At 38.1% G+C, this 72,089-nt stretch overlaps 1 protein-coding gene and 1 pseudogene across 1 annotated transcript; one reads left to right on the top strand and one right to left on the bottom strand.

Annotated features, from left to right (window-relative positions):
- Positions 1-21,616: 21,616 nt before the first annotated feature.
- Positions 21,617-34,907, bottom strand: LOC101268332 (uncharacterized). Its single transcript, XM_004231673.5, has 6 exons — positions 34,334-34,907; positions 33,650-33,748; positions 24,670-24,847; positions 23,233-23,330; positions 22,091-22,152; positions 21,617-22,015 (listed from the first exon to the last, which is right to left on the bottom strand). Exons 1-6 carry the CDS (start codon positions 34,772-34,774, stop codon positions 21,922-21,924), a joined length of 972 nt encoding a protein of 323 aa, XP_004231721.2. The 5' UTR covers positions 34,775-34,907; the 3' UTR covers positions 21,617-21,921.
- A 7,959-nt stretch (positions 34,908-42,866) lies between these two features.
- LOC138341925 (uncharacterized) lies at positions 42,867-52,334 on the top strand (annotated as a pseudogene).
- The last annotated feature ends 19,755 nt before the right edge of the window (positions 52,335-72,089 follow it).

Here is a 72,089-nt window from a genome sequence, read left to right as displayed (position 1 = left end):
AATTTACACTAATAATTTTCAGTATATTTTAAAACTAGATAATCTGTTGATATTCTCAACTCTATGCAAAAGAGCAATTTTCTGCATACATTACTATTTTGTGTTTCTTCCTCAAAATTGTCATACTAATGTCACGACCCAAAACCGAGCCGCGACTGGCACCCACACTTACCCTCCTATGTGAGTGAACCAACCAATCTAAACCTTAACATTTCAATGTAATATCAACATAAAGTAATGCGGAAGACTTAAACTCATTAATAAAAACCAATTCAATAACTATTATTTCCCAAAATCTGGAAGTCATCATCACAAGAACATCTACTTCAAATTACTAAATCTAAGAGTTTCTAAGAAGCTAAAAATACATAAAAGCTAGTCCATGCCGGAACTTCAAGGCATCAAGACATGAAGAGGAAGATCCAGTCCAAGCTAGAAGAATTAGCTCACCCTGATATCCGGAGTAATGAAGACTGGCTAGAGTTACTGTTGAGTCGAAGATGATGGCACGTTTGGTGCACTCCACAAATAAGCAAGAAGAAAACATAAAAGTAGGGGTCAGTACAAAACACGGGTACTGAGTAGATATCATCGGCCAACTCAAAATAGAAATCAATATATACCAAGTAATATCATAAAATCAACTATGATACTCAACATGTAGCAACAGCAAGTACTATATCATTAACAATTACCGTCAAGTTCACACACGAGGACTCAAGCCTCAATACCGTACTCATTTGGGAATTATGTTCATTAGATTGAGTATATTAACATCTTTCAAGATTCATTATCTTTATTTCTCTTGTGCCGGTATGTGACACTCCGCTCCCTCATATTCATTAATCCTCTTGTGTCGGTACGTGACACTCCGATCCCCTACTACTATGTGTCGGAACGTGACACTCCGATCCCCTAAATCTACGTGTCGGTTCGTGACACCCGATCCCCTAAATCTACGTGTCGGTTCGTGACACTCGATCCCCTAAATTTACGTGTCGGTTCGTGACACCCGATCACCTAAATCTACGTGTTAGTTCGTGACACCCGATCCCCTAAATCTACGTGTCGGTTCGTGACACCCGATCCCCTAATCTCCTTCTATCAATTCATCAAGCCTTCTTTCTTACCAAGGCATCATCAATCTCATTATTTTAGTTCATCACGCCTTCTTTTATACCAAGGCCTCATCATTAACAAAGATATTAGGGTTTTGCAAGATTTGGGATTCAATAACTTCATCATGCTTATATAATCACAATTATATAATTACATTCATGCAAGCATACAATTAAGCACATAGCAGGGTTTACAATATTATCAATACATATCATTCGCTATTAAGAGTTTACTACGAATATCGTAAGAGAAACCATAACCTACCTCCACCGAAGATTAGTGATCTAGCAAGCAAATTTTCTCCAAAGCTTTGGGCTTTCCCATTCTCGATCGACCCTCTCTCTCTCTCTCTTCTTGTTCTTTTTATTTTCTTTATTCAAATCCTCTTTCTTTTACCCTAATTAGCATATAATTAAGAATAAAAGATGGCAATAATAACCCACTAATTAACTTAAGGTTACCTCTTTTAACTCCCAAATAATTAGACTTATTAACATTAACCCACTAACTTTATAATTAAAGCAGGAATAGTCAAAAACGTCCCTTAAAACGTATAAGAAATCCGACCCATACTGGGATTACGCAACCTGTGACGGCCCATCGTGCCTGCAACGGTCCGTCCTGCAGGTCATCGTAAGATTCAGAGACTCAATTCCCACCAAATAGTCTGTTACGGTCCATCACACATGTGACGGTCCGTCCTGCCATTTCGTTACGATGTTCAGAGAGTCGATTTTCAGTACCCAATTTCAGATTTTCTAAGTGTTTTGAAACGAGACCCTGCGACGGTCCGTCGGGCCCATGACGGTCCATCATGGGGTCCATCGTCTCAGCCTGTTTTTCCAGAAATAAAATTTGTTGTTCAAAACGACTAAAAAGGTCGTTACAATAGATACCAATTTATTCATCGTTCGTCCCCGAACGATCACAAGAAGGAAAACAATGGCGAAAAGGAGTACCTGAATCTGTAAACAGATGTGGGTATCTTTCTCGCATATCCGCCTCCTTCTCCCAAGTGGCTTCTTTAACGGGTCGATTCTTCCATTGAACTTTGATGGATGCAATCTCCCTTGATCTCAACTTGCGAATTTCTCTATCTAGAATGGCAACAGGTTCCTCCTCATAAGACAAGTTCTCATCAAGCAACACTGAATCCCAACGAATAATGTAGTTTCCATCCCCATGGTATCTTTTCAACATCGACACATGGAATACCGGATGCACTCCGGACAGCCCTGGAGGCAAGGCTAACTCATAAGCCACCTCCCCTACTCGCTTAAGTACTTTAAATGGACCAATATACCTTGGGCTAACTTTACCTCGCTTACCAAACCGCATCACCCCTTTCATCGGCGAAACCTTCAACAAGACTTGTTCACCCTTCATAAACTCCAAGTCTCTAACCTTCCGATCTGCATACTCCTTCTGTCTACTTTGCGCCGCTAGAAGCTTTTCTTGAATAGATTTCACTTTATCTAACGATTCCCTCAGAAAGTCAGTACCTCAAGGTCTAACTTCAAATGCATCAAACCACCCAATGGGAGACCTACATTTTCTCCCATATAGTGCCTCAAATGGGGCCATATCAATGCTTGAGTGATAGCTATTGTTGTAGGAGAACTCTGCTAAGGGTAAGAAGCTATCCCACTGACCACCAAATTCTATCACACATGCACGAAGCATATCCTCCAACACTTGAATCGTTCGCTCAGACTGACCATCGGTCTGAGGATGGAACGCAGTACTAAGGTCCAACCTAGTACACAATTCCGCATGCAATGTTTTCCAAAACTTAGAAGTAAACTGCGTACCTCTATCTGATATAATGGAGAGTAGAACCCCATGCAATCGCACCACTTCCGAGATATAAAGTTTGGCTAACTTCTCTTCATTGTAAGTCACCTTGACCGGAATGAAGTGAGCAGACTTAGTTAACCTATCAACAATTACCCAAATAGAATCAAACTTTCCCAATGTCTTTGGAAGACCAACCACGAAATCCATTGCAATCCTTTCCCACTTCCATTCAGGAATGGGCATTCTCTGAAGTGTTCCTCCGGGCCTTTGGTGTTCATACTTTACTTGTTGACAGTTTGGACATTTGGCAATAAAATCCACAATATCACGCTTCATTCTACTCCACAAAAAGTGTTGCTTTAGGTCACGGTACATCTTGGTTGCACCCGGATGTATCGAATACCTTGAACTATGAGCCTCTGTCAGAATAGTGTTGATCAAATCATCGACGCGGGGTACACATACCCTTCCCTTAATCCTCAAAACACCTTCCTCATCGATTGTCGCTTCTTTATCCTCTCCTTGCAACACTTTATCTCGGATCCGGATCAATTTTTCATCATTAAACTGCCTTCCCTTAATCTTGTCAAGGAAGGAAGATCTTGCCTCCACACAAGCTAAAAATCCTCTCTTCTCATTTACTTCTAATCTCATAAGGTCGTTAGCCAGAATCTGAACTTCTCTAGCCAATGGGCGTCTAGAATCTTGCAAGTGAGCTAGACTTCCCATGCTTCCCACCTTTCTACTTAAAGCATCCGCTACAACATTCGCCTTCCCCGGATGATACAAAATAGTGATGTCGTAGTCCTTCAGTAGTTCCATCCATCTCCTCTGTCTCAAGTTCAAATCTTTCTGAGTAAAGACATACTGTAGGCTACGATGATCCGTATAGACCTCACACTTAACCCCATATAAATAGTGTCTCCATTGCTTTAATGCAAACACTACCGCGGCCAATTCCAAATGATAAGTTGGATAGTTACGTTCATGCACTTTTAATTGTCTTGAAGCATAAGCAATCACATTCTTCTCTTGCATTAGCACTGCACCCAAACCCGAATAGGATGCATCACAATATACATTGAAATTCTTACCTTCCACTTGCAAGGTAAGGATTGGTGCGGTAGTCAACAAAGTCTTGAGATTCTGAAAGCTTTCTTCACACTCGTCCGACCATACAAATGGAACATTCTGCTTAGTTAAGTTCGTCAGTTGGGAAGCAATAGAAGAGAATCCCTTGACAAATCGGCGGTAGTAGCTAGCTAACCCAACAAAGCTCCTTATTTATGACACATTAGTAGGTCTTACCCAATTCTTCACTGTCTCAATCTTAGAAGGATCCACCATCACTCCATCCTTAGAAACCACGTGCCCCAAGAAGGACACTGCATCTAGCCAAAACTCACACTTAGAGAACTTGGCATAAAGCTTTTTCTCCCTCAACATTTCCAATACCATTCTCAAATGCTCCTCATGTTCCTCCTTACTTTTAGAGTATATCAGTATATCATCAATAAATACGACCACAAAGAGATCCAAATATGGCTTAAAAATCTCGTTCATCAAACTCATAAACGTAGCAGGGGCATTCGTAAGACCAAAAGACATCACTACAAATTCGTAATGCCCATACCTGGTTCTAAAAGCAGTCTTTGGCCCATCCGTTGCCCGTATATTCAATTGATGATAACCGGATCTCAAGTCAATCTTAGAGAAGACACAAGCACCTTGTAACTGATCGAACAAGTCATCAATGCGAGGAAGAGGATACTTGTTCTTTATGGTTACCTTGTTCAACTGCCGGTAGTCTATGCACATCCGAAAACTCCCATCCTTCTTCTTTACAAACAAAAACGGAGCACCCCAAGGTGATGCACTTGGTCTAATGAAGCCTTTGCTCAACAACTCTTGAAGTTGGGCTTTTAACTCTCTTAACTCCGCGGGAGCCATTCTATAAGGGGGTATAGAAATGGGGCGAGTGCCCGGTTTAAGATCAATACAGAAGTCAATATCCCTATCTGGTGGCATACCAGGAAGATCTGCAGGGAACACATCCAGAAACTCACGGACCACCGAAACCGACTCAATCGAAGGTACTTGGGTAGTGTCATCCTTGAGATGTGCCAAGAAAGCTAAACACCCTCTACTAACCATTTTCTTAGCACGAAGAAAGGTAATGATACGCACCGGATTGGAAGTGTAGTCACCCTCCCACACTAACGGATCTGTCCCAGGCTTGGCTAACGTCACCGTTTTAGCATTACAATCCAAGATCGCAAATTGCGGAGAAAGCCAAGTCATACCCAGAATTACATCAAAATCATCCATTTCTAAGATCCAAATCTACATAAGTGTTGCTCCCCACAAAGTTCACCAAACAATACCTATATACCTTTTCAACTACCACAGACTCACCCACCGGAGTAGAAACGCGAATAGGCATATCAAGTAATTCACAATGTAAATTTAGACCATTAGCAAATGAGGAAGATACATAAGAAAATGTGGATCCAGGATCAAACAATACAGAAGCCATGCAATCACAAACCAGAAGATTACCTGTGATGACAGCATCAGATGCCTCCGCTTCAGACCGCCCAGGGAAAGCGTAACAATGGGCCCTATCGTTTGTCTGTCCATTGCCCCTACCATGTTGTGATGTAGTGGCTCCAGTTTGCCCATCACCTCGGCCGTTTTGGTGACCACCATTACCTCGACCACCACGTCCTCCAGAATAACGGCCTCTACCATGACCACGTCTTCCTCTAGCTATTGGGGGTCTATAACTCTGTTTGGGACAATTCCTCCTAATATGTCCAGTCTCCCCACATCCATAACACTCTCTAGAGTCAAGCATAGGTCTCTCAAAGAAGTGTTGACCGGTCTGAGGTGGACCCCCAACTACAGTCTGTAGTGAAGACTGAATGGGTCGAACTGAGTAACCTCCGGAACCCTGTCCTATAGAGTAAGAACCATTAAACTCACCTCCCTTTCGAAACCTCTTTGATGTCGATCCATGGTGAATTCATCTGGCTTCACTCCTTCCACCTCTACCACGAAATCTACCACTTCTTGGAAGGATTTTGCCGTAGCCGCTACCTGTAAGGTTGAAATCCGCAACTCTGACCTCAACCCCTTCACAAAATGACGAATCCGCTCTTGTGGACTGAAACAAAGTTGAGTGGCATATCTGGATAGTGCACGAAACTTAGCCTCATATGCATTGACCGACATCCTACCTTGCTCTAGGCTCAAGAACTCATCCCTTTTCCTATCCCTCAAAGTCCGGGGGATATACTTCTCCATAAACAAGCTAGAGAATGAGGCCCAAGTCATAGGTGGTGCCTCCGTTGGTTGACACTCAACATGTGACCGCCACCACATTTTGGCGTCCCCTTGAAACTGATAACTCACGAACTCAACACCAAACCATTCTACTATACCCATCTTGTGTAGTAGCTCATGACAGTCAACCAGAAAATCGTAAGCATCCTCAGATTCAGCACCCTTGAAGACTGGAGGTTTCAATTTCAAGAACTTACTGAAAAGTTCATGCTGATCATTTGTCATTATAGGCCCAGTAGTCAGACGTGGAAACGTGCCTATGTCCAATGAGGCATCCATACGAGGAGCCATAGTGGCTGCATATTGTACCTCCGGAGCCTGAGGTGCTGGTGCAGAAAACACTGGAGGTGTTTGACCTTGATCAGATAACCCACTAAGATAAGCAAGCACCTGATTTATCGCCTCTGGGGTAGGCTGGGGTGGCAATCCCTCATTTTGCACTTGTTCATTCTCCCCTTCCTCACCCTCTCTTACCACTTCCTCAGTCGGTGGAGGAGTCACCGCCCTAGTATCAGACGGGCTAGGTGCTCGTCCTCTTCCTCTAGAGGACGTCCACCCACGACCTCTACCACGGCCTCTTGCCGCTACTCTTCCTCGAGCTACAGCCCCAGTGGCTGGCTTGGACGCTTCTTGTCTTGATGATGTTGGTGTTGGCGCAGTTGTTGCTCTAGTTCTAACCATCTGCGAAACAGAGTGAAGATGGTCAGATACCAATTTGTATCACCTAGATACCAATTGGACCCAAGTAATAGCACGAAAGAAAGAATGAAAGAATGGAGTTTTCCTAAAGTCTTATAGCCCCTCAAAGAAAAGTAAAGGCGTCCCCCTACCGTTCCTTAAGACTAAATATACTCGTTCTTGTGTGATGAGACCAACGAACCTAATGCTCTGATACCAAGTTTGTCACGACCCAAAACTGAGCCGCGACTGGCACCCACACTTACCCTCCTATGTGAGCGAACCAACCAATCTAAACCTTAACATTTCAATGTAATATCAACATAAAGTAATGCGGAAGACTTAAACTCATTAATAAAAACCAATTCAATAACTATTATTTCCAAAATCTGGAAGTCATCATCACAAGAACATCTACTTCAAATTACTAAATCTAAGAGTTTCTAAGAAGCTAAAAATACATAAAAGCTAGTCCATGCCGGAACTTCAAGGCATCAAGACATGAAGAGGAAGATCCAGTCCAAGCTAGAAGAATTAGCTCACCCTGATATCCGGAGTAATGAAGACTGGCTAGAGTTACTGTTGAGTCAAAGATGACGGCACGTTTGCTGCACTCCACAAATAAGCAAGAAGAAAACATAAAAGTAGGGGTCAGTACAAAACACGGGTACTGAGTAGATATCATCGGCCAACTCAAAATAGAAATCAATATATACCAAGTAATATCATAAAATCAACTATGATACTCAACATGTAGCAACAGCAAGTACTATATCATTAACAATTACCGTTGAGTTCACACACGAGGACTCAAGCCTCAATACCGTACTCATTTGGGAATTATGTTCATTAGATTGAGTATATTAACATCTTTCAAGATTCATTATCTTTATTTCTCTTGTGTCGGTACGTGACACTCCGCTCCCTCATATTCATTAATCCTCTTGTGTCGGTATGTGACACTCCGATCCCCTACTACTATGTGTCGAAACGTGACACTCCGATCCCCTAAATCTATGTGTCGGTTCGTGACACCCGATCCCCTAAATCTACGTGTCGGTTCGTGACACCCGATCCCCTAAATCTACGTGTCGGTTCGTGACACCCGATCCCCTATATCTACGTGTCGGTTCGTGACACCCGATCCCCTAAATCTACGTGTCAGTTCGTGACACTCGATCCCCTAAATCTACATGTCGGTTCGTGACACCCGATCCCCTAAATCTACGTGTCGGTTCGTGACACCCGATCCCCTAATCTCCTTCTATCAATTCATCAAGCCTTCTTTCTTACCAAGGCATCATCAATCTCATTATTTTAGTTCATCACGTCTTCTTTTATACCAAGGCCTCATCATTAACAAAGAGATTAGGGTTTTGCAAGATTTGGGATTCAATAACTTCATCATGCTTATATAATCACAATTATATAATTATATTCATGCAAGCATACAATTAAGTACATAGCAGGGTTTACAATATTATCAATACATATCATTCGCTATTAAGAGTTTACTACGAATATCGTAAGAGAAACGATAACCTACCTCCACCGAAGATTAGTGATCAAGCAAGCAAATTTTCTCCAAAGCTTTGTGCTTTCCCCTTCTCGATCGACCCTCTCTCTCTCTTCTTGTTCTTTTTATTTTCTTTATTCAAATCCTCTTTCTTTTACCCTAATTAGCATATAATTAAGAATAAAAGATGGCAATAATAACCCACTAATTAAATTAAGGTTACCTCTTTTAACCCTCAAGTAATTAGACTTATTAACATTAACCCACTAACTTTATAATTAAAGCAGGAATAGTAAAAAACGTCCCTTAAAACGTATAAGAAATCCGACCCAGACTGGGATTACGCAACCTGCGACGGCCCGTCGTGCCTGCGACGGTCCGTCCTGCAGGTCGTCGTAAGATTCAGAGACTCAATTCCCACCAAAGAGTCTGTGACAGTCCGTCACACATGTGACGGTCCGTCCTGTCATTTCGTTACGAAGTTCAGAGAGTCGATTTTCAGTACCCAATTTCAGATTTTCTAAGTATTTTGAAACGAGACCCTGCGACGGTCCGTCGTGCCCATGACGGTCCGTCGTGGGGTCCGTCGCCTCAGCCTGTTTTTCTAGAAATAAAATTTGTTGTTCAAAACGACTAAACAGGTCGTTACAACTAATTTGCTTAGAAAAAAGAATAAAAATAAAATAATAATAGTTAATATTTTCTGCATCATAATTATCCTCTTTGCATCTAAAATATGCTATTAAGTAATTATTTCATTGTAATAAATTTTCTTCCTAAAAATATATTTTTAACATTAATAATCAATCTGTAAATCTATCAGTGTTCTAAACAACAATTTTCTGCAAACAAACTAGTCACTTACTTAGAATAATTTTCTACATTATATGCAATCTATTATTCTTAAAATAAATTTTTGCCTAAATAAATAATAAATTTGTTGTCCTATGTTATATTTTTACATTGATAGTTAATATTTCTGGTATTTTAAAATATATATATGTGGATCATATCCTTTGCTACTTGAAAATGAAATAAAATCTATTATGTCACTAATCATTGCTCATTTTAAAATTATTTCAACATTAAAATCTACACTCATGTCATATTTTGCCTTCGTAATTAATCTTTGTTTTATTATCATAACATTGTTGCTCGCACACGTAGCATGAGAGCTCTCATAATTATGTGTTATTTGCAAGTATGTCTAATTAAAATTTAGAGGCCAATTGAAACCTACCGTGCTAAAATGACCGTCTTGTTTGTCTTGTTTGTTTGACTTTGTGTCTAGGAGGGCCTTATATTCTATTTTGTCTAAACCCGCCCTTTAAGAGTCCAATGCCTCCTTGACAATCAAGTTGGGACGATTAGGCACCGTTCAGGTATGAAATGCATGTTGTGGTCGGGTAGGGGTAGTTGGCCCTATGGAGATGATAACATCGACTCAGGTTTGAAAGAGGAACTTTGGTTTTGTCTTTCCCTATATGCCAGCCTATCGAAAAAATAAAAAGAAAGAGTCGCGTGTTGATCCAAAAAGTCTCTTAGAGCCTGCCTTCCCTTTTATCCCGTTACTTGTTTGTTTTAAATTATATTTATTTGGGGTAGATCAAACAAAATAATAAAATTGTTTGCGTACTTATTTGTCCATCTACTATCCTCTTACTTTTCTCTTATTTAATTGCTTAGTATAAATATTTTATTTATTTAGACTAGCGTGCTTAAATATTTAATTAAAATAATAATGAGCTATTTGATTCAACTTGTTATTATATCACCTAGTCTTACATGTTAGATTTAATAAAAATGATTTTAATAGTTAATATATGTTATCACCTAGCCTTTATTAATTAATTAGTCAAAATAATAAAATGGTCTAATTTGTTTTGTATTTCTTATCACCTAGCGAGCATGCTAATTAATTAACTAATAAATGAAATGACCTTAACTGCTACTTGTAACCCCCACATAAATGCATGAGATACGGCTGGGACCCACGTTTGTGGACCTCGAGGGATGCCTAACACCCTCCGCTTGAGGTAATTTGAACCCTAACCCGTTTATCTGGTTCGTTGACCTTAGCTAGACTTAGTTAGGTTAGATAGGTGCCCTAACGCGCCTTAATTCGTTAGGTGGTGACTCCTCAAATTCAAAATTCCAAAAGAGTTGTTAGGTCGTGCACAAAACCCATTTTGATGAAAAACGGGGCGTGACAGTCCCTCCTAATAATCATCCATCACTTCTTCAAAAGATTGTTCACTCCCACAACCATTTGCGTATTTGGGAAGTTGGGGGTGGCCTTGATTGCAAACAAATAACAAACATGTTTTAAACTCCATTTTGACAAAAATTAGGCTTGATTTAACTATCATGGTCACATTAACACATAAATATGCAATTTGTCTAAAGGGTGTTGGTGTCGTTTAGACGATAGGGTGGCTTATAATTATGTGGATTGACACCAATAGTCAAACCACCTAGGGCTTATACAACATGTATGACCTAATCAAGATTTCTAAGAATTGGCTTGACACAGACTTGAAAGGGATTCTATGGGATAAGACACATGGTTCCACAGTAGCAAAATTAGCTACGTTAGTCATGCCTAAGTCATCTCTCTAATAAGGGTGTTTGAAGAGAATTGGAGTATTGTGAGATTTGGGAAATCACACACCATCACGAGAACAAAAATAAAAAAGGAAGATGGTTCCAATTGGGGGGAAGTATGAGCAAAATGTCAGTTATCAAAATAATAACATTTAATACTTAGGTGGAAGCAGTAACACATAGAAAATTTTAAGGAAAACAGTATATAAATAGATAAAAAAGCATGCAAACATAAATAAATTAACCAAATAAGGAAAGGAATTTAAACATGGAAATACTTCAAATAAGGGAAAGGAAAAGGGTGAAACATGGTAATAAACAAATAAGGAAGAGGAAAGGGGTGGAACATGGAAAATCGATGATAAATAAGGAAACAAAATAATCTAAACATGACAATCACCTAAAACAATAATGAGATAGACAAATAAAGTAAACCCCACATAAATAAAATGAAACATGTAATGGTAGGAACCTAATATTTTCCAGTAGTGTTGTCATTCTATCGTGCCTCTTTTTTTCAAAAATGGATTTTGGTGCACGACCCAACAACACTTTTGAGATTTGGGGGTCTAAAGAGTCGCCACCTAAAGAATTAAGGCGTGCTAGAACACCTATCTAACCTAATTAATCTAACTGAGGTCAACGATCCAGAGATCAAGGTAAGTGTTCAAATTATCTCGAGGGAAAGGTATTAGGCATCCCTCCAGGTCCACAAGTGTTGATCTCGACCATATCTCATCCAATTTATGTGGGGGTTACAAGTAGCATTTAAGGTCACTTCGTTTATATTATTTTTTTAACTATCATGCCAAAATAGGTGATAATAATAAATTAATATTAAACAATTAAGATCATATTATTACTTTGATTAGTTAGTTGAGCCTGCGATACTAGGTGATATAGTAAATAACAAATGAAACAAATACTAAGAAATTAATAAAGGGATAAGCGAGACAGAAATTGTACAACCATATCGGCAAACAATTTTATTTTATTTAAGCTACCTGAATTTTATTATTAAAGAATTAAGGTTACTTCAATTATTTATTATTTAAGCATGCGAACTATGTGATAAATTAATATTAAACAGATATTAAGATATTAATAAAGAGATAAACAAGCAGACAGATATGCACAAATAGATGTAGAAGATAGTTCGATTTTATTTATTATGCTACCCCAAACAAGCGTAAAATGTGTGATAAATAAAGCTTAAAAATTTGAGCATGTTTGAGTAGAAAAATTTTTATTTAAAAAAATAGTTTGTTTCTTTATATGGATGATGTCACGATATTGTTAATCGTGCTCCTCCACCATAAAAAAAATTGATTTACGGTCGGTCTTAAAAAATTAGTAATAGCTTAAATTTTGAAGACGATTAAAAAAGTAGTTTACACATAAATATGTAAATATTTACATATAAATACACATAATCTCTTTGAAAATCTTGGGTAGGTGGTACTCCTGGGACGCGTCGGCTTAATTTAAAAATTGAAATTAGACCTTGTAATTCCTTTTACTTTCCCACTAATGATAGGTTAAGATATAGTACTTATAAATATTTTTAAAAAATGTCATAATCAACCCAAATTTGAAAGAAAGATTGAACAATAACTTTGACACAACAAAATAATCATGTCATAAGACATTATATATATATATATATATATAAAGGCAGAACATTAATGTAGCCAATAACTGACAAATGCAGAGATTTATGACTACAAAAATATATATTTAAAAAGTCTAGTAATTTGTTAAAGGCAGCAAATTATTATTTTCATTTTATACTATTTTAAAGGGCAGTAGCATACTGTATTATTGGTGCATAAATTACTTTAGAATAGTAACAAATTGATTATTAATGCAGAAAATTAATTTAGGTGGCGAAACATTACCATGCAGAGACATTTTAATTTAATACAATCTTTTAGTCAGAAATGATTACCACTCTAATTTTGTTTATTAAACATCATAGAAATCACTAAAAAAACAAAAAGGATCATGCGTGAGGTTGATTTTTACTCAGTTATAAACATGCTGAAATTTGATTTTAATTATTTAGTCCTATAAGCGTACTTTCTAAGTGTAAACATGTTGAAATTATTATCAGACATAGAAGCATGGTATTTATCTAATAGCAAAGTTTAAACTTATATACATGATTGTAAACCCAAAACATATTGAAAGTTATTTAGATGTTATAGGCATGCTTTGTAACTTTATAAGTTGCGATAAAATAATGAACAAGTAGTATGTAATCCCCACCCCCCTTTCCCTTTAGACGATCCCCAAATATATATATATATATTAGTACCAACCAACACTTAAATAAAATTCAAACATTGAAATAAATTAAATAAAAGCTTTGTCCAAGCATTCTTTCTCACGGTGACTCTTCAAGCTCCCGTGCTTATTACGAACCCAGATGCTTTCCTTTATTTATCACAAGCGTAGCTTGTTGATATTGATTGATGTAGTTATGACAAGCGAAACATAATAGTCAATTGAATCCAAATTTACAACATTAATTACGAAGTGCAAGCTATAATTTAAATATCAATTTCCGATAATTTTGACAAAGTCTATAAACAACTGGTTGATCCTAATTACAACCAAGCAAAGAAGGGAAAACAAATCGATCAATTAATTCCATAAGTAAAATAATCAACAATACTCAAATTAAACATAAATGAAAACAAACTATTAGCAATAAACATTTTTTAATTTCAATAAACTATTTAGGATCAATTGAGGGAAACAAATATTAGAAATTAACAAATCCATGATTATGGCGGAGCAAAAAAAAAACTCAATGACCGCGTTAAACAATCGACAGCAAATATTAGCACAAAGGCAAAGGGAAAAATTCACCAGATCACTATTAAGTTTGATTAGAGAATTTAAACCTAGATATGTTTTCTAAACATCACATTTTACAAGACAAATTAATATATCATGACATACTATAGGATGTTCGAATTCTCAAACTCATTAAGAAAAAGGAGTTAGAATAGCCAGAAAATTAATTAAAACTTACCTGGACGGATCTGTCAAGATCCTTCTTACCAAGCTCAGAAGCTTCGAAGTATTTGCTGGAATTTGAAGTTCGTCCTTGCTGGAAAAGAAAAAAGGGGCACCGGAGATGGAGAAGATTTTTGCGTAGCTGCTGCATGGAGTTGTTGACCAGGAATTTTTAACCAAACTAAGTCAGTATATAAAACAATTTACCAAAGTTATACATTTTTCTAAAATTTTACAAAACTAGTATAAACGTATTTCACAGTAACGTTTTAGGGTATATTTTGTTTTTTAAAAACTAACAGCATTAGGTTGATATAAGTTACTGCAAGTAACATTTTACTTTTAAAACGTTATTTTCACTAATGTTTTACTCCTAAAACGTTATTGTGAGTAACGTTTTAGGAGTAAAATGTTACTGTGAGTAACGCATATCAATCTGACGCCACCAACTTTAAAAAAATAAAATATATCCTAAAACATTACTGTGGAATACGTTTATACTAGTTTTGTAAAATTTTAGAAAAACATTATTTTGGTGAATGGTTTTATATAATGGCTTAGTTTGGTTAAAACCTCGTTGACCAGAGCTCTCGCTGGAGCAGAATCTGTTTTGCTTCTCGCTGGAGTCGAAGCTGCACGTTTTGTTGTTTCTCGAAAAATGGAGAACGGAGGGAGCAACATTGGCTGCTAGCACTCAGCATTCTCGCCGGAGCACTCTGCTTGTTGGGGCTACTTCCTGGTGGTTGCTTTTGTTGGCGACTGCTTCCTTCGCTAGTGGTCTCACCTGGCGCTGTTGTTGGTCCCACAAAGAAAGGGGAAAAAAGAAGAGGAAGGTGGAGAAAGGTATGAGAGGCGGAGGGAGATAACATGGGCGTCGTCGGTTGGAGCTTCTGCTCGCAGATGGCCTAGCCTGGTTGTTGTTGAATCGAGACGAGAGATACGGGGGGAGAGAAGGGGGAAGAGAGAGCGGTGTCGTGCCTCTTGGTGGTAGCATTTTCACCGGAGCACAGGGGGAAGAGAGAGCGGTGTCGTGCCTCTTGGTGGTAGAGTTTTCACCGGAGCACAGAGAGAGGGGAGGGCCGACCGCTGCTATGATATTGAAGAAGGAGAGAGGAGTTGCGGCTCTGCATGGATAGAGGAAGAGAAAGAATAAAGATTATAATTAAGGTTAGGATTTCTTGTGTTAAAATAGGCAAGAATATGAGATTTAATCCCAAAAGATGGATTAGTATTTGATATGGGGTTGAGATTTAGGAGTCGTTTGGTACAAAAATGAATAATGCAGGGATTACTAATGCAGGGATTAGCAATACAGGGATTAGTAATGCAGAGATTATTTTTATCAAGTGTTTGATTCATTGTTTCTCATCTAATTTTGTGTGTGGTTTAAAAGTTTTAAAAAAAAACTTTTCAATTATACCCTAGAGTTATTATAATTGAGTCAAAGTAAATAATTAACGGAGAATATTATTTCTTATAACATTTTTAACTAGTTAGGAGAATTAAATTTTTATTGTCATGTTCACTATTTTCTCACTTAAATTATTTGAGAGTAAATAATTGTCATCTTAATAAATTAGAGTTAATAACTCAAAAGGTTACACAACTATAATGATTATAGAGAAAATTTATTGAACTTTGTTTTGTATCAATAAATTTTAAAAAACTCTTTATCATAAAATAAAATAAAAATATAAAATAAATATAGAAAAATAAATTAAACTATTTTCATACTCGAGATGTGTGTGTGTGTGTGTATATATATACTCACACTCTTGTTTTAGACTACTTGTGTAATGTTTAATGAACTTTCATTAAGAGACAATATTACTTACGAATTGTTCTTAAATTCATTTATCAACATTAACATATTAGTCGGATTATAATATTTTATATTAATAATAAATAGATTAAGTAATTCATATTTTAGAGACAAAAAATTCTATCTAAATAATAAAATTTGTAAGCTAATTTATTTAAATAACTTTATTAGTATAAATATAAAATATAAAATATAAAATATAAAATCAAAAAAATAATAAAATATTAAAAGGATTTGAGGGGTATTTTTGTCTTTACCTAGAATAGTCCCATGGTATTAGAGCTAATACCTCCAAATGGAAGGTATTAGTAATACATCACATAATACCATGTAGGATGTATTAACTAATCCATGGATTAGTTATACATAGGCTCACATTCCTACCAAACACAGTATTAAATTATACTACATCTAATACATGGATTATTTCTTTTAATACACCCTACCAAACGCCCCCTTAATGGAGAAAGATAAACGGTTCACATTAAAGGGTGAGGTCCTTTGAGATCTGAAAAATTGAGATAAGAAAGGATTAAAATTACAACTGACTATATGGCTATATTTGAAATGACAATTAAATTGGAATGGCTAAAGTTGAAATGAATTAGAATAGAGTGGACTAAGATTTAAATGATTTTGAGAAAATTAAGGAATTGCAATCCAATTAAAATACTAAATATATTATTATGTTTTTATATAATTAAAATAACTTAAACTTTAAAATATTTGAATGAAATAATTATTTAGAAATTTATTAAGAATTTTAAAACATATTAATAATATTTTCAATAAATTTTATAAAGTATGCATACTAAAATATATAATTTTTGGACAAAATCGACTAAAACCTTATAATTAGAAATATATTTTAAAATATGTATTTAATAGAATAATATTCCTAGAAATGGTTAAATGTCGGTAAAAATTGGGTGTCAACAGTCAAGCTACTCATGTTGTAACATTGTATTTGCATCTGTCACTATAGATATGCTAAATATAATTGGAGCAAAATTCAACATCTTTCAGAGATCTAATATATGTGCACTACAATTATTCATAATTAAATATAATATCAATGCACTTGAACCTATTCCTTCAACTTGTCCCAAAAGATATATTCATGCACTCAATATTACTTAATATCTTCTTAAGAAGCCTATTTACAGCCTTATCCCAGTGTGATAGTCTATGGTTGTGATGACTTCGATAGACGACACCTCTACTTTGGTACCTTATAAAATATAGATTGTGGTGTAGAAAGTAGATTGTGCTGGTTCTTAGGGAGGATTTGTATTGTGCGTGTCTAAAATTACTTAGAAAGTTTTGGAGGATGTACCTTGTGAGGAGGAATATTTTGGGGAACCTAAAATTTAACAAAGTTCAGTTGTTAAGGCCCAACTTGGGTGCATCTAGTGAGGGGTATCGATGGGAGACCCATCTGTCGAACCTAATTCTTTTATTGGAAATAATATAAACTAGATTTAGAATTGATGTCAACAATTATTATAGTTGGTGTTGCACCTGATAGTACCACGTCAAGGGAATAGATTGAGAGAACATGTTCATCTACAAATGATATTCAAGAAAATTTGTTCCTCTTACTAATTTTATTGAAATTAAAGATGAGTGAACTATTGTTTCTCTAGAGGGCACATGATTGATTGAAAAAGCTCCTTAAAGATGATATAAACAAATTGAGCTGCATATATTAAGGCTACCTTTGAAATTGAGAAGGTTGCTAATTTTGTTAATCCAAAAGATATTTTTGCTACCGAAAAATGACTTTTACCCTCTCATGCCCGATCTTTTGATATTACCTAGCCACACTAGCCTTTGACTTCCCAATTTTTTTCATCACAAGAGCTTGATTCTATCTTTAATTTTGATTAAATTTGTGATGTATATGCTTTTATTTAATGTTAATGTTGGGTTTGAGTTTCAAGTTCATTCTATCTCCTATGTTTGTGAAAATGCTTTGCTATAGCTAACTGAGTTCTTGATTTTTTAAGTGTGTGTGTATGTGATAGCCCCAATTGTCCTTGAGTATCGAATTTTTTTTCTCTTAATGTAATGTATGTCTTCACATTGTTTTGTGATGTCTAAAGGGGAAAGCGCATACTTGTGTAATATTTATAACTTAATTGGTCTAACTTGATCCTCTAATGTATTTGCTTTGTGTATTGACTTTTAGAAACTCAAATAACACAGATTAATCTATTCACATGAGAAGAGATGGATTGTCATCATCAACAAAGGGAAATTTGTTAGAACGAGAAAGATTTTGTTAATTGACAAATAGAGGAATAGATGAATGAAATAGATTGCACAACGTGTGCCTTTCAGACCGAATCCGACTTGGATAAGGAGAACGTCAACCACGCGAATTAGAAATTATAAAGGTTGTGGAAGTATTATTTTTTCGACAAGCAACCAGTACAGAAAGTTTCCTTTTTATAAAGGATTTTGCTGGCAAGATAGTTTTCTTAATCAAATAGGAAAACTAGAAAAACTAGGAAGCCAAAGTAAATAAGGAAGTAAAGGGCGTAAATAAAGAGTTCAAGAAGGAAATAAATCAAAGTGAAGTCAAGAAAGAAAACTAAAGACAAGTTTGAGTTGAACTATGAGTTCCACAAGAAGTAAGAATCCTACGAGTGAGCTTCTAAGTTTAAGAGAAAAAGGAAGCAGAACACAAGTAGGATTTCTAGTTGAAATAGGTTTTAGATTCAAGTCCAAACCGATAAATAGGATGATAGTTTCGCTTGAGAAAATTGCACACTTACATAGAGAGAAGATCAAAACAAGAACAAGAGTTTGAGAAAGTTTTGAGATTTATTGGGGAGTGTTGCCAGTTTGTGAAGAAAAAGTTGTATGATTGTAACTAAAAGTTTTGATTACAATCAAGTGTTTGTAGGATTCGTCTAACAAGTTTGAGAAACTTGACGGACAGTAGAAGACTTAAAGCTGGGTTTTCTTTTGTCTCGGGTAGCTAGGAATTAGAGTTTATAATTCCTTTAGTTACATAGGTTTGTAACCCGTTGTTGAGGGTCAAAGTTTAATGAAGAGGTTAAATTCTACAGAGGTGTAGGTCATGGTTTTTTCCTTTTATGAGTTGGGGTTTTTCGCGATAAAATAGTGTTTATTATTTTATTTGCTTTACAAAACGTAACTATTGTAATCTGTAAAAGAAAATATAGAATGTACTTGTTTCTTAGGAAAATTTAGGGTCAGAATTTCAACACTAATCTATACAAAATTTATATGCAAATTCATACACTCATCTCAACTTGATGGAGAAGTTTTGAGATTGAATTGAAAAAATCACACTTCAATCCAGTGATTATTCTTCTTAACTTTTTCAATTAGAACCCTAAAATTTCAACTTGAGATTCAAATTATTGTCAATGATGTTTTTTCCATCCAAATGTTATTAAATACTCTAACGGCCGATGTTGGATGACTCATCCAATCTTGTTCATTTATGATGATTGGGTTAACAATGGTGAAAATTGAATTTAGGTGAATGAAATTGTGACTTGAGGACTAACAATGATAAAAAGTGAACTTAGGTGAAAGAAATTGTGACTTGAGGGGCAGACAGGGAACTCAAACTTTCACATATAGCCACTTAAAATAATTAATTACTCTCTATAGCTATAGTTTGATAATTACAATTTCTAACTACATGTTATTTGAAGGAGAGAGGCGAGAGAGGGGGAAAAGAGTGGGAGAAAGGTGAATTGTATATGTATATTGGTTAGATAATTGTATATTATACATATGTAATTGTATATATGGCAAGAGAGATTGGGAGAGTGAGGAGAGAGGCGAGTGATACTAGGAGAGAGATGAGAGAGGCAAGAGAGATCGAGAGAGGCGAGCGAGAGAGGGAAGACAGTGGGAGAGAGGTGAATTGTATATGTATATAATTGTATGTAACTGTATATTGTACATATACATTTGTATGAATGGCAAGCGAGATTGGGAGAGGGAGGAGAGAGGCGAGCGAGAGAGGGAAGAGAGTAGGAGAGAGGTGAATTGTGTATATATAAGCTAAAAAATTGTATATTATACATATTTATTTGTATATCCTGGTGAATTATACATATACAAACATGACTAATTATACAAAGTCGAAGTCAGCCTACGTAATTAATGTATAATGTTAGTCGCGAGTGGTAATTATAGCAAACTATAGCTATGATGAGTAATTATATAGTATAAATTTGCTTATCCGCATAATTTTCCCAATTAAAATGAGAAGTCGTGTGTTAAATAAATTCATGAAATAGAATTGAAAATATCCATAATTCCACATGAAAATTGATTAAGAGTAGAAAAATTGAAGAGGTGATTTAAAAACGATTTTAAAAAAAAAGAGAGAGAGAGAGAGAGAGAAAATGAAAATTGTTCCCCTTTGAGAATTGAATGATTTTCTCCTCAATATTTAAATAGTCGTTTGACCGTGCGATCTCATATCATGAATGAAATCGTGAGAAGGAATCAACATTTGGATATGTGATTTCACATTGATTCTATCTCATGATTTCATATTATGACATTAAATTTCATATTCACCAAAATCAAGATTTGGAAATTTCATATCATGATTTGAGATTTTTTCTTAAATACAAAAGTTGATTCACAGATATATATTCTATTTAAATAGTCTCATATTTATATCTACTAACCATTTATTCATACGTAAATAAAATTAATAATCACATCATTAGTTTTTAAAATTTATAGGAATTGATTTGGTGAATATAAATTAGAACCGAGGCAGTAATATTTTTTTGATTTTTCATAATAAGAAAAACTTCACTTTCAGCTACATACATATGAAAATGTTTAAAGTAATTTAATATAAAAAGGAACAAAACTGATGATGTATGTTTGATAATCACTACTTCCAATATGTTTGATTTTAACATGAAATTAATGTACTAAAAATGTGTAATTGCGCAAAAGTGAAACAAGAAGTGAACCATATGATATTGATACACAAGTAAATTCATAATTTATATAGTGTTACATAATTATGTGCGAGATACCAATAGTTAATGAAATATTTATGGTCTAATAGCATGAAAATATAATTGTGAATGATAATGACCAACAAATGACTCAAAGTAATAATATTGGTTCGTCCTTTCAATCATATGATTGAGAAATGCAAGTTCAACATGAAGTGATTGTTTGTAATATGTGAGAGGATTATATAAAGACTAATATACTACAATTTATGTTCATTTTTTAAAATTAAATTAAAATTTAATCAATTAAAGTTAGACGAAACAAGTTACTTAAATAGAGAACAAATAACTCTATGATAATTTATCATGCAATTTCAGAAAATTCTATTTATTTGATAAGATTGAGAATAAACTATTGAGATTGTTTTAGGAGTTTTACAACTTATGTATCTCCATGTTTATGAGAAAATATAACACAAAAATTTCATGTTTACATGCCCAAACGAAACATAAACTTCATCTCATAATTTATATCACATAGCCAAATGAACCCTAAAATTATCGCAACTTAATAATCAATTCATATTTGTCCTCTATTTATTAGGCCTAAATAGAAAAGGAAGTAATAAATAAAGAATAAAAAACTATTACAGTGTTAAATACATACGTGGTGTGACATTTTTAATCTAAAGCAAGCGTAAGAGTAGTTTTGGATCAAAATATTAAAGAGTGAGGACATTTTAGGACCAAACAATATATGAATCAATTCAATTTTGATGGAAACTGAAGATTATTTTTCAGACTACTCCATATGTGAAAAAGTAGTTTTCGCTGGAAACAGAACACAAGCATTTAGTATCTATCAAAAGTGTTGTGGGCACAAAACTGAAGCAATTCTAGACAAGCTTCATGGTGGTTAGTTATATGTTGTGACTTTTCTTTTCCGCTGTTTTGGGCACTGCACAAGGAATATGCAATACTCTCCACACCTACAACTTCTCTACAATCAAGTGTACATGAATCGAGAAACAATAGCGGAATCATCACTCTGAATCTGAACCGTTCACCATCCTCTCAAGTGAATCCATGTTCCCAGCTTCTGGGATGGTATGTAACCGAAGCTTTTCAGCATCCTCACTAACAAGGAACAAACAAAGAATGATTAGCTAAATTCTACAATGACTGCCTAAAATCATGAAAAAGGTCACTTACTCGGCCACTCCAAATATTTCCTTAACAGTTAACGAGCTATCCCTTGAGCAGAATTCTGGAAGCTGTTTAACAAAATGGAGCAATTGAGGTAAACTCAGAAGCAAATCACAGTGAAATTCTACACTATACAGTGGTAAAACTAAATTCTACATCGAGTAGGAATACCCACAAAAATGCAGAGCCACTACAAAAGTTGGACGCAACAACTCAATATTCTACAAATTACCAAGAAATTTAGTTCAGATGAATGAATCACTAATCATAGTTTGACCCGACTGTTACTAATAAAATTCCTACAAGAAAGTGAGTTATTTAGCAATTCTAGGGGAAAATGTGAGAAATATACGTATTTTGAATTTAGGAAAATTTAATAGTCAAAATGGTATATTATAGAGTAGAAATGCATATTAGGTAGCTTCCTAGTTTATATAGAAAGCGAAAACTTTTTTCTTTTCTTGTAACAGGGAAAAAATGAAAACCATTTTGTGATTAACCAAAAGGGAATGAGGACCCTTTTTTGGATTGAAGGAGTACTTCTATATGTGGGTCAGCACAATCTGCCTTGAATTGGACCTGATGCTAATAACAAGTTACATTATATCTTCGCCCCAGACCAGTGGCAGTTCACACTTCCTACTTAAACATAAACATAAAGAAATCTCAAGCTTTACATGACAAAAAACTGGGCAAGCAAGTTGAGATGCAAATGATGTTGTATCCAGGGTCACTAGTTTGTCTACATCTCATTATGACGTTAGATCATTCTGTTAAAGATTAAAAAAGCAAGCTTGGAAAGAAACACATTTGAGACTGGAAAATAAGCCAACTGAGGGGGATATACTTTTTATTGCCAATATGGTGAGGGAAAATATACAATGACGGATTCAAAAGGAGGGTATCCCAATGTGAGAGATGAGGAGAAGATACCCCTCCTTTTTGAAACTGTAAACTTGAGGAGAAGCTACTCTTCAAAGTCAAAATAGTAAAGAAAAAAAAGAATTACTAAGCACTGTTATTCAAGAATGAAGGGATCTACATAACAAATAATCAATCACAACCAGAGGAAAAAGAACATCAGATATCATTCTGATGCAAAAAAATTTAAGAAGTAGGATGAGGTCCTCATTTGATAGGGCCCTTACCTCAGAGAGATAATAAATCTTCCCAAAAAGTGTTTGCACAGCAAGTTTTCTCTTCAAACCCTTCTCAGAATAGCCTGATATATCCATAACAACTGGACCTGAAAGTTGAGAGACTTGTTTACAACAAATATACTGTTGAAGAGATACAAAGTTTTAACAGATTATGCACACGTTGGGTGTGTTTGGTATGAAAGGATTTTTTTTTTTTGAGAACAAGTGGCTTGTGAGTAGAAAATACTCTTTAAGGAATATAATTTCTGATTCGATAATCGATGTAGTCCCCAACGCTGACACCCGAACTAGGACATGAACCCGACGACCATTCCAAAATCCGACCCAGACTTCTGATAATTTTTTTTTTAGAAGAATATTTGACGGAAGGGGGGTCGCAGGGTCAGATATGGGGTTGGGTGGGGGGAAAATTGAAATTTTTAAATTTCAAAATATTTTTCCAAAATCATTTTTGTTTGTGGGAGGAGGGGATAGGGTTCGGGTGAGGAAAAAAAATCTTAAAATTTGAAAGATTTTTATAACATAACTTTATCTTTTTCTTTTTTTTTTTGGGAGGCAGGGGGGGGGGGATGTTTTGGGTTGGGGCTGGTTGTTAAGGTTAAAATATTTGACGGGAAGGGTCGGGTACAGATAAGAAAAAAGCTATTGTAATTTAAAACAAGTTCTAGAAATGTTTTCCTTAATTTTTGAAGGGAAGTCATTTTCCTTAAATTTGAGGAAAATAAGTTGATTTAAAAAACATTTAAGCCAAACCAAACATGGAAAAATTGGAAACAATTTTTTCCTTCATACCAAACACAAGCTATACGATTTATATGGGAGGAAACCTCTACTACGAAAACAACTCAACACAATGATACAAACTCCTTTCGGTGATGTCAATATTGAGTTGCCTGTTCGACAGATTTTAAACCAAACCTAGAGCCTAGATGAACATCCACATTTCAATGAAATTTTTTTTTTTTACCTTAGGTCCTTTAAATAGTAGATGGAGTCTAGGGCTTTGGTCTAGTGGTAAATGTGCAACATGTGCTGTGTGGGTTAGGGCGCACTTCACGGGTTCAAATCCTTCCGCAGACAGAAAGTAATAGATCTTCTTTTGTTGATGTCCATGTACTTTTGACCAATAGAAAGAACACTAGACCATTGAAACTTGGAAGTGTAGGTTCTCAATCAAGAAGTCTAACCATACCCACACATTAGCTTCATTTGCTATATAACAACATGAGTTTCTTCTTGATCAATGAGACGGAATATTTTTGCTACTTCTTTCCCATTGGGTAGTGTGCACAGTGTGAGAAGGTGTAAACAGGCCTTCTCTTTTCATGTGTATATCAGACCTTATTTCTAAACTAGAAGAACATACAACAGATCATACAAGGAGATATGGAATGAAGGGCTCACAAGAATTCTAGTAAACCTAACCTTTGTCTTGAACAATTCGTCGTGAAATTTCGTTCAGTATTCCAGCTACTTCAGAATCAGTCAGCATTGATGCTTTCCTCAATTGAATTAAATATGCTACTAAATCCGGGCTAAATGGCTTCTCATTCAAGGAGTACCGAATATATTTTCGGAAAATCTCCTCCATATCAAAACCTGTCTGCAAATTTCACGTGGTTTAATTCAAGACCCTATTATGATAAATAACAGGCAGATGGAAATTTAGATTAGATATATTAAAAGAAAAGAAGAAAAGAAGAAAAAAGTTGCACATTAGAAAGGATAACAAGCAGCAGCCTATCTTCATCACCACTAAAGGCAGATACCTAATTCAATATCTAATACTCCTGCCCACCAGTAAAGACAAATCTCTAATTCAAAAATTCAATACCACAAGCAACAACAAAGTACCTTGAGAAGATGCCAAGTTGTAGGCAGATGTAGCAGTCACTTTACAAGGGAAGTATATTACTAAAGATATTGAAGAAAAGTTACAGAGGCATTGAGCCCAGAAAGAGTTTATCACAACTGCTACTGGTAGGAAAGGTAAAACTCTACTCTATCATCCTGTTCAACAACTTCCAGGACAGAAATTTCCAGAAGCATTAAGCTTTAAGTCAAAGAAATTTACAACCTTATCAAATAAAATACTAAACATTTTATTGGCTTACTCTGTGTAGCTTTTTGAATTGTAATATGGCTCCAGCACAGCCTTTTAGCTGATATTAATATACTATTACCCTTAACATTTAAAAAAAAAAAAAAAAGGAAAAGAGTACAAGCTAACAAGAAAGTTAATGTACTCCAAATTATTAGCTCCTAGAAGAAGAAAATTGTCAAAAGTACAAACTAGTTGGTCAGATTCTACAAAATCTCTACTAATTACTTCATGGTAAGGCATATCTACATCAATTATAAGATAACACAACCCATTTTAGCAAAAGAAGGAAAGAAGGAAAAGGGAGAACATACACACAGCAGTTCCGCTTCAGTCCCAAATAAGTTGTGGTTGACTATATGAATCCTCATTTTGTCATTTAAGTGCATATCACCATAATAACAAATAAATAAAGGTGGAAAAAGGCGTGATATATATATATATATATATATATATATATATACACACACACACACACAAATTGTAATAACAATAATAATAATAACAACAATAATAATATTATAATAAAAATTTCGTACAAATCTAAAATCTATTATCCTCAACAAGTAGCCATCACCTATATGGATTTTTTTCTTCCATTGTTCCCTATCTATAGCTAAGTCTGATTTGATACCAAGCAATTTCAGATCTTTGAGACCAATTCATTCTGTGTAATTTTAGGTCTACCGCATCCCATTTAAACACCCTAACTTACCATAGTTTCACAACTATGGACTAAGTTGCTCGGACTCGGGTGTGGTTATCCGAGACGGAGAGTCGGATTCCGCAAAATTTAAATTTTAAGATTCGGGGGTGTGAATCCGAGCATGGATACGAGTGCGAAAATTCGGCTAAAATTGTTCCCTATTATAAAATATAGTTATAATAATAATAATAAAAATAACAATAAATATCTTGGAATTTAAGATTCGGGGGTGTGAATCCGAGCATGGATACGGGTGCGAAAATTCGGCTAAAATTGTTCCCTATTATAAAATATAGTTATAATAATAATAATAAAAATAACAATAAATATCTTGGAAAACACTATAGTAGAAGTATATCAATTATAGATGTACAAACATAATATATAAACTAAATCAAATCAGAATTTGGTTCAATTTGATTTGATTTTTCGTCTTATTCCAAATAATCCTCTCCTACATGGCCCATTTAAAAGCATAAATTAATTATGACTTGTTAGTTGTTACTAATTAAGTTTTTCAAAAAAAAATTATAATTTCTTATATATATATATATATATATATATATATATATATAGAGAGAGAGAGAGAGAGAGAGAGACCAACTTAAATTAGATAGACTAATTCATTAAAGTGTTGTGTTGCCCTTTCTTCTCCAAGAAAGACGTTTCTTCTCCCAAGAAACCCTTAGCATGCTCTGTTCCTTTTCAAGAAAGAAAGTTTCTCTCTTCTTTTTCAAGAAGAAGACTTGGAATTCTTTCTTCTTTCCCATGAAGCCTTCGCCTCCTCTTGTACAAGAAAAAAAGGTTTGCCTGCACTCTCTCTCTCTCTCTCTGTTCTTACTATTCTTTTCCATGGAGAAACTAGACCATGTGACAACTTCGTTGGAGAAAAAGTGCGGCCATGAAATTGATCTCTTCTTCCTCATTTTTTTCCTTTAGCTCTGATCAAAGTATCCAGATCAAGTTGACCAATCGAACATGCTCCCCGTACCTGCACCAGTGTTGCGTCGAGACGAAGTCAGCTGCAAAAATGAAGAGTCTGTGGAACATAGCCTATGAACCAGTGCATTTGTAGGTCAACACAAAATGTATCCAAACCTTCTCATCTGACCTTCCCTTATTTTATTTTCAATGTGTGCTACTTGTGCTATTACTAGAATGTGGCCATTTCTAATTCTATCTAATCAATCTTACCATTCCCATCTCCGCAAAACTCATCTAGTGGATATGTTGGACTTTAACAGCCCAACATCCGCTCATGTATAGCATGGTTGGTCTTATAGTTGTTCTATAAGCTTACCTGACACTTTGAAAGTTATCCTTCTATCACATAACACCATGGTAGTAATTTTCCATTTCAACCATTAGTTTTAATCTTGTGAGAAATATAGAAAAACAATATTATTGAATTGTTGTTATATCTACATTATTACATTGAGACCCTATTTATAGACCATAAAATACAATCCTTTATCAAGTAGGATACTATTTAGTATTCCTATTCCTATTCTAATTGGAGTATATAAACATATTCCTATTCTAAAAGGATTGTAAACCTATTCCTATTCTAATAGGATTGTATAAACCTATCCTATTTCAATAGGATTATCTAAACCTATTCCTATTCTAGCAAATCTCATGAGTGACATCTTTATCTATCATTCCATTCTCTTTGTACGAGCATAAATATCTAAAATTGTTTTCATTTTGGCACTGCAATCTCATCTTGTCTCACCTCAACTTCGACCTCTCATGTTGACTAGGGCTGGCAGGGGGACCGGGTCATCCCGCCTCGGCCCGCATCCCGTCCCGACCCGCCCCGGAACCGGCCCATCCCCCAGGGTTTAAGGGGATTAAGGGATGGGGGATGAGGGGACCGGTCAGGGGCCGGTTCACCCCTGCGTCCCGGACGACCCGGCCGGTTCGCGGGATCCCCCCCCCCCCCCAATTTTTTTATTTTTTTAAAAATTTTAAAAATGTATCCGTTACTATCCGTTGGGGAAACGGCTAGTCCCCCCCCCCCCCCAAACGGATTTATGCCTCTTTTTCACTTCCCAAAAACCCCCTACCACCCCCCTACTTTTAAAATTTTATTTTAAACCTTCAAGTTATTATAATTACATTTTAACCCATTTTTAATACTATAAATACACCTATCCTCTACTATTTCTTACAAAATCATCTATTCTCATTTCTCTCATCTATTTTTTATATTCTATCAACTCTCAAGTGTCAATCTTAATTTCTATTCAATTTTAATTCTCATATTATTAGAATCCATATATTTCAATTTTCAATTCAAAATTTTCATATTATATTAATAAATATAATTATATTATCTCATATTTGTTATCAAGTATTGGCTTGGAGTTACAAATTACAAGTTACAACAAATCACAAGCTTCGACAATCGGTTTAACGTCTGCTATTACAGACGTTTGGTACATTCGTTTCATAATATTTATATTTTATTATTCGTCTTTACTTTTGTGTTATTATTATTTTTATATTACACTTTATATATATATATATATATATATATATATATATATATATAAGTATGAGTTCTAGCCAAAAAAATAGCGGTAAAGGAAAAGAGAAAGCACAAGATAACGAAGAAAGTAGACTTTTTAAATTATTTAATTTTGGTAAAAAAAATAGTAAAGAAAAAAAGAGTAGTAAAAGTGGTGGTACTTCATCTAAATCAACGAGTAGAGTTAGATTTAACATAAATGACTCTACTTATGTTGATGATACTCCTTATAATATTGATTCAAATGTTCAACTCGATCACGAAAGTTTAGAACGACGTTATGGTAATATTAATCCTAATGTTGATGAAAATTCAGGTCGAAGCTGATTTGGGAGAAGAGGAGTTAGATGAAACACCTACTAGTCCGGTGACAGAAGTTCCAATTCCAAATGAGACTATCAATTTACCGGAGCAAAATTTTGGACATCCACCCCTTATACCTCCCACAAGGGAGAAGGTGAAGTATCAATGACCTAAAACTTCTATTGTGTGGCAATTTATGACTTTTGATAAAGAAAATAGTGTTGCTATTTGTAATAAGTGTAAGCAAGCTTTTAAACATAAACAAGGTGGGGGTCAAGGTGGAACGGGGGGATTAAATAGACATTTGTTATCTTGTGTGCCGATTCAATATAAAGAAGCTAAAGCATTAGCCAATAGAAAAAAGGGAATTTCAATTAATGAATTAGATATTACCGGTAATGCATCGATGGGGGCTTCTAACATGGTTAAGGAACATTAGATCCTTTTAACCCCGCTGGTCCAATAACACAACGTAAATATAATAAGGAATTAGATCGGGAAAATTTAGCTAAAATGGTTTCTGTTTGTGGTTTGCCTTATAGTTTTCCTTCAAATCTCGGTTCGAATATATTCAACATACTTATAATCCGGATTATAGAGGTTTTTCAAGAAATACTGTCAAAACTGATGTTTTTGAATATCAAGGTAAACATTGTCAATTTCTTCGTTGTCTATTTAGCATATTAGATAGTAGAGTGTCTATTACTTCCGACATGGATCGTAGTGTTAATGGAAATTATTATGTAACTGTAACTGCTCATTGGATTGATCATAATTGGAATTTGCAAAAAAGAATTATATGTTATAAACTATGTATAGAGAAAAAAACTGGTGCATATTTAGCTACAAATATTTTAAGTGTTTTAGATTATTACATGATTATAGATAAAATAATATCTGTCGCATTAGATAATGCATCTAATAATACAAATGCTGCTAACATGTTAAAAGTTAGATTATGTCCAATTGACAATAAAGTTTTTCATTTTAGATGTGTTGCACATATATTAAATTTAGTTGTACAAGATGGTATTTCATTATTTGATTGTGGTAGCGTAAAAGTTGAATATGTTGTTACCTGGATTTTTCATACAAACAATGCTGCTAGAATTAGGGAATTTAATGAGCGTTGTTCACTATGTGAATTGTCACCTAGAAAAATTCCAAAAGATATTAAAACAAGGTGGAATTGTCTTTACAAAATGCTTTCGGTTGCTTATAAATATAGAAAACCCATACAAATGGTTTTTAATGCTCATAATGCTTACCCATTAGATAGAATTTGTGATGAAGATCGGGAAGAAACTAAAGAACTATTACAATTTTTAAGACTTTTTTATGATGCTACTACCATGTTTTCAGGAATTTATTATCCTACTATTTCATCCGTATTAATAAATATTTGTGCTCTTTCAATTCAATTTTGTAAATATAAAAAAATAGATAAATTTAGATTTGCAATTGAAGGTATGATTGAAAAATTTTTTTAAAAAAATTTTCCTATTCCTCAAGTTTTTTTAACGGCTACTTTACTTCATCCTGCTTATAAATTACAAGGTGTGAAAGGCCTTGTCGACACTTTTTATGAAACTTTAGAAATTTTACCGGAAGAAATTCCAGATTGTGAAACGTGTAAGTCTAGCATACAAATAGAAGCAAAACTTTTGTTTTAAAAATATAAAATTAGTGAAAATTTTGAAGGAGAAGTTGGTCAAACTTCTCATGTTGAGATTGATTTGTCAGTTCCAATTTCATGTTATATGCGAGGTTTTCTTGGTCTTAATTCTACTAACAGTGATGATTTTGAAGAATATCTTAATCAATCTTTAGAAAACTTGAAAATCAAAGATGGCAATGAAGATTTATTAGGATGGTGGAGTAGACGAAGCGATGCATTTCCAACCTTGAGCAAAATGGTTCGTGATATTCTAGCTATTCAAGCTTCATCAGTTGCATCGGAGGCTGCTTTCAGTGCAGCAAAGTTTCAAATCGGTGATCATAGACATTCATTGGCGGAAGACAGTTTGGAAACAACAGTTTTATTTAGAGACTGGTGCAATGCCAAAAGGAGGAATAACAATTTGCCAAAGTTAAGTAAAAAACAAGCAACTTGGATCAAAACTTGTATTGAATGCAGTGATGATGAATTAGAGGCACAAGAATTTCTAACAAGTTTGCCAACACCGGAGGATATCACCATCGATATGATGCGACAATTAGAATTAAATTTTAAAGGAGAAAACAGATATTATTAGATTACATTCGAGAACTAATTGAAACAGAACCCTTCCTAGAAGGTGGCTGCGTAAAATTAGTTACTCATCTAATATCTGTAACAAATATTAGTTTTACGTATGAGAACTTATTGAAACAGAACCCTTCCTAGAAGGTGGCTGCGTAGATTAGTTATTCCACTAATATTTGTTAATTGAAAGTTGTAACTTATAAGTTCTATTGAATAAATTTGAAGGTTTTAACTTTTGTTCAAGTTTTTTTTAATACAATTATTGTTTTGAATTTTAATTTTAATATATACAATTAAATATATATACTAAAGTACTAAACTAATTTTAAAATACTTAATTTAAAGTTTACAATTTACATTACCTTAAAATATTCAAATTACAAATTTAAACTTCTCAAATTTGAAATTTAAAACTTTAAAGTTGAAACTTGAAATTTGAAAAATGAATCTTAAAATTTGAAAATAGAAACTTTAAATTAGAAAATTTATTTTGATATTTGAAAATCAAAAATTAAATTTAAAATTTATTAGCTAAAGACGTATCATTTCAATAAAAATATATAAATATTTAAAAAAAAGAATCCCCCGTCCCATGCCATCCCGTCCCGTCCCGTCCCATCCCCCCAAATCCCATCCCATCCCGTATATACAGTGGGACGGGATGGGACCTATTTTCGTCCCCCTAATCCCGGTCCCGTGTCAAATCCCCCCTCCCCGTCCCCCGTCCCCCGTCCCGTCCCGTCCCCCTTCGTCCCGTCCCCCAGTCCCCTTCCCCGTCCCCTTGCCAGCCCTAATGTTGACTAAAGTTGTAATGCATTCGTTCAGTCTTTATTTCTACTTATCCGAAAAATCTTACTCTATGACATGTTTCTCCATAATTCAAACTTTTGGTTGACACCCTCAGTAGTCTCTTCAATTAACAAAATATCATTAGAAAATAGCATACACCGAGGGACGTTCTCTTGTATTATGTTAGTCAACTCGTCCATAACTACGGCAAACTAGTAGGGACTCCATGTCGATTCCCGGTGTAAACCAACTGTTATGGGAAACTACTTTGTACCACCTACCACTATTTTCATGCTAGTGGTGGCTCTGTCACAAATGTCATTTATGACATTCATATACTAAACACAGATTCACTTCTTTTCCATCACACATCAAAGGACCTTGTATGGTACTCTATCATATGCTTTCTCCACATAAATAACCACTATGAGTAGGTCTTTCATCTGTTTTAGCAAGAGTATTCCATTAGTCTTACAAGTAAGAATATAGCCTATATTGTAGATTTAGCGACATTAATCCAATAGCCTAACTTATAGCTTTCGGCTTATATTGACCATTTTTGCTTAAAACCAACAAGTGTTGAAAAACACACACTCCAAAAATGCTTAAAACTCAGGGGGAAAGGCCTAATACCCCTCAAGTTTGTTATTTAGAGGTGATACACCCTCGTTATGAGAATGGTTTATAATTTTATATACACCTCTATTGTTACACAAATGACTCACATATATCCTTTTCCCCAAACAGAAGTGAAAAAATAATTTTAATTAATATTTTTATTAAAATAATCCATGTAGGGGTATATTTAATTGTTTTAACACGAATTATTTTTATTTCTAAAATTCAAGAGGTTTATTTGGATGGTCAAAATTATTTTTTCACCAATTTCTTGTAAAATTTACTATAGATGGCCCGATTTTTTTTATAAATACAAAAACATAAATTAAAATATCGCTGAAAATTAGTTTAAAATGACAATATAGCTACAAAAATATTAGTTTTTTTTAAAAAAAATCCATTCACATTTCTTTCTTTTATTTTTCATATTTTACAATAAGAATGAAAGAGAAAATGAAATAAGAATAAAAAACTCAAATAATGATACTCAAAGAAGTAAAAATATAATTCATGCATGAAAAAGATCATATATATCCCTACATGGATTTTTTAAATATCAAAAGACAATTCAAGTTATTTTTTTAGATGAAAAGGATATACGTGAGCCATTTTTGTAACGATAGGAGTCTATGTGAGCCATTTTGGTAGCGGTAAGGATGTACGTGCGTCATTTTTGTAACTGTAGAAATATCAGCTCTAAATAGCAAAGTTGAGAGGTATATTAGACCCTTTTCCCTAGAACTGTTTTTCTTAAAAGAGCTTAAAATACATCAATCCAAACAGGCACTAACTACAAGATAAATTTATGACCCAGAAACATATTTTTACTTAGTTATTTGGATTGGTAATTATGACCTAGAATGAGAAGTTTCTAATTGACAATAGTATAGTACATCAATTCAAAATGTAATACTCTTATGCTTAAACCAAAATAATGTTCTAAATCAGTCCAGGCAGGATCTCTGTGTCACACTGAATAAGACATAACTCTGAATCCAAAACACACAAGGAATAAATGAGATCTAAAAAAACTACTGCTAAAATCATGGAGAAAGACTTGATGTCATGTTAAATTAAGCTAAAGATAGCAATATGGACAGCACATCATACCTTTTGTGCAAGTCCCTTTAAAGTTGAAGGCTCAACAAAATCTTTTCCTTTCTCAAATAACTCATCGATTGACTTGCATAGCTCAACATTTTTGTTCACCTAAAAAATTGTACTTGTCAGGCTGTTCATCAAGAAAATCACAATACTTCCCCTTCTACGAAATGACCATATTATATACTAAGAGGCTGATCACATTCACATATTGTATTCTTAAGCCATGATATTATGGCAAACACGGAATATCTTCCCAGTAGGTAAACTGGTGATAAGAAACTTCAGATTTGCAGTACTTTTTTCAGGAAGTGTGATATACTTTGAGAAAATAGAAAGATTAGATGTGCATTAGCAAGGCTGGCAGGACATTTGGAGCAGTTTAGCCAGGTAGATATGGATGTTAATTAACCTCTTCCTTTTGAGAAGGAAATGTTGGTATATATTTCTGTTCCTTACAATAGCTTCCAACTTAGTCCTTTCTGTTATAATATAATCAACATTTGCTTCAAAGAAGACTCAAGGGTGTACTAATTTTCCAAAAAATAACTAGCTAAAACTCTGAAGACAGAGAGAAACAACTTTAAAAAATTAAAGGACAAATGGTGAAAATACAGGTCTATGTATCTTAATAAATATTAAATGTGTTGCAAGGAAAAGATTTGGATGAGTAAACAAGAAAAGTTATGATACCAATTTTTTACGCTTCTCCCTGGGTGAATTGAACTTGCGAGCGGTTTTGACAAAGGCAATGACAAAAGTGATGCCAAAGTAAGTCAAGGGCACCGTAAGAATCCATGGGAAAGAGCTAGATCCAATCCTAGGGCCAGGAATTGCCTGAGTCACAGAACCGGTGAACTCAACCAGGTCTAATGCTTTCTCTTGTATCCATGGCATCTCCTCTTCCTCCTCATCTTCCAAAACTTCTTTCTTTTTGTCACTACTGACATTTGCGCCACTGTCACTCTTTGCTGCTCTAGTCGAAAAGCCAACTGTGACAACAAAAGTATTGCTTCTGTATCTGGGAAAACTCAAAGTCCTATTGATGGGAGTAGATAAGGTTGGGATATATTGGGATGTGGAGGCAACATGCGGATGAGAGAAATTGAGAACTGTACAAGCAGACGCAGCCATGGGAGACACCGTTAGTCTTAGTAGTGATGGTTGTAATAGGTTTGGGGATGCTAGGGCCAGGGGTGGGCTAATCTTATAAGAAAAAATTATTTATAAACACATCTTTATTTCAAAAAAATCCCTTAAACACTATATTCCAGCTTATAACAGATTAATTACTTTTATGTGTGAATTAATTTAATTTAATTTTATTAAATATTTAATATTTATAATTTTACATTTATTATTAAATAATATAAATAAAAAATTTACCACAATTATCTCTTACACATTTTTAAAGATTTTTAACTTGATTCTTATTTTTTACCATTACATGTCAAATCACACCCCTAATGTCACCACACTGGTTTGCATAAGCACCCTCACTCCACGCTTAAGAATTATCAATTCATCTTTCACATCTTCAATCATCTTCTAAAGAAATCGTTTATACATCTTAATATCACATTTTCAATAAGAAAAGCTTTATTCTACAATCAAAAGAAAGGGCAAATTCACAATATTAAGAATCGAGTTTTTAAAATTTTTGATTAAACATATCGAAGAAACATGAGCATACTCCTAGAAGGAGCCCGACAATAGTATAAGCGAGTTTCGTTGTTAAAATAGAGGCTCCGAACTTTAACATACTGACTCAAATGTCATCGCCAAAAAAGAATGCAAGTCCGGCGAAAAAGGGTGATACTTCTGATAATAAGAAGCAAACTACGGAAAAGGAGAAGAAAAGTGAAGCAAAGAAAATTGCAAGTCCTACAAATAAAAAGGGACAAAATATGAAGGGAAAAAAATGATGGAACTCGCTTCTGTTCGGACTCAAATTTTGTAAACGAGAATTTTTATTACTTATTTTTTTAAAAAAAAGCAACAAATGTTGATATGGATCAGTCATCAAAACACTCCAAAAAAAGAGCAACAAGGAAGGAGTATTCGAAAATCCCAATATCAAAAAAATGGCAAAAATTGGCTAGAACAAATATCCTATTTGATATATTTTTCAATTATTCAATTTAGTAGAATTCTTGTTAAAATTGTTTATTTTTGCATATTATTTTTGGCATGAATTTTGTTTTTAATGTTGACATAAAATTGATGTGATATATGCAAACATATGTATATTTACTATTATGGAATTCATATTAATTTGGTTATTCTTTTTATGGAAAAGGGTCAAAACTATCTTAAACTATTTGAAATATCTTAAATATACCCCTAAATTATTTCACCTCAAAAATATCATTCTCGTCAAACTATTGGGTCACACGTACACTTTTAGTTAACGGAAGTATTCATGTGTGTGTTAAATGTCACATGGATGCCACATGTGCACGTCGAACAAGCCCCAATCCACATAGAAGACTACGAAAAATGGTATAAACTATTCAAAATAGCTTAAATATACCCTTAAATTATATTTTGGCTAAAAATTAACCTTCTCATTTAACTGTTGGACTAGACCTGCCCTACTGTTCAATAAAAAACATCCATGTGTGTGCTAAAACGCCATATGGACTCCACATGTACACGTCAAACACACTCCACCTCCACATAGACAATTTAAAGCCCCAATTTCACTCTTTTTCCGCTCATTTCATCCGGAAAAGTATGTACCGAACCAAAAAAAGAAAAAAACGCTTGTAAGAACTTGTATACGTAAGCGAAGTAGAGAAATCGCAATTTGATGACTATTTCAAATGCAATAAATAAAACGATATACACTCATTTTATTTAACCACTTAATACTAATTTATTATTTTAATTTTTCTTAATAAATTAATTTTGTTTAAACAAATCTTAGTGAAGCTTTCTTATTGATTCAACTCACGGTCATGGTGCAAAATACCAGCTGTCATAAAAGTCCTAATATACTTGTCATCAAAACTCCACCCATAGGGAGTACGACAACTTCAGTAGCAGTGGTGACCGATCTCCGCCACATCAACATAGATGATTTTGCTAATGAGGAAAACTTGATGAACGGATGGGATGACACCATCAATTGCTACTACATCAACGGAGACCTAATAAGTCTTTATAAATTTCTTAATTTTTCTTTTACCAACCACCTAAAATTGTTCAAGTTTTGAGCTTTTGTGGTCCCTAATTCAGAAGATGCTCGAAATGATTGTTAAGAAAATTATAGATTTTATGAAAAGTAAAAAAAAAATCAATATAATAGATGATTTAAGGATTAATAGTAAAATTAATTTGAATTTTATTTAATTTGTGATCTTCAAGTATAAGATATTAGTATCAAAATAAAATAAAACTGAATTGAGTCAATGTATATTATATATTCATATAGATAAATCCAAATAAGGGAAGGATGATATGAGGGGAAAAAGAGTAAAATTAGGATTTAAGTCATCTATGTGGAGGTGGGGTGTGTTTGGTGTGCACATGTGTAGTCCATGTGGAATTTCGCACACACATGGATGATTTTGTTAAACAGAAGGGCAAGTGTGGTCCAATAGTTAGATGAGAAAGACATTTTGAGCTGAAATATAGTTTAAGGGTATAAGCTATTTCAAATAGTTTAAGGGTAGTTTTGACCATTTCCCATTGTCATCTATGTGGAAGTGGGGTCTGTTTGGCGTGTGCATGCGGCGTCCATATGACATTTAACATACATGGATACTTTCGTTAACTAAAAGGATAGGTGTGGCCTAATAGTTTGTCGGGAATGATATTTTTTAGCCGAAATATAATTTAAGAATATATATAAGTCATTTTAAAAAGTTTAAGGATAGTTTTGACCATTTTTCATTCTTTTTATCAAAATGATATGAAATTAGTCTTTCAATTAGTTGCATTGACTATAGTTTGTTAAATTATACACCTGCTAACATGAAAGTTTACTTCCACACTCTCTATTATGCATGTTAACGTTTCATGAAATATGTTTAACATTGGTACGAAGTTGACATTAAATTGGCATTAAATTTAATTTTCAAATTCATTGACTTTAATTGGTTAAATATTGAATGTAACTAGTTAAATTCCACATCTCTTAGTAGGAGATTTGTTTTCCAAACTCTTTTATTGTGTACATGAATTTGGTATAAAGTATGACTAATATTGGTATGAAACTTATTTAATTTTGGTATGCAATTGGTACACATTTTATTGGGAAAGCTATTTTTTGAATTCTCTCATTATGTTTATGATTGTGATATGAAACATGAATAATATTGATATGAGATTGACTTTATATTGATTTTTGACTGTGGTATGAAGTATGTTTAGCATTTATATGAAGATGATTTAATTTTTCTATGAAGTTGGTACACCTTTTTGTAGGAAAGTTATTTTTTTAAATTATCTCATTATGTATATGAACTATGAATATTATTGGTATGAAACTGACTTACTATTGATTTCTGATTGTAGTATGAATTATGTTCAACATTGGATTGAAATTGATTTATTTTGGTATGAAGTTGGTAATGCCTTTTTGTAGGAAAGTTAGTTGACAAAGGGAAGAGGTTCAAAATGCCCTAAACTATATGAAAGGAACAAAAATATCCTTCTTTTATAGTTTGACTCAAAATTTTCTTACCGTCAATACTTTGGTTCAAAAATATCATGTCAGTCAATACTTTGATCCAAAAATGCTCCTATAATTACTAAATGGGTCAAAATGCCCTTTTCCAAATAAGTATATTTTGCTTAAACACATTTTCTTCTTCATTAAAATATTATTAAAGAAGTTCTCTCTCTTTTAAAATCACTTTAACAAATAAAAATACAGGAAATCTTTTTCTTCCTAATCTTATCTTATCAATTAAAATAGAATAGCTTCATGTACTATTTTGACATATAATATATATCATATGTATAAGATCATCGAATATCCATCATTAATTTATATTTATATAACTATAAAATAACATAATAAAATAAGAAATATTTTCATTTTTATTTTTTCTGAATTGAAGTAAGAAAAACGTTTGCTTATTTTAAAAAATATTATTAGAAAAAGAATGTGTTAAAAAAGAAAATAAATGATATATTTATTTGATAAAATGAGCATTTTTAACCAAACTAATAATAAGGGCATTTTTGGACAAAGTATTGATAGGAAGGATATTTTTTGACCAAACTACAAATAGGTTTTTTTTTGTTCCTTTCAATCTCGATCCTCCAAGCTGCAACTGTTCAACAAAGGAGGCTTTTAATGATGGATCCCATTGCAATCAGTGAGCTTACCTTAATCACCACAGATCAATCGGCCAAAATAAGCATGAGTGGTTACAATATTCTAAATTTCTTATATATATATATATAAATATATGTGCGTGCGTGTGTGTTGCATCTAGTAAATTCAATGGCTTACGCTAGGGATCCTTGAGTAGTCCAATGACTTGACAAGAAATATAAAGATTTTAGACGTCCTATTTCATTTTTTTAACTTATATTGTGAAGATAGGTTTATAAGAAATTAAGAACGACCATGACGTCCGGTGAACTAGTAACCTAAACAAATCTGGTGCTAGTGGCGATATGATGGTTCAAGAATATGATGGGAATGGACATAGGTGCCTAATAGGGGGATTAAGAGATCAAGGTGAATGGAGGAGTACAAACCTTGAGGGGCAAGCCAAAGACAAAGGCCAAGGTTGCCCAAAAAGTGAGGCTACTGCCTCAACTGTCACGATCATGTCAATGACTCGTGCTTACGACTACGGGCAAGTAGGAGGCTGGTGAAGATGCCTTGACCATGGAAAATGATGGCATCTTGGACTAGCTACTGTCCAAGGCACCACGAGCCACTTCACGAATCGTGGTGCACTTTACGGAACGGGAGGCTGGTCTTGGTCTTGCCTTAGACACTTGGAGAATGGATAGTTTTCGAGGGGATACTACCGAAGGTACCTCGACCCACTTGACGGGCCGTGGAGCATGTTCACGGTCAAGGGGAGGTGGTCATAAAGATTAATTAGAATTTCCTAGGATTGCACATTGGGGGACGCTACTGCCCCACACTTCAGGAGCACCACCACAAGCCGTTGAGCACTTCAGGCTTGTGAAGTGGGGCGTGAAGGTTGGACGAGTTTTCAAAGTAAAGTTCATATTGGACATCCATTTTAAAAGTCCAACATAGTGATGGGTATTTCGGGGGTTGACTAAATATTGTTTTAATCTCATTTATCACTTAATTTCCACTTCAAAACCTAATCCCAAATTTAAACCAAGTACTCCCACTTCTCTTTACATTCTCTCTCTACCCCAACCTCCGTTGCAGAAATATTGAAGTTTCAAGAAGAAGACCCAATCTCCAAGTTTCTTACTCACATTAGTGGATAAAGTGTTCCTGAAGATATGGATTCTTTCACTCTTAGGATTCCCTCCACAAGAAGTCCATTCAAAGATGATTTCAAAATCACCCAAATTTAAGGGTTTCCTCTACATATGGGTTTTTTTCTAAAATTGAAATTGTGCATCAATTATGAAGAATTGTGATTTCTTAGGATGGTTTGTGTGTATAATGATGTAAATTGTTATGTTTCACTCGAATTCCCCATGGATTAATGTTCCTCCCCCAAATTCCATAAATTTTGGATCTTTCTTAATGAATTGGTTGGAAGTGATAATGTATCCATTGCTAGACTTGTGTTAATTATGTTATTATATTCATGGACTGCCTACTGTAATGTATTTTTGGGTTTTGATCAATTTCTTGAAGAATCCATAGATGTCTGTCTTCCCTTAACCCTAACCCTAACCTTTGGATAATGTAAATTTATGGTTACACATAATGAAATTCAGGGTGTTCGTGTATAATTGGTTATTGTATTATGAGGGTAATGGGTTGATGGGTGTATATATATAATTTATTTTGAAGTTAGTCATGAATAGATTTCATGAAGGCCATTGGCATGACCTTCAAGGTCATGAAATAGTTATTGCTATTATTTTACTGTGGGCTAATCTTGGGTAATGTTAGTTAATTCGAGAATGAGTGATGAAGTTATGGAGGTATGATCATGGTATGAATAATATGAATTGTGAGATTTTTATAGGTTTGTTACTATGTGGAATAGGATGTAATTCTCATATACATATTATGATTATGTTATGAAGTAATGATCTCACATAATGTTGGTTTTGATGAAAGAACTTTCTCATCACGTAACCTATGATCTATTTACATGTTATATAAGGGGGTTAAGCTCCTAGGACCTATCTTATGAACTAATGTTTAATGAAGACTTACTGGTTCTTTAAAAAAGTAATTTAGCTTAGCACCGAGTAAACTTGACAATGAGAGGCGTTCCTTCACATTGGAAGAGAGGTTCACACTATGTTCTCTCATGAGGTGGAAATTGCAACGCTTATTAGTATAAAGAGGGTTTCTAGTAAAAACCTCCTAGTTCCTTAACTATGTGCCCTCATGGGAAACCTAGATAGTGGATCCACCTATATGCTATTATGATGTATATGTTCTACCTTGTCAATTAGAATGCCCTCCTTTCGGTTTGAGGGGATAACACCGGATTTCTATGTTTAGATCACATGGTTTATTATCGGTTATGGCAAAGTTTCCCGAAAGTAAAATGAATGAACGAATGAAAGTAAGAATATGAATTCTATCTAGGACTACTTTAGGGATATCACTTAGTGTAGATAAGGGAATGAGAATTTACCTATACATGGAACAAGTGGACCTTGAGGGGAGTTCTAGGAGGGGTCTTTAAGTATACATGATATATTTTATGTTGTTCTTACACGATAATGGTTTAACTTGTTATACATAATGTTGGTATAAATTGGTATATATGTTTTTTATTACACTTTTTATGAATTTATATGAGGGCAAGACAATGCTTATGGTCAGTTTGCTAAATTACTTGGTTTGTAGGGGGGTAATGGGGATTCATATAGACATTGCACTAGTTGTCTTGGATTAGGATTGTGAGTAAGGTATTATGTTATGTTGATTAAATGTATTCTAAATATGATTTGTGGATTGTGGCTTTATAATGATGTACTCTTGAACATGAATATTGATATAGTTCATTGTTTTTGTGTTATGGACTTGTATATGCTTGGAATGTGAATAAAGGCTTTTAAAAGGGTATTTATCATATTTATACTAAAATGTCCTTTTGTGCATGTTTTCCTAATGCTTTATTTGCATATATCCATACATAGTACATGTGGTTATATACTAACCCATATTCTCTCTATTAAGGCCAAATTTCAAGAAGCATGGATAGATTCCCAAGTTGGTGAGTCCTCAAGTCTGAGGCCGAAACCTATCATTCTAGTTCTAACTATTTGATTATGTCTAAGATAATGTTCTATTTCTTATATTTTGAGACTTTATTGTAAGTTCTATATGAGACATATTGTAATAGTGTAAGGGCTATGTCCCAAATCTTGTACTCCTATGTTAGATGTTTATGTGTGAGACTATGTAGACTATTTGTGATATATGAAAAGTAGACTTTAACTTCAAATGTAAAGTTTTATTTTTTCTGTAATTTTCTACCTATGTAATGCAATGATGTATACTAAGGGTTTGTCTAAGGCCTCTAAGAGGATGAAGACGTCAGTTACCACTAGGGGGTGCTCCCCAGTCATTACAAACTGGGTATCAGAGCACGAGGTTGAATAAGCAAAGGAATGATATCTCACAAAACCACTTCTATGTAGAATATTCTTCATGATTATGAAGCCCTGATTATGAAGCGCGCCACACTTACAAATGAGAGTCTATGTGATGATTAAAAAATTCTCATTTTTCTTTGTATTCAAAGATCGTGCATCAAGAGTCATAACTCTATGTGTCCTTTTAATCTAATCTTTTTATTTTGGTTATAGACTATGGCTACTATAAGGGAAACCACAAGAAGAGTTGAAGAGAAGATTGCTAATGTAGGAGCTCCTCGCCAAGAAAACCAAGCTCCTCTTCAAGAGAAAGTTCCTGTAGGTGGCCAAGTTTCGGTCAATCCTCCGGTCATGTCGGATGGAGAGATAAAGGGAGATCAAGATGTAACTACTCATGTTCAAGCTATGACGGCTCAAGAAAACTGAGAAGTTGCACCCAAATGTTAGTACCATCGCTTCACCTTTGAGGGACTTCACAAGGATGATTCCTCCAATGTTTCTTGGGTCTAAGGTGAATGAAGATCCTCAAGAAATTCTTGATGAGGTTTATAAGATATTTAATGCTATAGGGGTGAGTTCAAATGAGAAGGTTGAGCTAGCCACTTACCAACTCAACGATGTGGCTCAAACGTTGTACACTGAATGGAAGGACAATAGGGTTTTCAAAGTGGGTCCCGTTAGTTGGGAAGTCTTTAGGAAGGCGTTTCTTGATAGGTTATTCTCAAGAGATAAAAGAGAGGCAAAAGTGGAAGAGTTCATTAAATTTCGTTAAGGAGATATGAGAGTTCAAAAATACTCTTGGAAATTCATCAAGTTGTCCAAGTATGCTGCTTCTTTGGTGTCTAATCCTAGAGATAAAATGACCATTTCTGACGGGTGTGTCCGAAGGTCTTGTGGAAGACTGTCAGGCTGCAATGATTCATGAAAACATGGACCTTTCTCATTTGATGATGTGTGTACAACAAGTTGAGGAGAGTAGGATTAAGAGGTGAAATAGGGATGCTAAGAGGGCACAGTCCTATAATGGAGGTGCTTCTAAGGGTAAGTTTGAAATCCAAGACAAGCCAAAGTTTAAGAAGAGATTGTCCAACCAAGTTCTTTCTAATTTCCCCAGGTCTAACAAGGATAGGGTGCCTAACCCTAAGCCTCAAGGGGGAAAAAGTGGTGGTTCACAGTGTGAGAAACCTAGTTGTACAAAATGTGGCAAGAAGCATATGGGTAAATATCTAATGGGTACAAATACTTGTTTTGGTTGTGTAAATAATGGTCATATGGTAAGGGAATGTTCCATGGACAAGAATCAAGGTAAGCAGAATAATCAAGAACAAGCAAGCAGTCCATGTTCCGATACTCCTAAGAAGAACCGCTTCTATTCCCTCAAATCTAGGGGTGATCAAGAGGGTTTTCCCCGATGTTGTTACCTGTATGTTTCAAGTATTTTCAATTAATGTTTATGCGTTGCTAGATCCCGGTGCTACTTTATCGTTTGTAACTTCTTTGGTAGCTATGAAGTTTGATATTCCCCCCGATGTCTTAGTTGAACCTTTTTCAGTTTCTACCCTGGTTGGTGACTGCATTAAGACTAAAAGAGTCTATAGGAGTTTCCCTATATGGTTTTAGAGTTACTTTGGTTGATTTGGTAGAACATGACATGTTAGACCTTTATGTCATATTGGGGATGAATTGTTTACATGCTTGTTTTGCTTCAATTGAATGTAGAGCTAGGGTTGTTAAATTCCGAATTCCAAATGAACCCATTTTAGAGTGGAAGGGGGGAATCTCAATCCCTAGAGGTCAAATCATTTCATTTCTAAAATCTTGTAAGATGATTTCTAAGGGATATCTCTATCATGTTTTGAGGGTCAAGGACCTTGAATACGAGACTCCTCTTTTAGAGTCGGTTCCCGTCAGTGAAGGATCTTCTGAAACTCTTCCCAATGACTAACCCAGAGTTCCTCCCGAACGAGAAATAGATTTCGGCATTGATTTGATGTCGGATACTCAACCTATATAATTACTTTTTATCGGATGGATCCAACCGAGTTGAAAGGGTTGAAAGCTCAACTCAAGGATTTGCTTGACAAGAGTCTCCAATACATGTTCAATCTAAAGGATTTAAGTCTCTAAAAAATAAAGTGGTTAGAGATTTTGAAAGACTATGACATGAGTGTTCTTTAACACCTAGGAAAAGCCAATGTGGTTGCGGATGTGTTGAGTCGAATGTCTCTGGGTAGTGTATCTCAAGTTGATGATGGTAAGAAAGAGTTAGTTAAAGATGTGCATAGATTGTCCCGGTTGGGTGTTCGACTTGAAGATTCTCCAAAAGGGGTTTCATGGTCCATTGATATACCGTGGTTTCACGGTATAATTAATACTTTTTCCTTAAGTTTAGTGTGTTCGAAATCCTTTTTGTGCTAATTTTGATATAAGTTTCTCTTTGTTTTGCAGGAAATCTGTCCAAAGCTGAATGCGGAGATTTTGAGCGAAAAATGCAGAAGAGACCACCTACGGAGCTTATGACGGTCCATCGTGCCTGTGACGGTCCGTAGGTGGCAGCGTAGTGCAGCTGCTGAGGGAAGATGGGGAAGTCTGACCAAGTGTGGGATTACGAAGCTTGTGACGGTCCGTCATGGCTATGACGGTCCGTCCTGCAGGTTCGTCGTGAAGATCAAAGAAGTGATCCCAGTACCTAGATTCCAAGAGTTGAAGTATTTTGAAACGAAGACCCTCGACGGACCGTTGTGCCTATAACGGTCCGTCATATTTGCCGTTGAGGGGAATGAAGAGAGCAGCAGAAGAAATTGCTAAATATGGGACGACGGAGTCCATGACGGTCCGTCGTGACCACGACGGTCCGTCGCGTGGTCCGTCGACCCAGCCGCGTTTTGGCATATTTCCAGCAATTAGAATCCTTGCTTAATTAGGTTTTGATTTTTTTATAAATAGTTCGAAAAACCTAATTTTTTAGGTTAGACTCTGCTAGATTAGACATCATATTATTAGACTTTGTGTATTAGCGTTTGATTTTTGGAGATTCTTACAAGTGATTTTTGGTGATTAATCAAGCAAATTTTCGGACTTTATTCTTTCTCATTGAAGTAAGTGCATGAATTCTTATTTAATATATTTGAATATTGCGTTTATGGCTATGAGTAACTAAACTCTATAACTAGGGTTGTGGGAACCATAGGCAAATAATGAGATAAACCCTAGCTAAAATAACAATTCTAGAATAGTATCTTGCATGTATTAATAATTCTTTCGATTAGAAGTCTTTTTAACGGATGATCAACGTTAGAACTCGCCTTAATGCTACTTGCCGGACCAAGGAGGTAGATAATAGGAAAAGAATTATTAACATAGATTTAGTGTATACTATCTAATAGGCTAGTATTGATTGGTACGAGGTAATAACTTAGTCAAATATCGAATACGATGTTTAATATGAGGTAAAGATAAAGGTTAGGAAAGCAACACACGTAGCCGGACTAAGGTGCGGAGTGAGATTTTCTAGATGCCGGACCAAGGATTTCGAAATACATAACTTATCACTTTGCATGCAAGATACTAGGAAAGAATTGTTATAGTTAGAATTATCAAGTTATGAACCTGTGGGGAACACGTAAACCCTAGTTACTTTGATTAATTGATTATAATTAAACTTTCAAAACTGTTAAGTGTCTCTTTCAATGTCGTTAGTTATTTTTACTCATTAGGAAATACAAACCCCCCTTTTTTATATTTTTACTTTCTAAGGAAGTCATTAACCGAACAATAGTAATAACAAGTTGAAGTTAAGTCTAGACTATTTTCCTCGTGGGAACGATCCCAACCTCACTAGTTGGGTTATTTACTTGACGCGACCGCTTTACTTCTCATTTGAGAAGTAAGTTTGAGCGTATCAAATTTTGGCGCCGCTGCCGGGGAATTTAGCTTTTAGATTAACTTGAACTTATTACTATAGTTTAGTTGATATTTACTTGATTTTACTTTGTTTTATTGTTTTTGATTTCCTTTCAGAACTATCCTCCTTGTATGCCAAATACACGGAGAGGAAGAGAACCCTTGTTTCCTTACGATCACGAGCTAGAGCGTACACTGCGCAATATGAATCGAAACTTGGGAATAAATGATGAGGATCCAAACCAGAACATCCCAGATCTAGTGGATGTTCATGGTCAGATGTTACCCGACGCTCCGGGTGAACATCAACAGAGGGACATAATCCCGTTCCATGGCCCCAATCATACTACAGAGGGTATGATAACATAGCAGACTCAGATGGGCCACTTGTCTTGCCCCCTCTACCCACAGGCCACACTTTTGTGGTGACTAGTAGCCTGATGCAAATGCTCACTGCCAGAGGTTTGTTTTCAGGGCTACCTTCTGAGGATCCACATGCCCATATAGCTAAGGTAAGGGCAGTGTGTAAAAGTTGTGTGGGGAGGCCTGATTTGGATCTAGATGTAATAGGTCTCAGAGTGTTTCCTCTCACTGACGGGAGAGGCTGCTATGTGGTTTACTGAGCTCCCATACAACTCCATCTTCACTTGGAACCAACTACGGGATGTCTTCTTAGCATGCTACTATCCGGTCTCCAAGAAATTTAACCACAAAGACAGGGTGAATAACTTTGTGGCACTACCAGGAGACTCCATTAGTAGTTCTTCGGATAGATTCACCTCATTCTTGAGAAGTGTTCCAAATCACCATATTGATGATGAGTCACTGAAGGAATACTTCTATCGGGGACAGGATGATACAATAAAGCGGTGTTGGACACTATAGCAGGTGGATCTTATGGAGAATGCCCTTATGCTGAGATTGCTGAGAAATTAGAGAAAATATCCCGTAACAACAAAGCTTGGAATACTAGGAAGTTCGATACAGGGAGAAACACCTTCGCAGTGCAGTCCACTCACAACCCAGCCACAGATGATATTCGTGAAGAAATGGCTCAGATGAGAACTGAGCTTGGGTTGGTACTAAAACATGTCACTGGGGGTGCAGAAAAGATTAATGCAGTCAACTACTTGGCTAAACCACCACCTCCAAACGATAAGTGTTATTATGAGGAGGATTCCTATGCAGTAAATGAACAGATGGGGGGTTTCCGACCAAGTGCCCAAGGCTCTAATCAGGAGAATTGGCTCCAAGGTCAAGGGAACCAAGGTCGGAACTATGGTAACTATAATCGTGAGGGTCATTATGTCCGAGATGGAAACTACAATCACGACAACAACTTCAACAGGGGTAACTATGGTAATAGAAACGACAGGAATGGACCCTATGTTACTCCTCAAAATCATGAAGTTACTCCTAGGGATGGTGGAGGTAGTATGTCGCGAGTTGAGGATATGTTGCATAAAATGATGAGGAGGTTCGATGCTAGTGATGAGCACAATAAAGAGTTGAGGAATGATTTAGCGGGTATTGGGCAAAAAGTTGATACACATGCAATATCGATTAAGCAACTTGAGTTACAATTGGCCCAATTATCTGCAACTGTGAACACACGGCAACCGGGCACTCTTCCTAGCAACACTGTCCAAAATCCGAAAAATGATGGACATTGTATGGCAATTACTACTCGCGGTGGCAAGTAAACCATTGACCCACCTATGCCATCTAATGAGAATAAGGTGACAAAAGATACTGATAAAGTGGTAAATGTTGATGCTGATTTAGAGGATAACATTGCAAAAGATGCTGAAGTGCCTAAAAAGGTAACTCCTATGCCTAGGCCACCACCCCCATTTCCTGAAAGATTAGTGAAAAAGACCGAGGATGGCAAATATCGGTGTTTTATAACAATGTTGAAGCAACTTTCTATCACTGTCCCTTTGGTAGAAGCTTTAGAACAAATGCCCGGTTACGCCAAGTTTATGAAAGATTTGGTCACAAAGAAAAGATCGGTTACTTTTGAGGATGATGATAGTTTATCTGGGTGCGTTCACTATTCCTTGTACAATCGGGCTATTACATTTTGCGAAAGCATTATGTGATCTGGGGCAAGCATAAATCTCATGCCCCTCTCAATTTACAAGAAGTTGGGTTTGGGTGACCCAAAGCCCACTGCGATGCGGCTACTGATGGCTGATCGAACAGTAAAACGGCCCATAGGGATACTTCATGATGTGCTAGTAAAAGTGGAGTCATTCATCTTTCCGGTTGATTTTGTTATTCTTGATTGTGAGGTTGATTTTGAAGTGCCTATTATCCTTGGGAGGCCATTCCTAGCTACGGGAAGAGCCTTAGTAGACATGGAAAAGGGGCAGATGAAATTTCGGTTGAACAATGAGGAAGTGACCTTTAATATTTGTAGGTCCATGAGGCAGAGTGGTGAGCTCTAATCAGCATCTGCTATATCCTACAACATGGGTGAGACATTTGAGGCACAAATAGAAGAACATCTAGGTGTCGAAGCATTAGTGGCAGTGATAATGAACTTTGATAGCGATTGCATTGAAGAGTATGAGTCATTAGTTGCGGCTCTTGACCGAGATGATGTTCGGTTTAAACCGAAGAAATTTGAGCTTGATATGAAAAATCGCGAGTCCCCACCCGCGAAACCATCGATAGAGGAGGCTCCAAAAGTTGAATTAAAAGCTCTCCCACCTCATCTTAGGTATGAATTCTTAGGAAATGGTGACACTTTGTCGGTAATCATTGCATCAGACCTGGATGAACAACAGGTTCATAGTTTGGTGAAGGTACTCAAAAGGTTCAAAAAAGCTATTGGGTTGACCATTGCGGACATTATTGGGATCCCTCCTGCTATTTGCTCTCATAAAATCCAACTCATGCCTGATCATAAGCCGAGTATTGAGCACCAGAGACGCTTGAATCCTCCTATGCAAGAGGTTGTGAAGAAGGAAATCATCAAGTGGTTGGATGCCGGAGTAATCTATCCAATCGCCGATAGTAGTTGGGTATGCCCGGTTCAGTGTGTACCTAAGAAAGGGGGAATGACTGTGGTCCCCAACGAAAAGAATGAACTTGTTCCAATGAGACCGGTTACTGGATGGAGGGTGTGTATGGATTACCGTAAACTGAACTCATGGACTGAAAAAGACCATTTTCCTATGCCCTTCATGGATCAGATGTTGGATAGACTTGCCGAAAAAGGTGGTATTGTTTTCTTGATGGATATTCGGGGTATAATCAGATTTCTATTGCACCAGAAGATCAAGAGAAAACCACTTTCACTTGTCCATATGGGACTTTTGCGTTCAGAAGAATGCCGTTTGGGTTGTGCAATGCACCCGCAACCTTTCAGAGATGTATGATGTCAATATTTTCTGACATGGTGGAGGATACTATAGAAGTTTTTATGGATGATTTTTCTGTGGTTGGTGACTCATTCGGGCGGTGTTTGACCAATTTATCTGAGGTTCTTAAGAGATGTGAAGACTGCAATTTGGTACCAAACTGGGAAAAGTGTCATTTCATGGTGAAAGAGGGTATTGTGTTGGGTCATCGCATTTCAGAAAAGGGCATAGAGGTTGATCGAGCTAAAGTTGAGGTAATAGAGAGACTTCCCCTGCTGATCTCTGTGAAAGGTGTGAGAAGATTTCTTGGGCATGCAGGTTTTTACCGGAGATTCATCAAAGACTTTTCAAAGATTGCACACCCATTGTGCAAATTGCTGGAGAAAGAATGTAAATTTTGTTTTGATGAATCCTGTCTTAAAGCATTCGGTGAGCTAAAACAAAAGTTAGTGCCTGCGCTTATCATTATTTCTCCGGATTGGAACAGTCCATTTGAGGTAATGTGCGATGCTAGTGGGGTGGCTCTTGGTGTAGTATTGGGACAGAGAAGAAACAAAATCCTTCACCCAATTTACTATGCTAGTAAAGCCCTAAATGAAGCTCAGAAGAACTACACAGTGACTGAGCAAGAACTCCTTGCAGTAGTCTTTGTTTTTGAGAAATTTCGCTCCTATTTGCTAGGTACTAGAGTTATAGTGCATACTGACCATTCAGCATTGAGATATTTGATGGCGAAGAAGGATGCGAAACCTAGGCTGATTCGTTGGGTATTACTGCTGCAAGAATTTGACTTTGAAGTGCTGGATAGAAAAGGGACTGAAAATCAAGTTGCTGATCATTTGTCTCGTCTAGAGGATGAAGCTATGAGAGAGTTAGGGGATAAGACTGACATTGATGATACTTTCCCCGATGAACATGTATTGGCTGCTTCACAAGACTTGATTCCATGGTTCGCAGATTTTGCGAACTATCTGGCTTGTGACATTGTTCCATTAGACTTGTCCTTTCATCAAAGGTAAAAGTTCATGTACGATGTGAAGAAGTTCTTTTGGGATGAACCATACTTGTATAGGAGTTGTGCCGACGGGCTTATTCGGCGTTGTGTGCCAGAATGTGAAATGTTGAGTGTGTTGGAGGCATGCCATTCTTCACCTGTTGGCGGACATCACAGTGGTATCCGAACCGCTCATAAGATATTACAATGTGGTTACTATTGGCCAACTCTTCATCAAGATGCTCATGGGTTTGCTAAAGCATGTGACAAATGTCAACGAGATGGTGGTATTTCAAGAAAGCAAGAGCTCCCTCTAAACCCCATTCTTGTGATTGAGTTATTTGATGTTTGGGGTATTGATTTTATGGGCCCTTTCGTGAGTTTTCATGGAATGAAGTACATTCTAGTAGCAGTTCATTATGTATCTAAATGGGTCGAAGCCATAGCCCTCGCAAACAATGAAGGGAAGAGTGTCACTGCATTCTTGAAAAAGAATATATTCTCCCGTTTTGGCACCCCAAGGGCCATTATTAGTGATGGGGGCTCCCATTTCTGCAATAGATTGTTCAAGGGGTTATTGGAGAAATACGGGGTTCGCCATAATGTGGCCACTCCTTACCACCCTCAAACTAGTGGGCAAGTTGAAGTATCGAATCGGGAGATCAAACAAATATTGTCCAAAACAGTGAATGCTAGTAGAACGGATTAGCCAAGGAGGCTTGATGATGCTCTTTGGGCCTACCGAACAACATATAAGACTCCCATAGGTATGTCTCCATACCAACTTGTATATGAGAAAGCTTGTCATCTTCCGGTTGAGTTAGAGCATAAAGCCATGTGGGCTATGAAGAAGTTAAAAATGGATTGGAGCGAAGCTGCAGAGCAACGGTTAAATGGGTTGAATGAACTTGATGAATTTCTCTTGAAAGCCTATGAAAGCTCAGACCTATACAAAGAAAAGATGAAGAAGTATCATGACAACAAAATTGAAAAACGAGAGTTTATGGTCGGCGATTTGGTGCTTTTATTCAATTCCAGCTTGCGCTTGTTTCCAGGCAAACTCAAGTCCAAATGGACTGGTCCTTACACGGTTACCAAACTATTCCCTCATGGAGCAGTTGAGTTGGAAACTAAGGAGGGTGTGCGGTTCAAGGTGAATGGACAGCGCATAAAAATCTATCTCGGGCATGCTGAATCGGCGAATGAAGTGATCGAGGCATACCATCTTGATGAAGTCTGAGAAATCAAGTGGCCCCAGTCGTGCCGCGACATTAAATAAGGCGCTTGTTGGGAGGCAACCCAATTCTTGTCGTTTTTATTGTAGTAAGGATAGCATTTTTCTACTAATGGGTTTTTAAATTTGGAGGCACATCACCAGGAAATTCTGCAGAAAACTACTCCGCAGCAGCCACTGACGAATACATCGACGGACCGTTGCGCATGCGACAGACCGTCGTATGCATCCGTCGTCCAGGTACGTTTTTCTGCTACGTTGAAATTAGGGCACACACGACGGAACCTACGACGGGTCGTCACAACTGTGATGGACCGTCTTCGGGGAACCGTCGCGTGATTAATGAATTATACCCGACCCGACCCGGCTGGACCCTTTTTCAAAATCTGACCGTTTAAACCCCCCAACCCCTCATTTTCACCCCATTAATTCCTTATTCCTCTCATCTCCCCTCTGTTTTCAACTTCCACATTTCCCCTTCACTGATCATTACCCCCACAATTCTCCAAAGCCTTAAAACTATCATCTACTAGTCGGAGCTGCTGCTGTAGGTGTCTACCCTGCCAACTGAGTCATTTTCCATTTGCTTTTTCTCCATTTCTAAGGTATGTGTCTCTAAATTTATACTCAATTTATCTTGTATTTTTGTGTATTAGTTAGTATTAGCTTAGTTCTTAGTCATATATTGTTTCCTTTGTATGATTATGTCTAAACCTAGGCTCAAAATGTTTGAATTTGCCATGTTGACAACCCTAGACATAGGTGATTTTGCATTAATTGTTTCCTAGGTAGTTGGGATAGACACATATAGGTCCACAACACTACAAGACCATATGGGTTCATCGGGGTTTCTTAAGGTATCTACAGTTCTGTCTCTGTCATTCAGAACGAGACCCCGATGACGGACCGTCATAGCCATGACGGACCGTCGTAGGGTCCGTTGCACAAGCCCTAGAACCCCTGTCCTACTGGACACATGTGACGGATCGTCGTCCTCGCGATGGTCCGTCCTGCATAACCGTCATGCTAGACAGAGATCCTTTTTCCAGGGGTCTCTCATTTTTTTTCCAAGTGTCCTTCAACGGACACTTGTGACGGACCGTCGTACCCACGACGGTCCGTCCTGCATGACCGTCATAGCAGTCAGAGACCCCTCTCCTAAGGGTCTCTATTTTTTCCCAAGTGTCCTACGACGGATATCTACAACGGACCGTCGTAACTGTGACGGTCCGTCCTGCACACACCGTCATGCTAGTCAAAGACCCTCTCTCAGGGTTCTCTATTTATACAGAGTCCAAGTACACCACGACGGACCTCACGACGGTCCGTCATAGTCACGACGAGCCGTCACCAGGCCCGTCGTGTGTCACTATTTATACAACATTTACATATTATTTTCACTGTTTTATATCGTATGGTTTCTCTTGTCTTGTTTGCCACTACTCGTACTAATAGTGATCCTTTGCAGGTACTATCTACTATGGCACCCAAGCAAGACCGAACTTACGCACGCGGGCGATCAAAGTCTGTTGCCCCATCTGTACGCTTGATCATCGGCTCTGATGATGAGCGGGACCCTGAGTATGTGCCCCCAGGCACTTCCGCCCCTTCCCGTGCTGCAAGTGCTCCCAGAGCCACACCCAAAAAGGTGGCGTCCGGCGTAGTCACTGCCTCCCAGTCTGATGAGGAGCGCACACTAACCGGCACACCCTTTGGGTCAGCCACAAATGAGGAAGGAGCGTCTGGCTCCATAGGAGTATCATGGTCCGAGGAGGCTTCAGGCTCTGCTGAGGTTCCCGCACCCGCCACTGCTGCAGCGTCGGCCTCGTCTGATGAGGCTGACAGTTCAGACTCTACATCCGGTGCACCACCTCAGGTCCCCACACCAGCCTCTGACCAGCCAAACCAGTGGTGTGTCGACGGCCAGTTTCAAGTTTACTCCGACGCCAAGTTTCTGACTGATAAAGGAGTAACGACTCGGACACTCACCTTGGAGCGACGGGTACTTATAGGGAGTCTCCCATCGATGTCGGAGATTCACAACCTCTTCACCAGGCATCGCTTAGAGTGGACAGCCCATCCGTTGGGATGATACAGCGAGGAAATGGTCTGAGAGTTCTACGCATCCTACGTAGCGACTCTCCGATCACCGATCGATAGGCGGGCTGCTCCCGCTAAACAGGCCCCACTGGAGCAGGTTCGAGTCCGGGGCGTGCAGGTTGACATTTTCCTGCCAGCTATCTGCCGGTTCCTATACGGCGAGAGTGGAGATGCTACGCAGACCCCCATCACTACTGAGTTTGACTGCCACTAGCAGATAGTAAAGGATGGACAGTTCTTGCGCGAGCCAGCACTAAGAGAGACCACCAAGAGGTGGATGGCCCTGCACCTGTCAGTAGATGGAGAGGGTGCCGATTGGGTCACTGAGCCGAAGGGGGCCATCAAGAAGGCCAACCTCACGTTCATCGCAAAGTTCTTGTGGCTGCTCATCCATCACTGCCTTTTCCCCACAGCTGCTGATAACATCGTCACCTGGGATCGAGCAGTGTTGATGGTGGCGATGATAGCCGAATTCGAGGTGGACTTCACATGGCTTCTCCAGGTAGTCATGCACGAGAGGGCATTCAAGGTCACTACTACCTACCCCTTCCCCTATATGATCTTTGCCCTTTGCAGGTCCGCAGGTGTGCCCATATGGCACATAGATCAGTTGAAGACCCCGCAGGGCACCGTTGACGTCAGCCTCATCAGAGACGGGGCCAATGAGTTGGCCCCACGTAGAGGGCCCCGTCCAGAGCTGCCACCACTTGCTGATGATCTTGTGGATACGGTAGCCTAGGCCTACGCAGCTACACAATCGTCCACTGACACTACCCCGGTCGAGTCTATCCCGGGTAGTAGCCCAGCCCCGATCTCCTCTCGCACAGCCCCTCTACCGGTACTAGTCCCGCTTGCTAGGGTCCAAAAACTAGAGGCACAAATGGCCACTCTTCTGCATCATATCCAGCCGTGGATGCAGAAGTCGATAACTGAGTCTGAAGCGCATCTAGAGAGAAAGATGCATCAGTTTACAGAGCGTAAGATTGCTGAGGTCAACCAGCGTCTAGACGCCTTTGAGTTGAGAGTGTTAGCCCGTCCAGCTCCTCCGGTGGATGTGTCAACTCTTTAGGCTGCAGTCAACAGTCTTCGTGCCGACATCGACACGATCCTAGAGGCGAGGGTGCCGGAGTCTGAGGCCCCTTCTGTCGAGCCTGCTGAGGACACCGTGCTAGCAGCCCTGTTTACTACTTCAAACATTCCACCACCTCCCCCCCGAGAGACTGCCAAGAGGCATAGGGGTCGAGCAGAGGATGAGGCACGAGCAAGGAAGAAGGAGCGCTGAGAGATGGAGGCTGCGAGGAGAGCCTCACTTGCTGAGGAGGAGGCGCACCAGATCAGAGCATCACAGTTAGCGGCTGGGGCGTCTAGCTCCCTCACTGTAGAGACAGCAGGTGGCACTACTGATGGTGCGGGTGTTGCTGAGAACACCACTGAGGGTGTCCAGATTGGAGAGGACGTGGGTTCCGGTGAACTGGACCCACCATCTTGCTGATGGACGGCGCTTTGCGCCACAGGTTTGCGTCACCTACCACTCTAATAATTAGATTTTTTTTATGTATCGGGGACAATTGCATGTTTTTTTGTTGGGGGTGGGGTAAATGGAAAGTGATTGTAGGGCGAAGTCTGAGTAGCCCAACTCACTATCCTCTTTTGGGGTTTTCTTGCCTGTATTCTTTTCCCCCAAAAGACTGATTACTTTTTCTGTTGAACCGACATGTTTATATCTTTTGTACATAGTTTAACTCTGAAGCATGATGGCTAAAATGATATCCTGAGAAAACTGGAATATGTTGCATGACTAGGCATAGTAATTGATAATTGTGTGGCTCTAAGCATGAAATAGAATTACACCATTGCATTACCCTAAGTCTTCAATTCGAACTAGGTATCTAATAATCTGGTATAGTGATGAGATGTCAAGTGAGTGTGAGGAAACTTGAATAGTCCACTATTGGTAGTGAGCTAGAACTTGCCTGGTTAGTCCTGCTAGAAGTAAGCTGTAACAGACAATTAGGAAAGGATCATAGGCCCTTATTCAAGATAGCTCATTTCTAGCCTAAATAAAAGAAACCAAATGAAAGTTATCCTTCTTTGATCCAAATAACCTGAGCTTAAAATTAGACCTTTCTTTTTCACCCCAACTGATCTTTTCTGGAAACAATATGTTGGCCCTGGTCCCTCCTTGGACATGTGCACCTCAGCTTATGCCAAAAGCATAAGTTGAGGGTGGCTTAAGCATAAACAACCTTCGTTATGGCCCTGACCCGACTTTGGGTATTGTGTACCTTGACTCATGGCAAAGCCATGAGTTGAGGGTGGCTGTTTTGAGGAATGCTCTGGAAAGAGGGGTTGAAAGAACAAAGAGAGAGAAAGAACAAAAGCAAAGTGACTCAAGAACTCGTTGAAAAAAAAAGAAAAAAAAAAGAAAAGAGTCACCTACACAAATGAAGAAAGAAGGGATAATAGCAAGGTGAAAGAATGGGAGAAACTGGGCAAGATAAAGTGATAGAAAGCGGAAGGTTTAGCCGATATGTCAAGGAGGGCAAAAAGTCACTAAAGTATACCTAAATATACCCTACCTGACTCTGAGCCTATGTTACAAGCTAAGAAAGTCCTATCGTGATCCTAAGGGTTGTATAGCGAACTTAAGGCAGTGAAAATAAGGGCAAGCTTATGGAAATAGGTATGAATGAGTGTGACTTTGTTCTGAGAGCGAGTGTTGAAAAGTAATCCTTATACTCAAGCTGAAATCATTGTGTGAAAAATGAGGATTTTGTTTTGAAGTGAGGACACTAGTTGCAATCCCGGAATTGTTAGCACTGTTGACACCCAATTTTGACCCGCGTTTGGTATTAATTAATTATCGAGCTTCCTAAATTTTCCAAATATTTTAAATTAATTAGTTTTATAAAATTTACGAATATAATAATATAATACATGAACTTTATGTTACTTCGAATACGTTTTAACATAATTTTCAATAATATATTTTTACATAATTATGTATATAAGTGGAATATTCTACGATTATTCAAAAACCAAAATAATATATGTTCTTGTTTATTAAGCTACCCATTAAACTAGTTTACTTTTGTATTTCGAATCACTATTTTTTAACTTAAATAATTTTATCACTAAATAGCGGAGCTCGTTAATTAAATTATACAAATTCGTTTTTCATTTTAAGGTTTAGCCTTTATTTTATTTTTATTTCGTTATTTTTGTTCAATTAATTTGGCCATCTTTTAAAAAACCATTTCAGCCCACACCATTCCTTTACCTACCCAGGCCCACTCCTCTCAACCCAAATTATTTCCTATGACCCAGTATTCAAGCCTATTTACCCTTTTTCAGCCCCAACATTAATTCCCAGGCCCAAATGCCCCTTCCGACCCAACACCCCCCTTTTAATTTTAAAAAACCCAATCCATTTCCCATTTTAAATTTTTAAAACCCAACCCAACCCACTAAATTAAATCCGACCCGACCCCTCTTCCTTTGACCCGCTCCGACCCACCCCCCTCCCCTCTTTCTTCTTCCCCCTTCCCCTACGCCATTCCCAGAAGAGCAAAGCAATGCAGAACAAAAAAAAAACGCAGAACAAACAGACCCCAAAATGGAAAATCCCTTCTCTTTACACGCGACCCGTATCCCCACGCTCTCTTCCTCTCTCTCCCCCTCTCTCTCTATTGTGCGTAAACGAGACTGCGCAACGGGTCCCTGTACGAGCGAGAGCAGGGATGCAACAGGGCAAGCTGAATTTTCAGCTTTGCCAGGCATGTCTCGTCCTTTCCATGCCAAGATGACTCCACGTCGCCAGCCTAGGACACTCGACTGATCTCGACCGTCTTTCCTTCCTTTCCGTTTCCGGAATGGGATGAATTTTCAGAAAAAAGGGATGCTACCCTGTTAAGGGAAAAGGATTTCGAATTTGAAATTCAAAATGGGCCTGAAATTTCCCGCCCTTTCTCTTTTGAAAACCCTAATTTTCTCCCTCTATATAAGCATCCTCCATTTTCAGAATAGGGGTGGGACATTTTTGGTTTGAGAATTTAGAGTGTTGGAATTTTTGTGAAAAAAATTGAGAAGCTTTTGTGTTTGTTTTCTGCTCAGGCATAAGAACATGAAATTTTCGTATAAAAAGTTTAGGTTGCATTTTCGTGGTTGCACTTGATTCTGCTCCTTCTGTCTAACCAAGAAGAACAATTGAGAAATTTTGAGTGAGAGTTCTGTTTCTTTCTTCGCTCGCTCTAAAGAAACTTACGGACAACAGTGGACTCCGCCTGTGTTCTAGTCGTCTCCCCTCGCTTTGTCTCGTCATCTGGATTGCTGTCGAGTTCCCCCTTTTGTCTGAAGCTGAGTTCCGTTTGAGTCACCTGTGGCGTGAAGTCGTCGCTCTTCAGCCCGTCGTCGTCCCATTTGCTGCTCCGAAGAAGGTACGTTTCCCACCTCGATTAGTTTTCATGGAACTCGAAATGGGACCTGTTCTGCTGCAAATAAGATGGCATGTCTGTTGGTTTTGCTCGAACTCGAGAATATCGTGTACGATGGCTTATTTTGTTGTGCTTGCCTGCTTGTGTTGATATCTTTTTTTAAGTTCGTCATGGTTAGATTGGGTTCGCCTGCAGTCCACAGTTTCTTTCTTTCTTAGTCGTCATAGTTCGTCATGTTTGGTCGTGGATTGATTCTGTTGTAAGTTCGTCTAAAAATGCAATTTCAAGTCAGCATGATTCAATGGTAATATTTTGTATTCATGAATGCGAACTTGAGTTTTAGAACAACAAGGATGTCAGTTGAGCTCCTCCCATTGGTTTTAATCCCCCAGAATGTGTTCTTGTTTGGCTCTTTGTTTTCATTCGAGCTTTGTTTGTTAAGGTGTCATGGAACGATATATATGTATTTGTCTATATGATTTCTATGCTTTCCGCATCCTCTATATCTTGAGTATAATGGTTAGTATCGGCAAGTCTGTTTTCGTGTGACATGAAATTTTTAATGTGATAAGGGTTTATATCACCTGTTGAGCATGTTTTTTTATACGTAGTTGAGTTTGAATGAATCGTATAGGAGTCTTAAGTATATATGTTTGTTGGGTATGTTCTGATTTCCAATATATTCGATTTAGCATAAAATTCATTTTGTGTTTTCTCGCTCCTTCGCCATGCCTTCTTATGAATTGACCCTCGTTTGTTATCTTTTCTTTTTTTTACTTAGTTTTTTAGTCGGGTTATTTGAGTTGCTTCAATACATTTAGCATCGATGCTGATCTTCATCACATCTTATGATCTTTCGGGCAGTCCATCTTTATATTTTTTTAATCTTCGTTTGTTCTTTATGACTGAGGTTGTGGTCCCAGTATTGATTGATGTCTAATGGCAATTGAATTGCACTTGTCCTCTTCATGTCAGAATTTATTTTATTATGTTTTCCATGATTTCTTGTTATGAATGAATTTGACTTTTCTCTTCATTGGTGATATAAGTTTGGTGTTTTAGTTTTAGCTTTGAACATGAGGATATCAGGAGATTCGTTTTAAAGCTTTCCTTAACTATCTTTTGGTACACAACTTATTTTGTCTTCATTGCAGTGATTTGGTTTGAGGTTCTCTCATTATATTTTATTTCATTTTATTCTATTCCATCTTCCTCTGACTATTCCTCATTTGTGTTGCATAAATTTGACCTCGAGTTCATTACGAACTCCCATTTCTCCTCTCTCGGCACTTTTGAGAAAGCCGTCGAAGGCTTAATTTCCTTCTTCGAGTCTTGCGCCGTCGAATGCCATGAAGATTGGAGGAGCTTGAAGAAGATGAAATTCGAAGATTTCTTTTTGTGTTTACTCTCTTGTATTTTTATTTGTAATGGGCATAAGCCCTTGTCGTTTTTTTTTCTTTTTTCATTCTTCTTATTTTATTTTGTATGTTTAGATTAGGACAAGTACAAAATGGGTCAAATACCCAAAAGCAGGTGGGTCCAACATTCGGTCAAGGTGAACAGAACCGAAGTTGGACCCAAACCTCTCTCTCTCTCTCTCTTTCCCCCTTCCCCGTTATTTGCTTCATATGCTTTTCTGTTGCCTATCGTTGTTTTTAGGATTAGAAAACTCCAAACCCCGCCGAGACGCTTTTCTATTTCCACTAAACCTAAAACTAAGCCTTAAAAGTGATAAATGTTTCAACTCGTAAATTTGTCTAAAACCCTCTTAAGTTCAAAAAAAGAAAATTAAATTAAATTCTACGAGTTTGTTTGAATTCAAAATGCTTTGACCTTAAAAGATAAAAATAAACAATATTCTAAACTTGTGAATTTGTCTAAGCAAAATTCTGATAAAATTCAAACTTCAAAATTGCAAAGTTAAAACAAAATAGTCAAATAAGTTAATCGCCGGAAAACCGTAAGTTAGCGGAGCGTCTTAGGTGCTTTTTTTTTCGAAACCTTCTTAAGACGCTAATATGAATCCCGAACCCCCTAAAAAATATTTTCAAAACAATTTTTTCTGTTTAAAGTGTTTAGAAAATAAGTTTTCTTAATTTTCTCAAAATTAAGTGGCGACTCTTAAAAGTCAAAAAATAACTCTAAAAATAAAACAAACTCTTTTTGAAATATATTTTTTCGATAAAACAGAAATTGCGACTCCGCTGGGGACTTTGGAGGATTCTAACCTTAGGATTAACGTATTTTATTATTTGTGATATATTGTTTAAGTGTTTAAATTATTCAGATAAAACAGAAATTGCGACGCTTATTAAATTTCCACTAAAGGACGATTATGCGGGTTAGCAGTAGTTCGTTAACCAAAAATCTTCTCGGGGCACCCTGACGAGTGTAGTTGACTACTTGATAGTCAACGATCGTTAATTGTCCCAGCTCAAGTAGTCCGCTTGGATTACCCATTCCATTCTAAATACAACCCACTCTTAGTCAAACTAGGATAGAGTGAAACCCGAATCCCGAAAATAAGCGCATTGACCTAAGACGACCCGACACCCAAGGAGTGTCGGGCCCATTAGAAAAGTACACCTTGAGTCCAAAGAGCCTACTGCTCGTAGGACGTCCATGTTTGTTGTTTTTGAAGGATGTATTGCGTGTTTAACTAGTTATTGTATCGGGGGGATTGAAATTAACTAGTTGTATGTTTTTGTAGATGTCAAGTCAGTTCCTTCATTTCAAAATGGTTACCCAGGCGCCCGATATTCTTTGAGTATGGTGGGGCAATCTTAAGGAGTGTCAGACGAGAGAAATTTCGATTTACTTGGGTCACCTACCTTTGATAATGAACTTAAAGGTATGACCTACGTTTATCGAGGTCATCACTCGATTTTTGGATGATGATAAAATGGTCTTTCGATTTGGAGATGTCAAAATAACGCCCACACTAGAAGAAATCAAAGACTGCCTTGACTCAATTGGGACGTGTGGCAAAAGGAAAAAGCGTCCCGATCATCACATTCTTCTACCAGATAGGCCAACAAAGAACGAACTGAGAGACATGTTATTCCTAGTAAATGCAGATTGGTTAGAGACTGACGACATTCCTCTAATGAGATTTTTCGAGAGGTGGGGGCACGACAAGTATTTCAGACTATTCCCGGACGAATACCATGATCATAGTACTTGGAGGCAAACTCAAGCTATCGCTTTCTCTGCATGTCTCTTTGGAACTATGGTGTTCCCTAAAGACGAAGGAAGAGAAATCGACACCCGGGTAGTGATGGTAGTGAATGCCATGTTCAGAGGAGTCGGTAGAAGATCTGACGAAAAGAAATACTGCTGCTTGGCCCCAGTCATCTTGTCCGACATTTACCGATCCTTGAGTCTGTGCAAGAACGGGTTCTCGCTTTTCCAAGGTTGCAACATCTTACTCCAATGGTGGTTGACGGAACATTTATGTAGAAGAGACAACCCCCAGCCACAGGAGTTGGCCGAACCAAGTCAAACAAGTCCTCTCGATAATTATGAGTTCTACTTGAGTATCCGTAAATTTCCAATTCACACCACCAGGGATGCGTGGGCAAGGGTGTTTTACGATTTGAAAGAAGGAGACATACAATGGGTATTACCGAGCTTCAGGTCTCAGATGATAGCAGCCCAAGGGGCCAAATTGCCATTTTTAGTCCTTCCGGGCATCAGAGGATTGCGTCCTTACAACCCGACGAGAGTAATGCGGTAGTTTGGAAAAGCCCAAATCATACCCATCCAAGGAGATGCCAGCTCTTTCGTGGTCGATTACAACGAGAAGGACAAAATACCTTTTGCTAAAATTATCCTCCAGGAATGGGCCGGACGTGTCAACATGAAATGGGAGGTTACCGAAGACAGGTATGGAGCTGGGTATGTTGATGAATACAAGACATGGTTGCACAATGATTTGCATGGTGTAGTGGATCTAACACCACGCACGGGTCAGAAAATCGAAGACGTGCGAACAAGGCTTCAGATTCACGCATACCATTTTCAGCAAGAGTGGGACCAAAGGGAGCAAGAATTTCATAAGAAAGAGCAGGAATTTCAACAAACGGAGCGAGAGTACCAGCTTCGGGAATTGGAAAATCAGAGGGCTTTGGCTATGACGTCACAAGAATTAGCTGACAGAAGGACTTGTCTGGTGCGTTTGGACACTATTCTGGATGAGCAGATGAACACCTTACGAGCCGTACCGACATCTTCCAAAGCTGCGTTTGCTGAGCCATACGTGTTCACCAGCAAGTGCATTATCCGAGAAGAAGTGGAGAAGGCCAGAAGAGAAGCTGGATTATCGACCCTTTAACTCCCCTGCGTGGGATTGATTTTTGTACTTGCACTACATCCCCTTCCTAAGATGTATCCAGTTTGATTTTGATTATGTAATGAATGCTGTGATATCTAGTGAAATTTGTTTCGGGGGTACAAATACTTGTTAAATGGCGCAATACATCCTTCAGATCGCTAGGCCTACCCTTGGCATAAAAGGGTCACATGCATGTTTAGGACTTGATATATGTGTTTAAATGTTTATATGTTACGTCGCTTTGAATGAGGATATCGTAAACCCACTCCTAGCCAAAATTCCAAAGAGTATACAGAAGCCCCTATTACAAATGTCCGACCAAAATTCCCAAGTCTCATGTTTCTCACTCAAAAGTCCGTATCCCATACCACAAATCCTAAATACCGCTTTATCATCTCAGGAAAGTTGAATCACCGCTATGGACAAAGGCAAGAGCGTCAAGACAGAGCTCACCGAGGAGAGATTGCGAAGAAAGATCGATCGAGTCACTCGATAGATTCAGAAGATTAAGGAGGAAGGACTTAAAGTAGACATGACCACAACAATCCACAAGGCTGCGGTCATGACCTTGGATGAAGAGCTGGCGTCACAGATAAAAAGAAAGAAAGAGGCTGAGATAGAAACCGAAGGCCTAAGAAAAAGGTTGAACTTGCTTCGTTTGGAGATACACGAAGGAAAGGCGAGAGAAGCAAAGATAGATATTGAGACCTCCGTATTGTTGGCCAGAAGTGCGGCACTCGACGAAGAATTGGCGACCCATAGCAACTTAAAGGGCAGAAAATACCTCGCCCGTGATCAGGGAGAAGATAACAGTGGCCCCGGCTGTGAAGTAATTGAGGAGGACGATGAAGAAGAAATCGTCTACAAGCCTCCATTTCCGACTGTCTGAAAGGAAAGGAATGACGCAGCCACAAGACAAGAAATCGCCAAAATGTTGTCTTCTAGAAATTTCAATGTTGTTTTTCAATTCCCTTGTAATCACAATGAGAGAGTGAATGAAAAGATTTCACCCTAAGATCCGAACTACATTGGGCCTGAATTCTCCTTGTGAGATACGTAGGCAGCCTTCCCAGCCCGACCCCTATCACTGAAAATTTTCATTCCCCTCCCTATTACAAAGAAATGAAGATAAGATCAACGGGCGTCAAAAAGCAGCTGCAAGAAGACCATAGCTCAACGTGATTCGGCCTTCCCGAGATGACGTCAAAACAAGCAAACTCATGTTTGTTCAAAATATATTTCCGTCCTTATTCGTGGGTTAAGATATCCTCAAATAAAGCGACTTGTGTGTTTAATCTGTTTTCTGTGCGATATTATGTATTTTGTACTCAAATATGCGCTAACAAATTTGCCTTTGAGTTGTTGCACCTCTCAGGTACCTTTTACTGATATGTGTTGATAAAGCTGGAAGATCACCCCTACTTCACCAGATCAAAAGGTCCCGTTGATTCCTTCCCCGGACCAAACGCAAATACAGACATGGGAGACAACAATGAACAAGTCAGCCTCACAGATGTCGTGGTGGCTCAGCCCACCGTGGCAGAGCAGAATGAGCTTATTGCGCAGCTGATGCAGCAAATAGCTGACATGAGGGTCGAGATGCAACGAAGGCAGGACACGCCTCCACCCGGATTCGGCCCCAACTTTCTCGACGCGAGACCTCCTACATACTTCCCCTCATCCAACTTGGATCCTTCTCAGCACCGTCCGTCGACACCCGTGCATAACCCGTCCGGGATAGATATAACCCCCCAAAACACCCAACATGCGTCAGTCTTCTATCAAACTCCCTCACCACTCCCAAACAATCCTCCACAAATACCACCACACCCCCAAAGCACTCAAACAGCCCCACTACCCCAAAATCTAACCCAAAATTCCACCGCCTTCAATTCCTAAACACCGCATCCCCCACTTAAACCAAAATACCACTCCCCAAAATTATCCGCAAAACTATCAAACCGCGCAGAACGTTCCAAGCCCTTCCATGGCTCCACCCCTCCCCAAAAGAACCACATTCCAAGTCCCCGTCCCGACTGAGCATGAGGTGCACGACTCCGAGTTGGACCATTATGAGGAGCAAGAAAGAGAGTGGAGGGCGAGGGAAGAAGCGAAGGTAGACATAAAGGAGGAGATCAAGAGGGCAATGAGAGAATTGCAACGCACTCCAGACGTCGCCGGGTTAAGCTACGCGGAACTATGCATCCACCCAGACTTGAACCTGCCTGAAGGGTTTAAGATCCCGAAGTTTGATTCCTTCGAAGGGGTGGGTAGCCCCATGGAACACTTGAGAGCATACTGTGACCAACTCCTGGGAGTTGGCAAAGATGAAGCGTTGCTGATGAGGTTGTTCAGCCGGAGCCTGTACGGCGAGGCCCTGGAATGGTTCACGTCGCACGAGACTCAACAATGGCATAGTTGGAGCGCACTGGCTAAGGATTTCATCGACATATTCGCATACAACGTCAAGATAGTCCCTGATCGGTACTCCTTAGAGAAGTTGAAGCAGAAGCCCACAAAAAGCTATCGCGAGTTTGCGTACAGATGGAGGAAGGAGGCAGCGAGGGTGAGGCCTCCGATGACAGAAAAGGAGATTGTAGAGGTGTTCATACGGGTGCAGGAGCCTGAGTATTATGACAGACTCATCTTATTAATCGGCGCCAAGTTTGCCGAGATAGTCAAAGTAGGTGAGACTATCGAAGATGGCCTGAAGTCGGGAAAGATAGCCCGAGTGTCTGTATCGCCTGGGTTTTCCGGACTGGTAAGGAAGAAAATAGAGGAGGTTTCCGCGATATCATACGGGGGAAGAAAGGTCCCTTGAAATTTACCACGTCCCCAAGGCCGCTCCAACCCTCCATCAAAGTCTCATCAAGCCCATCGTCCACAATCAAATCATTCCGGCCACTACAATGCTGCCCCCTATCCAGATGCCCATATTTTGTCGTATCAGAATCCACCCCCAATTCCCCAAAACTTTCCCTCCGTATATTCAAACTACCCCCAAGCTTATCAAGTCCCTCCCCCTTATCATAATGTCGCTCCCAGCTGCGCTAATGTGCAACCAAGATATCGAGCACCTCCCCCTGCATATCAAATAAAAACCCCAGCATATCAAAGCCCCCATCCAAATTACCAAGCCCCAATGCCAAACTACCAAACAAATCCCTACCCCAGAACCCAAGCTCCCCGACCAAATGCCCGCAGTTATCAACAAGTCCCTCCCCCTCAACAGAGCGGGTATGATCCCCCTCACCCCAGTTTTGAGAAGAAGCCCTCCGGAAGCTTCACCGCGTTGGCTGAAAGCAGAACTAAATTGTTTGAAAGATTATCCGCGGCCGGATACATCCACCTTGTGGAGCCCAAGCCCGTGGATGTCAATTCCAGATTCTACAGACCGGAGTAGAGATGTGCTTATCATTCCAACAGTGTTGGACATGATACAGAAGACTGTATCAATATCAAGCATAAGATCCAGGACTTGATTGACTAGGAAGTGGTCTCCCTTCAGCCTGCGGCGCCAAACGTCAACACGAACCCGTTGCCAAATCATGGGGGTGGGAACATCAACATGATAGAAACTGACGAAGATGAGCGTGAAGCCAAGAGAATTACTCCTGTTGTTCAGGAAGACTTTGAAAAGGCTGTCGCTTCTTTGAGCGTCAGGGAAAAGGAAGAGTTTGTCATTCTGACACCTGCAAAGGCTGTTGCCTTGGTGCCCGCAAAGACTCTCGCCAAGCCCAAGTTTGTTATAGAAACGGCCGTGGCTCAAGGCATGAATAGATCTGGCAGATGTTACACTCCTGACGAGCTTGCTCTCGGAGGACAAAAAAAAGATCATGCCAAGAGACTGATCAGCGAAGCAGAAGCTGAGGAGTTCTGGAGGAGAATGCAACCCAAATATTACTCCATTGTCAAACACTTGGAGAAGACTCCAGCCCAGATTTCTGTGTGGGCCCAGCTGATGAGCTCCTGGTCCCACAGACAGGCTTTGATGAAAGCCCTGGATGACACATATGTGCCCTCGGGTACGAGCAGCGACAATGTAGCTGCTATGATTCACCAAGTCATTCGGGGACACCGCATCAGTTTCTGCAATGATTAATTGCCGGCCGAAGGGAGGGCCCACAACAAAGCTCTACACATCACCGTGGTATGCCGCGGAAAGATCGTCAACCGTGTTTTGGTAGACGACGGATCTGGCCTGAACATATGCCCCTTGTCCACACTGAAGCAGCTGAGGTTTGACCTCGGAAAGTTGGAGCAAAACCAGGTCAATGTGAGAGCATTCGATGGTGTGCAAGAGAGACGTTAGGAGTGATGAACTTGACCATCCAAATGGGCCTCACAGAATTCGAGGCGAAGTTCCAGGTGTTGGATATCGACACCAGCTATAACCTCCTTTTGGGAAGGCCATTCATTCACATGGCTGGAGCCGTCCCCTCCACTCTCCACCGAGTGATGAAACTAGTATGGAACAATGAAGAACTAGTTATTCACGGGGAAAGGAGCCATTCAGGTAAGCAGGTGCCAATCTTGGACGAAACGCCGCAAAGTTTGGATTTCTACACGGTGGAGTTGGTAAATGCCACCGATGAGATCTTGGCCCCACAGACTCCCATGCCGGTCGTGTACAGAATGATCGCCACGGTGATAGTTCAGAGCGGATTCGAACCAGGTTTTGGATTAGGAAGGAATGAACAAGGGATAATCGAGCCAGTTCCGGTCCTTGCTACAGGATCAAAGTATGGTTTAGGGTACATCCCCACAGATGATGATTTGAAGATAAAGAGGAAAAAGTACAAAGAGTTGACTAAGACGATCCCGCCTCTCTATCAATCCTTTCCAGTCCAGGAGCATGTCGAGCCTGAAGACAACGGGGAAGGAATCTGTGGCCTTTTCAGGGAGATTAACGCTGTTATCGAGGAGGAGGTCGATCTAGCTGGCATTCGCGATGCGGAACCAGGGGAGATGCTGCAGAATTGGACTTCCACGCCCATCCTGATGTCCCGGACTCTTGGGTAGAAATGAATTATTTTATGCATAGTAAAATTGGTGGTCGTCCGGAAGAGGCCCGAGACCCATCATTTCTGCATTGTTCTTGATTTTGAATTTTGTTGTGATGTTTGAAAAGCGACATGGCCTTGTGCCATGACCCATGTTCGCATTTTGTTTAATTTAAATGAAAGCCTCCTTATTTTGACTTTGTTTATTTAATTGCTTGTTATATTTTACTTTCCTAATTTTGTCTGTTTATGATTTCAGTAACGTAAGTTATAAACCTGCCAATGTCATGTCATGTCATGAGCTAAATGAGCAAAATGAGGTAAATGACGATGAGGTTGACGAATACGACGAAGAAAGTGGGGAACCGGATTATGTGGCAGATGAATTTCGACAGTTGGAGAATCAACATAAACCGAATCTGGAGGAGACAGAAACGGTGAACTTGGGAGATGCAGAGAGTGTCAAAGAGGTTAAGATCAGCACTTGCCTGAATGAAACTCAGAAGGAGAGCCTGGTTCATCTGCTTGCCGAATACAGTGATGTGTTCGTTTGGGAAGTCGGTGACATGCAGGGGTTGAGTACTGATGTCGTATCTCATAAGCTACCCATCAACCCAGGGTTCGGACCGGTGAAGCAAAAGACTCGGAAATTCAAGCCCGAATTGAGTCTAAAGATTAAGGAAGAAATCACCAAGCAGATAGAGTATCGATTGGTAGAAGTAACGCAATACCTAACCTGGTTGGCCAATATCGTTTCGGTCTCCAAGAAAGATGGAAAAATCAGGATTTGTGTCGATTACAGAGATCTCAACAAGGCTAGTTTAAAGGATAATTTTCCGTTGCCAAATATCCATATTCTGATTGACAACTGTGCCAAACAAGTGATGCAGTCATTTATGGATTGTTACGCGAGTTATCACCAAATTTTGATGGATGAAAAAGACGCAGAAAAAATGGCCTTCATCACACCTTGGGGGGTATATCACTACAGGGTAATGCCGTCCGGCCTCAAGAATGCCGGTGCTACTTACATGAGAGCCATGACGACTATCTTTCATGACATGATTCACAAGGAAATTGAAGTATACGTGGACGATGTCATAATCAAATCCCGCGAGAGTTTTGATCATTTGACACACCTGAGAAAATTCTTTGAACGTTTGCGTCGGTACAACTTGAAGCTAAATCCCGCCAAATGCGCTTTTGGAGTCCCATTGGGAAGTTGTTGGGGTTTATAGTCAGCAGGAGAGGTATTGAGCTCGACCCTTCCAAGATTAAGGCAATTTAAGAGTTACCTCCGCCGAAGACGAGAAAAGAAGTGATGAGTTTCTTAGGGAGGTTAAACTATATCAGCCGGTTTATAGCACAATCGACAGTGGTATGTGAGCCTATCTTCAAGTTGCTGAAGGAAGACGCCCCGACTAAGTGGACTGAGGAGTGCCAGACCGCTTTCGACGCTATCAAGAGCTATTTGTCTAAACCACCAGTATTGGTTCCTCCGTGAGAAGGGAGTCCTTTGTTGCTATATTTGTCTGTTTCAGATAACGCCTTTGGATGTGTACTTGGTCAACACGACGAGACAGGGAAGAAGGAAAGGGCTATCTACCACATAAGCAAGAAATTTACTCCGTACGAGTCTCGCTACACTTTGCTGGAGAGAACATGCTGTGCTCTGACGTGGCTTGCCCAGAAGCTGAGGCATTATTTGTCATCATACACTACATATCTTATTTCCAGAATGGATCCGTTGAAGTACATTTTCCAAAAAGCAATGCCGACTGGAAAATTAGCTAAATGGAAAATGTTGTTGAGTGAGTTCGATATCGTATATGTGACTCAGAAAGCAATAAAGGCACAAGACCTGGCTGATCATCTTGCGGAAAATCCCGTTGACGAAGAATATGAGCCCCTCAAGACATATTTTCACGATGAAGAAGTGTCATTCGTGGGTGAAGATATTTCTGAAGCATATCCAGGTTGGAGATTATTCTTTGATGGAGTGGCGAATCACCAGGGTAAAGGTGTTGGAGCAGTCTTGGTATCAAAATCTGATCAGCACTATCCTATGGCAGCTAAACTGCGATTCAACTGCACAAACAACATGGCTGAATACGAGGCTTGTATTCTTGGTTTAAAAATGGCCATTGACATGAATGCTTACGAGTTACTGGTTATTGGAGATTCAGACCTCTTGATTCATCAGGTTCAAGGAGAATGGGCTGTGAAGAACCCGAAGATTGTACCTTACGTGCAATATGTGCAAAATTTGTGTAAAAGGTTTCGCAAGATCGAGTTCAGACATACTCCCAAAATACAAAATCAATTAGCTGACGCTCTTGCCACCATCGCTTCGATGATCAAACATCCGGATGCTGATTACATTGACCCTCTGGATATAGATTTGAAGGAGAATCCAGTCCATTGTTCACACGTGGAATCAGAACCAGATGGTTTGCCTTGGTATTTTGACATAAAGAGATACTTAGAGTCTGGGACATATCCAGAAGATGCTACATCTAATCAGAAGAAGTCGATATGTCGAATGGCTCTCAATTTCTTTCTGAATGGAGAAGTCCTGTACATGAGGACTCCAGATTTGGGTATTTTAAGATGCGTGGACGCTTCTGAAGCTGTGAGGCTTATTGAACAGATACATGCTGGAGTTTGCAGTACACACATGAATGGGCTTACTTTAGCAAGGAAGGTTCTTCGAGCTGGTTATTTCTGGATGACTATGGAGAACGACTATTGCAAATTCATGCAAAAATGCCACAAATGTCAACTGCACGGCGATTTGATAAGGGTGCCACCTCACGAACTTAATGCTATGAGTTCACCTTGGCCATTCGTATCTTGGGGAATGGATGTCATCGGTTCCATAGAGACGGCCGCTTCTAATGGACACAGATTCATTTTGGTTGCCATTGATTATTTCATCAAGTGGGTGGAAGCAGCCTCTTACAAGTCGGTAACCAAGAAAGTGGTAGCCGATTTTGTCCGCAACAATCCGATATGCAGATTTGGAGTTCCAGAATCCATCATTACTGATAACGGTGAAAATCTCAACAGTCATCTGATGAAAGAGATATGTGAACAATTTAAGATTATTCACCGGAGGTCCACTGCTTATCACCCTCAAATGAACGGAGCTGTAGAGGCCGCCAACAAGAATATCAAGAAGATTTTGAGGAAGATGATTGACAAACAAAGAGGTTGGCATGAAATGTTGCCATATGCTTTACTAGGTTATCGAACAACGGTCAGAACATCGGCTGGGGCTACTCCATACCTGCTAGTATATGGGACAGAAGCAGTCGTACCTGTTGAAGTTGAGATACCGTCATTGAGGATCATACAAGAAGCTGAGTTAAGCAACGCTGAGTGGGTTAGCAAACGGATTGATCAACTAGCTTTGATAGATGAGAAGAGAATGGTCGCCGTTTGCCATGGCCAGTTGTATAGACAGAGAATGACTCGCGCTTTTCATAAAAGAGTAAGAGCCAGAAATTTTGGAGTTGGTCAGTTGGTTCTTAAGCGTATTTTTTCTCATCAAGACGAGTAAAATAGAAAGTTTGCACTAAACTGGCAAGGGCCCTACATGGTTCGTAAAGTACTATCTGGAGCTGCATTGGTCCTGTCCGAGATGGATGGCACCGTATGGCCCAAGCCTATCAACTCAGATGCTGTCAAGAGATACTACGCGTGAAGTTTCGCTTTACATTTTTCCTTCATTTACTTATAATCGCTCTGCTTGCTTGTATTTGTTCAATTTGAATTAGTATCCCTCTTGTAACGAACTACGTCTGACCTGAATTCTCAAGAACGAGATACGTAGGCGGCCTATGTCGGCTTCGGTCACCCCATTTACCCCCTATATTATTTCTTTGTATCTGAACTACGTTCGACCTGAATTCTCAAGAATGAGATACGTAGGCAGCCTTTGTCGGCCTCGGTCGGTTTTCTTTGTAAATTTTATTATTCTTTAAGGGGAACTACGTTTGACCTGATTCCTGCCTCAACGGGATACGTAGGCGCCAGAAGGGCTCGGTCATATATCTCGTAAGATTTCTATTCCCCTCTACAATAGAAACTGGGACAGAATTTTTGAGAGGGACTAAAAAATTCTTCATAAGAAGCCTTCTCTTCAGCAAGTCAAACTAAAGGCATTTCGAGATTGGCGACTGGGACAGAATTTTTGAGAAGATCACAAAAATTCCGCGATCTGTTTGGTTACAATGGAGAGATGAGCAAGATAGTAAACTGGGACAGAAATTTTGAGGATGGCCTCAAAATTTCGTCATAGGGTCTTCCCTACAAGTCTGGAATGCCTCTGAAA

Source organism: Solanum lycopersicum, chromosome 2 (assembly GCF_036512215.1).
Source record: "Solanum lycopersicum chromosome 2, SLM_r2.1".
NCBI classification, from domain to species: domain Eukaryota; kingdom Viridiplantae; phylum Streptophyta; class Magnoliopsida; order Solanales; family Solanaceae; genus Solanum; species Solanum lycopersicum.
Note: the sequence above shows the minus strand (reverse complement) of the source record. Positions and strands in the feature narration are given on the sequence as shown.

What these genes read in the sequence shown, in the direction of transcription:
- LOC101268332 (XM_004231673.5), bottom strand. Translation starts at nt 34,774, where the DNA reads ATGGCTGCGTCTGCTTGTACAGTTCTCAATTTCTCTCATCCGCATGTT. An exon ending in GGGAGAAGCGTAAAAAATTG is followed by an intron (nt 33,749 to 34,333) that starts GTATCATAACTT and finishes ACAATTTTTTAG; the next exon opens with GTGAACAAAAATGTTGAGCT. An exon ending in TAAAGGGACTTGCACAAAAG is followed by an intron (nt 24,848 to 33,649) that starts GTATGATGTGCT and finishes TGAAATTTGCAG; the next exon opens with ACAGGTTTTGATATGGAGGA.